This window comes from Bactrocera dorsalis, chromosome 2 (genome assembly GCF_023373825.1).
Source record: "Bactrocera dorsalis isolate Fly_Bdor chromosome 2, ASM2337382v1, whole genome shotgun sequence".
Classification (NCBI taxonomy): domain Eukaryota; kingdom Metazoa; phylum Arthropoda; class Insecta; order Diptera; family Tephritidae; genus Bactrocera; species Bactrocera dorsalis.
In genome coordinates this window covers 9,850,267-9,908,661 of record NC_064304.1, presented here as the reverse complement: position 1 = coordinate 9,908,661, position 58,395 = coordinate 9,850,267, and the positions used below count along the sequence as shown (strand labels likewise).

The 58,395-nt window shown below is 35.0% G+C and overlaps 2 protein-coding genes across 2 annotated transcripts; both read left to right on the top strand.

The window, feature by feature from the left end:
• The first annotated feature begins 29,497 nt into the window (after positions 1–29,497).
• On the top strand, positions 29,498–44,329 carry LOC125776529 (latent-transforming growth factor beta-binding protein 1-like). Its single transcript, XM_049449038.1, has 3 exons — positions 29,498–29,506; positions 29,597–29,768; positions 43,402–44,329. Exons 1-3 carry the CDS (start codon positions 29,498–29,500, stop codon positions 44,280–44,282), a joined length of 1,062 nt encoding a protein of 353 aa, XP_049304995.1. The 3' UTR covers positions 44,283–44,329.
• An 8,154-nt stretch (positions 44,330–52,483) lies between these two features.
• LOC105223666 (multiple epidermal growth factor-like domains protein 10) lies at positions 52,484–54,262 on the top strand. The gene has a single exon (XM_011201439.4). The coding sequence runs from the start codon at positions 52,484–52,486 to the stop codon at positions 54,260–54,262; it is 1,779 nt and encodes a 592-aa protein (XP_011199741.2).
• The last annotated feature ends 4,133 nt before the right edge of the window (positions 54,263–58,395 follow it).

Here is a 58,395-nt window from a genome sequence, read left to right as displayed (position 1 = left end):
TTCGGGTATACCCGACTTATTTTCATTATTATTTAGTTTGGTCATTTGTCCAATAATTTTGTTTTAATTTAGTAAGATTTAAAAACACAAAATATTATTACGACGTGAAAGTTCGCTTTCTCATAAATAATTCAACAGATAATCCAAATTTTAACCTTGTATAAATTTTTTTCATTTTTTCTAGTTGAGTTTAATCTCGACTGGCAAATAAAAGAAAAGTTAAATCTCCCAGTAGGAACTCTTCTCTTATACGCATCCAATCGATAAATTATTTTGGTTTGACATAATCGACCATGGAATATCAAAAAAAGGAAATAAGACTTTAAAAATATAGTACATTTTTTCTTCTACCTTTAAATACCAAGCTAGTGGACATATTGATGTATGCATATACAAGTATAAGTCCAGAGTAAAAAAATCGTTGGAAATCCCACACTAACATATTCGAATGAGTCGACGACTTTGCCACATTGTACATACATATATAAGCATGTGACACCATTCAATATTCTCCACACAGAACACAATTTTATCAGCAGAATGCACTGCACACACACGCACACACATGTTTGACATACTGCAACTTTTCAATGGAATACTCCACTCACAGCATCAATAGAACTATTTACATAGAGAAGCATTTGTGTGTGCGTGTGTGTATGAAAACATTGCTAATGTAGGCTTTTCATTCATAAGTATGAGTGTACAAACATATAGATTTACATAAGTCCAAACAATTACATACATATGTATGTGCATGACTAAGAATGGGCATGGGACGACGGCTGGCTTAACACACAGGTAAACTTGCTTGCAACAATATGTAAGTATGCACATTTATTCATACATACATACATATAGTATATACAAATAAATGTATGCGTGCAGGCATTTCGTTACATATGTTGTTGTAATTAATATTTGTTTTGTTGTTGTAATGTTTGGAATGTGTTAAACTGCAAGGCAAATATGTATTAAGCAAATGTAGGCTTTTACTATTTGCTAACGACAACAACGACAACAGCAATGCTGACAAATAGCAAATACAACTTGTACAACAAACACACGCGGGGTATATAACGCAAAATTGTCGCTGCTGCAGCGCGCCCAGCAGCATCGATGGGCGGAGGAAGAAATAACCTGTGTGTGTTTGCTTTGTAATTCGGGTCAGGCGAGTCATGCGTTTCAATTACAATATCCCTTTTCCCGTTCGTTTTTGAGGTGTTCTTTTTGAGAACTTTTTTTTGTTTATTGTTGTTGTTGTTGTTCTGGATGATCATATGCACATTGAAATAAGTAATACGTGCACACACCTGCAGTATGGCACATGAAGTTGTATATACAGATGTACGTGCGTAAATGTATACAAATATATATGTACATATATATATACATACATATAAATATCGATATGTATCGATCTGTGTTTTTGTGTGAATTTTGATATGTAAAATTGTCTCTCATCTCTTCATATTTGCTTCCCAACATTTTTGTCTTATTGGTTTTTCTTTTGGCGCTGCATAAATGTGTCAGAATAATTGAAATGCAATGGCCTCTTACATATCTAGATGCATGTATACCCAGTAGGAAAATTCACTGCCTTCACATATATGAAAATTAGACCAGGGTACAAAATTTTTGAAAAATAAAAAATAATAGGATGAAACACCTCAGAAACGAAAGATAAAATAACAAGAGAAAATTTTTACGGACGAGCTGAGAACGCCAAGAAGGGAAGGAAGAGCCGTGGCTGAATTTTTAAGGGTTAAAAACGGTTTATTTCGATTTTCTGCAAAACTATGTACGTATCCAACAAAAAAGAATTATATGGCAATGTTTTAGGTAATGAAAAGATCTATAACTTTTTGTGGTTTTCTAACATAACCTCAAAATTTTAATGAAAAATTCATATAACCAAATTTTTTTAGTTTTTAATTTTATTCTGTATACAAAAATTTTTTTTTTTACACGAAATTTGATGTAAACTTAACTTCTTCTGACCCTCACATTTTTTCTCCTTATATTGATCGAATGACTGTATATCAATCAAAAAATCTCAAATCAAAATTTCGGAATTTTTAAAAGCGTCCGTAGGCTTTATGTTTCCTGAAATATGCATTACTACCGTAAAAACATAGTTGAACTACCGTCATTTTTAACTAGTCCCGAACTAGTCCAAAAGAAACTAGTACTGGTTTTCTTTCAAAATGTTCCTCTTGAATGAAAAACTCAATAATATTTAGAATTTTCTATGATCCACCGTTGTTTCGATTTTGGACTAGTCTTGAGCAAGTCTATATGGAACTGGTACTTTTTCTATTAATTTTAGGAACTATTGATATCACATTTAGTAGATAAGTTACATATCAAAATGAACACAGTGGAACAAAAACCAAAATTAGCTTTCTTTTCTAGTTTAACATTTTTTCGAAGCCTTAAGTTTACTTCGAAAGTAGTAGTTTCAAAACGCAAAAAAAAATTAAAACAAAATCTCAAATGATAATTATTTTTTTTTTCTTAATTTTAAAATGTTTCCAAATTTTTTGTTTTTAATTTTTTTTAATTTAATTTAAATGCAAATTTTAACAAACAATAATAAATTATCCCGATTGAAGTTAATCAATCCAAACTATTATTCTCCCAGCAGGGTTTGAACAGAAACCAATTAACATACTTCTCTCGAGCATATAAAAATAATTTCTTACATATATGAACATGTATAAATGGTTTCCATATATATATATATACCACTGTGTCTCCATGCATTCGCTTGGCTCGATAATTTTTGTGGCTGTCGCATTCTGGGTGAGGTTTGGTGGCGGCATTGATTGCTTATAACAGGTGTTAATATGTCTACTTGTCCGCATGTTATTTATTTGCCTCGACGAGAGCAGCCACACACAGTTACGTACATAGATCTCCAGTAATGTTACCCGGCATGTTGCATGTCGCTGTTGTTGTACGCTTAAAATGGTGCTGCTAATTGGCGGCGGTTGGTCATTGGAAAGTTTATGCAATGAAAAAATGCAGCGGAACTCTACAAATACAAACAATTAAGTATATTCCCGTTATATCATTCAGAATTTCGTTATGCAACAAAGTTGTGAGCATTGTCGCCAGCGTAGTATGAAAGCAACGTGGATATGTTGCCAAGGTGCGTGACTAAAACAGTTAGCATAGAACTTCGAAACCAATCATAATCTTAGTGTTAAGTGTTTTAGTTGATAGACCAGCTCTGAGATTTGCAAAAAAAAAAATATTAAACGAGTGTTTCATAGTGGTCGATGTTATATAATTATTACATTGATTATTATTCTATAAAATTTAAAATTTAGAAGATATTCATTTAAGTATGTGTTGTGAGAATGTGAGAAAGCAAATTACTGACTTTATGTATTCATCGACGGCAAGAATAAGTTATTTATGCTAGGTCCTTCCAAAAAAAATACAAGAGATTTGTTAGAAATAATTTTTGTCGATGCCGCGAGGGTTAAGCATTTTCGGTATTTATAAATCGCCTGAGCCCCAGCTTCTCTTGCTAAGATTTATTCAACATTTGATCTCAAGGTTGTATTTTTAATATTACGAGTATGTTCTTACCTATGTCGTAGCCATATGTACTTATTCCTTTCTGGCATGATCGAAAAAATGATTTATATCCCCGTAATAATGTTTATAGAATGGCAATCTCTTATAAGAAAATCCATGTTTTTATATCAGATTTAGAGTACCACTTCATCTCATCAATAATAAATTTAAAATATATTACTCGCTTTGTTGTTCTTCAGACGGGTAATTGCTATTCGAACTTCTTCATGATCAGGCAATGGAACGTCTGTTCTATTGTCATCGATTAGGGAATCGTTTTCAACACCTCCTAATGTTATGCTTTTACTGCCATTCAACAGGTTGGAGATATGTTCCCTCCATAATTTCAGTATTCTCTGTACATCAGTCCCTAGATCACCTCTGAGAGTTTTACAAGATTATGCTCCGGTCTTGAAACCTTCCGTTAATCGACGCATCTTTTCGTAGAATTTTAGAGGATTACCCCTGCCGGCCAGCTTGTCAAACTCATCGGACTCAACCATTTCGGTCTCTCTCTTGTTTTCCTACAAATGCGTCTGGCTTCCATCTTCAACTCTCGGTATCTATTCCATCCCACATACATATATTAAATACCAAATTGTGTTTATCAAACTGACTGAAAAGTAAACTAATAATTTGGTGTCCTACCTTATTATTAATTATCAGAAATACATTCATTCTAAAAACAAATAATTGAAATCTTATGCCAGTATTTTTGAAATAAATATAAGAAAATAAGAGGAAAAGTAATTTATGGCGATTTCGGAGGTCGGAACTTAAAACGTTGGATCACGATTTCCAGAACAGCGACCAATTTTATTAAAAAAAGTCACATGGCAAAGTTGCAGGTAATAAAAAATCTATAGCTTTTATGCAAAAATTTCTTTCATATAATTTCAAAATTCATGTGTAAAATTCAAGCTTATAACCTGTACAGGTTATTATAAGTTTGCCATGAAATCTGTAACACCGGGAAGGAAACGTCGGAGACCTTATAAATACATGTATAAATGATCAGCGTGATGAGCTAAGTCGATTTAGTCATGTCCATCTGTCTATTCGACCGCCTGCCCGTTTGTCTGCATATACGCGAATTAGTCCTTCAGTTTTAGAAATATAGATCTGAAATGTTGTAAACGTTCTCCTCTTCAAGAAGCTGCTCCTTTGTCAGGATCACCGATATTGGACCACTGTACCATATATTTTGGCACATAAACCGAATAAGCGGAATCAAGAGCAGAAGAGTGGAAAGATTTTGTATTTAATAAGCTATATTCACTATAGTAAAGCCATGGCATAGAAACTAAATGATCGGAATGACTTGCTTGTAGTCTTTAGGATGCCTGCGCTTTATAATTTCAACAGACTCGCTGGGCTCACTATCGATACTTCTTCCAGTGTATTATACTGTGGAGAGTCGAGATGCTTACAGCATGGTCTTTCCAATGTGGAACAAGTGCACAATAGAACGATTTAAATAAAGCTGCTTGTTAGCATTTGATATCTGATGCGTAGTAGAAGCTGTAAGAAAGTGGTCTTAAATCGAATTTTAGCAGGAAAATATGACTGAAATTCCTGGTAATATTCAACCTTTTTTTTTCAACAGAAGATCATTGAACACACAACATCGTATAGTAATGGCTAAGTTTATGTTTTATACCGGAGAATGCCGGAATCACTAAGTGGGGTATTTGTATTCTCAAAACTTGTTTTTTTTTTTATGATGAAACACTATCTATAAATTAGTTAAGCTAATTTTGAGGCACTCTAAAAATATATTTTCTTTTTATTTTAACATATTTTTCAACATTAAAGCATTTCCTACATATTGGAGCAAAGCTAAGAAATCAAACCCTGAAGTCGCAAGAAAAATATTTCAAAATAAATTCATGAAATAATTATCATAAAATGTTTATAACTCATTATTGACACATTACTTTGATTGTTTAACACATTCAACTCTACCACAAAATTCAGGCTTACACGCCATTTCACATACTCTGCTATGTTTTAATAAAGTTATTGCCATTTTTCCAGCGCACGTGCTTCTATTTTCGGGTAATTATTTCAGATATTCCTCAAATGTTTCTGATATTTCTTTAATTATGCATTTATATGCACACAGTTTACTTTCCAGTGTATGACAGATGCGTGATAGTTGAACATAAAGTATGTGCAACTATTTTGCCAAATTATTTGATATGCGCCACCGATAGATTCACCAACTAATTGCGTTTATATAATTACTGCTATTAGGAATATTTATTGTCGAACTTGAATTTTCGGCATGAATAATGCAGCGATTAGGCGGATGTGAATATCGAAATCGTGTTGTTTATCATTTTCACTATTTATAAATACATTTATTTTTATTTATTGCACATAGCATACAGATGTGCGGAATTTTAAATACAATGAACTAAACGTAATTGATTTTGCTGTGGCTGCGATGCGGACGCCGACGCCAGCGCTGCACCGGTGGGCTGGTGCTGATGGCAAACTGTGATTGATTAGGCAAAAGGCGTTGCACGCGTGTATAGATCGCAGATCTGCGACTACAACAACACTAAGCACGCGCAATGAATCATTTCGGTGGATTTGCGAATATGGCGCGCAAATCGATTGTAAATCAAGTGGTGATGCGCCACTAGGCAGCTGAATGAGCGCCTGCAGCGCAGCGTTGTTGTTGCTGTGAGTGGCGCTAAGCTGACTTCGTAGACACTTGTGCGTGTGTATGTTTGTGTTATAGCGGTGTAACTACGTAATTTATTGTCCGCCGCGGAAGATTTTCTACTGCTTTAAATGCGTTTACTCATACTCGTATGACGTAGTGTTTATTTGTGCACATTGCGCTGAGCTTCTGCGAGTTAACTGCTGGCACTTAACAACTCGTTGCAATTTGGCGAATTCGTCTAGCCGAGTGATTGCAAGCGCGCACAGCTGCATTTCATTAGAAGCAAGACGACAACTTTCTTTCTTTTTTCCTATTTTTTTTTAGTTTTTGTTGTGTTGCTGGCAGATGAGCATTCAACTTAAAATCTTTCTGTGTTAATGACTAATCGGAGGGATTTTTTTAACCACATGCTAGCTAACGATCGGACATAATACGTAGCAGCGAGTAGCCAGTTATTGTTCAGCTGCAATTTTTTATTGCATTTGTAGCATAAATTCCATGCTGTTGCAAATTTCTGCAAACGCGGCAGACGAAATCGCCAATGCCGGCAGTTTTAATTGTATGTGTGCTGTGATGCGCACAGTGAGTTTTTTTTTGATTACGATAAAGTTAAATTTTTTTGTAGAGTTCATTATTATTGAATAAAAAATTGTGTTCAATATTAATATTGTGTTAATATATTTTTAAGCATTTTTTAATAGTTTTTTTCTTGTTTGATTTTTATTTTTGGCCAAACAAAATTTCTTTAAATATTTAATTTTTTTACATCATTTTGTATATGATTTAATTATATTTTTTTTAATTTTTTATTTAATGATTTTTGTAAATATTTTTATCATAATTTTTGTATTAATAAAATTATTAAAAATTTGATTTTTTATTTAAATTTTTTTAATCATTTTTTTAATAATTTTTTTTTTAATAAAATTTTTTTAACAATCAAAAATTATTATTATTTCAGTCAAAAAGTCATTAAAAGCTTAATTTTTTTAATTACTCTTAATCACTTTATTTAAAAAAAATGTTAATAATTTAATCAATTTTTTATTAAAATATTATAAAAAATTTCATTTTTTATTAAAATTCTTTTTTAAATTTTTTTATAATTTTTTAATAAAATTATAAAAAATTTAATTTTTTATTAAAATTCCTTTTAATATTTTTTTTTTAATCTTTTAATCACATGTTTGAATAAAAATTTTTAACAATCAAAAATTATTATTATAAAATTTTACATTTTTTTGATAATTTTGATTTTTAGTCAAAAAATTGTTAAAAGTTTATTTTCTTTTTAATTACTTTTAATCATTTTATTTAAAAAATTTATAAATTTTTTTTAAGTTTATCAATTTTTTTATTATTAAAAATATTAAAATTTTGATTTTTTATTAAAATCATTTTTAATAAAAGTTTTTAACCACCAAAAATTATTATAAGTTGTTTTTGTTGTTTTTTTTTTTAATTTACGATTGTGATTTTTAGGCAACAAATTATCAAAAGCTTAATTCTTTTTAATTACTTTTAATCATTTTATCAAAAAATTATTACATTTTTTTTTGTTTTTAATCATTTCTTTACCGAAACTTTTAGCAATAAAGAATTATTTTCAAATTAAATTATAAAAAATAAAAATTTTGTTTTAATTAATTAATTTTTTTGTTTGCTTACAATTTTTTACATTTTTTATTGTTCTTTCTTATTTGAATTGGATGCTTCGACAAAGAATAATTAGGAAAAAATTTATACAATTATTTCATCTTTTAACAAATTTTTAAACTTTTTTAATTCCATATTTTTGATATTTAGGCGAAAAATTATTAAAATTTTGATTTTTTTAATTTTTTTTACCGTAATCACCCCACTGTGCCACATTAACATTAGCCGTTGCTTTAGTATTTGCATTTGCAACATTTAATTGCATTTGCTACTTGAAACTCTGCAGCAGTCCTGTTGCTGCTGTCATTTGCTGTTGATGGTCAACGCTTACAATATCATGCTGGAAGTTATTGCATATTCGTGCAGTTATTTTTAGTCGCTGACACTCAGCCAAGTTAGCAAACGCTATTGCGTTGCTAATACTTTTGTTCTGCGGCTATCTTTATTACTTATTCTTTGCTTGTTTTTTTTCTTTTCATTTTATTCTTAACCCGGAATTTAATCTTTATTTGTTTTCATAATTTAAATGACCAGCAAAGTTTGTTGTTTTCATTATTGTTTTCGTTAGTTTATAATATGGTAAACACGCTGCTTTATAGAGAATTAATTATTTAATTACCCAGCTACGTCTTTATGGATAGGCATGAATTTGCAGCGAACAATGGCGGCGTGAAAACTGGCTGCGATTTTATGTTAGGAAATATACTATCAAATTTCACGGTTCAACAATTTTTAGTTGCAATCAAAATTGCTGGTATTCGAAGAGCTGCATTTCATTTTTAATAACTGTCTTAAATTCTATTTTATCACAACGCAAGGACATTGCGCTAGAAGAGTTTCTTTTAGAGCTGAAGATATAGTGGTTATAAATTTGTCATAATGCATAAGTGTTTCAGAATTCGAATATGCATGAACGTATATTTTGTAGGTGAGAAATTTGAAAAAGAATTCCAAAATATTGAATTTGAGCTCAGAATATAAAAAAATATTTTTTTAAACACAAAATTAACTATATGAAATAATACATTGTGTAGTCGAAAAAGTCTTCTCGTATTTCTAATCAAACTTCAACTTATTTTTTTATATTTATAATGAACTTTAATGAACCAAATATGTACCATTTTGGTCGACCACTTTTTGTAATTTTTCCGCTAGAGACATTATTCCATCAGTGTAAAACTTTTCTGGTTTCTCGGTGAAAAATTGCGATAAGTAATTTTCACAGGCTTCTCTTGAAGCCAACTTTACTCCATTAAGGGAGTTCTGCATTGATCGAAACAAATGGTATGTCCAATGGTGCAAGTTCAGGGCTATATGGTGGATGCAGCAAAACTTTTCAACCAAGTTCTCCCAGTTTTTGTCGAGTTATCATAGATGTGTGTGATCTAGCGTTGTTTCGATGGAAGACGAAGCCCTTTCTTTTGCTCAGTTCCGGCTTTTTTCGATTTATTGCTTCAATTTTATCAGTTGTTGACAGTAAAATGTAGAATCAATCGTTCGCCCAGACTGGAACAGCTCGTAGTGGATGATTCTTTCCCAATCCTACCAAGCAATCAGCATAACCTTTCGAGCCGTCAATCCTGGCTTTGCGATCATTTGTTGAGCTTTTCCACGCTTGGACTATGATCTTTTCGCACATTATTGTCGTATTTGATAAATTTTTCGTCTCCTGTTACCATTCGCTTCAGAAGTGATTCGATTTCATTACGTTTCAGCAAAGAATCGCAGATCTTAATTCGGTCCGACAATTCATGTGGTACCCTTCTTTTTGTAGCCAGCTTTTTTCACAACCGTTTGATGATGAATGTTAAGTTCCTGACCGATGTCATGGCTGCTTATGTGATGGTCGTGGTTAATCTTTCCCATAATTTCGACGACCTTTTCAACGATAGGTCGACCAGAGCGAGGTGCATATTTCACATAGAAATTTCCAGAACGGAAGCGAACGAACCATTGTTGTGCTACACGAACTGATACAGCATCGTCTTCATAAACTTCACTAATTTCATTGGTGGCTTGCGTGGCATTCTTCCTTTTTTCATACAACAAATTCAAAATGTAGCCAATTTATTTATTATTTTCACTTATTTTTGAACAGCTGTAACTTTTTTTTTAATTTCCCCGGATTTAATTTTTTGTTTAGTTTAATGAAGCTTAGAATCTCACCTTTCCAACAATATATGGTATGACACAATATATGTAAGTGATAGCACTGGAGAAAATACGAAAAGACTTTTTAAACTAACCAATATATGAACGTATGTTAGGGCGAGTCAACCAAAACCAATATATTTGTCGCTTAGTATTCTGAAAAAAATATTCTTAAACAGTTCTAAGAAATTCTTTCCAAGTATGAAACCTTAATTTCAACGGGAATGTCCTCGGCCGTATACATAGTTATTTTTTTGTTTTCTTATTAGAAAGACTCAAATCTCGCTGTCATAAGAATAATTATTTTTAACAAAAAAAAAAAAACACATTTTAAGGTAATTAATTGATCACACTAAATCCGTAATGATTACCTTGACCCATAAAATTTGTATTAATGAGACAGTTATAACATTCTATATCCTTATAATTGCCAATTTCAGCAGCAATAAAGCGTGTATAATGTTTTCAGAAAATTTTAATCAAACCAAGCTCATTCATGCCCTAGTGCTTCTATGTACTATAACTATGTATATCAAAGAGTGAGTGTATATAACAGCGCACAAAATCGATAATAGCAACTGTGATAATTGCAATCATTAAATTGAGTAGTAGAAAGTGTAAACTGCAGTTATATGAGTTTTCAGTTTTAACGAAAAGCGGCAGTGGTAAATGAAAATAAAAATTAAGCGTAGAAAATCAGCAGCCATGGTTATTTACTTTACTGATGCTTTACTAGCCTTTGAGAAGTGGAAACCAGTAAAAATATAGGTAATTTCGCGCGTTGGTTTGGAAATGCATATGTGAAGTAGATTCTGTGTGCTCGAAATAATTGTGTTGAAAGTTTGGACATTTTACTAAACAAATTTTATAAGTGAAATTTCAACGAAAATCTTGCTTTGAGCGCCTGTGTGGCGTTTACTCCGGATCACTTCGTCTATACATGAATGAAGTTCGTCGCTTAAGTTTTTTGTTGAATGAGAGCAATGCAGTGGAAGTTAATGTAAAATACATGCTTATTGTTGCTTTTGTTTTTATAGCGATATTCTCGGTTATAAAATCAATATGCGCCTAGAATCTGTTAATAGTCTTTTTAGCGAACTGCTTAAGTAAAGCACACAAAATTAGCCTGAAAGGCAAGCAGTCAACGCATTACACGCACCCTAAACCCCAACTGAGTCATCAAAATTGCTTGTGTGTATAATTAATTATGCTAAAAATTTAAATATTTTCCTACGGTTTTTATTTATGCAAGATATCGGCAAGAAATAAACCGTTAAGCTAGTTTAGCATATACGAACTGTAGCAAGCAAAAATCTAATAGAAATATCAAAAACAAAACAAAAAGGCAAAAACTACCAACAATGCGCCAAATACACGCTGGTTAACAGGTTATTGAACTGATTCGGTTATTGGGCTTGCCGCCGCTACCAGCGCGCCTCTGCTGCGGTTCTTGTGCCCGCTGAACTACATAAGCATATGCAAATACAACTAGCCGCTCTAACATAAAATATAAAAATATATTTATGAATGTGTGCCAGCAAGAGCAGGAGGCTCGCATTTAATTTGTTTTATGATTGTTGCTGCTTATGTTTTTGCTATGCATTAATTAATGCAAATGTTATTAATAAACAAATTGTCTACAACTGATCGGCAGTTTATGTGCTAATGTGACCGAACTAACAGTTCACCGCAGTCTTCGCTACATATTTGCATACACATTTACATATGCTTGCTAATAAATCTTCCCCTGCACCGCTAAACACCTTCCAGGGCAACTTTATCACAGCGCGATGTCGATAAAAATCTAAACACTTGCTTGTGCATATTCATGCATATGTATGTATGCTTGTTATTAGCGTGACTTGGCGTGAAAAATGTAACTTGCTTCGGACCATAATTGTAATTTATTTGTGTTGTATGGTTTTAGAGCCGCCGCGCGGATTCACTTCAGCTGACATAGATAATTAAGATTTTATAGCTGTTTTAATTGTGCGACTGCGAGCGGCAATGGGGCGGTCTGCTGTTATTCGCTCATTTAACGAAGTGTTGACATTTTAAATAGACATATGTACATTTAGCAAAATGTATTTATTGAAATTTGAAATTCGGTAATGCCTAAGGTGTTACCAACATTTTGATCATATATTTTATGGAAATTAGTATATTTTTAGTAATAAATAAAGGGCGTACTTATTAGTATTCGTTACTTTGGGAAAATTTTTCTTCGAAGCAAAGCTTGAATTTCATACCAAGAAGTTGCCTTGGAATGGTTGCTCTAATTAAGAACTATTAAGATTTTGAATACACAATCGATTAGCTGTAGAACATTGTAATGCAGCAATAATATTGTTTACTAAGATTTTAAGAAATGGTGTAAATATGTCATTACTTATTTACTAAAAGTACTGAAAATGCACAATTACTTCCAGCAGTTTCTGATATTTCAACACTGGTGTTAATACTAAGCTTGACAAGCATCAGTCTTTCAATTTTTTTTAATCACGAATTGTAAAATATTGAAAGGTCTGATTTCTTCATTATTAAAACGCACGTTCATTGATATACGAGTATTGGTGTGACATAGTGGGCTGAAACCACAAATGTAAACAGCATTTTTTGAGGATATTATGTATTCAAATTATATTTTATATGAATCGATTTCATGTAATGTGATATTTAGTGATGTTACATAAAAAGACAATATTTTTATGAAATAAAAAAGTATTTGGATATACGACAAGAATTGACTGCTTATGTACCATGGTAGCATCACATCACACAATTTCTCAACATAAATTTCTTGATTGGGGATTCCCTCAATGGGATGCAGTAGAGCTACACTGTTCCCTGATTAACATCCCCAAGAATTGATTTTTTCGCCACCGTGCTTCACGACAACTTTTATTCTTTTTATTTTTTCTTCCATCTTGACTAACACTGTTAGTCTCTGTTTCGTCACAAGAGACCACACATTTTCACTTGTGGACCTGACTATCAATAATGTTGTCTAGTGAATTTTTTCGACTTCTACTGAACCGATTTTGCTTTGTGTGCAGGTGCATTGTTGTGTAACAAAATTACTTTGCCGTTTCTTCTAGCCCACTCTGATCGATATAGTTCAAACTAATCATTTTTTTGCAGTCCATGCCAACTGTTGTCCCAGATTAACCCAAGATTTTCCCCGCTTAGTATTCTCAAAGTAAATCGATTTTTCATCGCCAATAATATTACGATGGAAAGCTGATTTTATTTCGTGTCGTTGAAGCAAAATTTCACAAATGTTTTTTCGGTTTTCCATTTGTCTTTCGTTCAAGTTATGTGACACCCATTTTCCACACTTTTACATCTTCCCCATAGCTCCCACCGCTCGTTCACAATAAATGTTCCCTACCAACACATTTGTATCTTAACGCTCACTTTATACCGATATTTAAATCATGTGATGTGATGACATCAAGTAATTCGTCGAATTATAAGTGTAAAGTGCTGATATCATTCAGATTTATAAGTAATATGAAAGAGTTCTGGAGCCATATGATCTCGTAAGGAATGTTAAATTAAATATTTTGTATCATATATTACATTATGACATCATGTGATTATTATTATTGGTATATTATACGATATTATACTATATGTTCAATAGTATTGTCTTTCTCATAATTTTAGTTTTTAGGACATAGGATCTTATTTGATTAAGCTCTAAGCGATATTCTCCTATGTAAGGCGAAGATATAGTTATTAGAATCTTTACACAATGCCTCTTTGGATCGTATGAGGTTGTTTTATACGATTTGACAAATGTTTTGAAATTATATTTAAATCACATGATGTCATAAATATTATAAAGTAATTTATTTTTATCTGATGCTGATATCACGTGACGTGAACAGATACAAAATAATGTGATGTGAATAAATTTTGACATCATATGACATTATCATGAGAAAAATGTATAACACATTGTAAAAAATTTAAGGGACTCACAACTTGTCTTAACGCATCTTAAACTCATAAAATTATAAATTTTTATACTTGTTTGAAATTATTGTTATTGGATTATAACTAATAACTGTATAAGACTGGGAAACTGTTAGATCACATGACGACTAAATGTCTACAAAGAGACATCAAAAAGTGCAAAGCGATGATTTGATGTCATTCTATTGGTAACAATGTTATAAAAAGCAAATTAAGAGCTATTTGAAATCAAAAATTTTAAACAACATGAGTTGAAAGTTGCCTCGAAAGATGTCATATTAGTGCTGCATTGCAGCAGAAATGATTAAAACTAAGATATAACATCCACTGTCATCTTGTATGAGGTTATGCTGTAAAGTGAGTTGTTGTTGTTAATTTGATTGAAAGCCGTTAAATAAATTTAGCCGTTAAGAATATAGCGCATAAGTGACGCATTTCTAATGACACTGACAGATATCAAAAGGCATCGTTTCAAATATTTATGATTTGTATAAGCACTAAAGAGCACATAGCTGACAGTGTTGGTAGATTGATATTCAAAATAACTTTTTTTATTACATATTTTTACAATTTTCAGAACATGAAAATAATTTTAAAATATTTTAAGGCAAAAATGCTAAATTTCCACTCAATTTTTTCACAATTTTTCTATTCGACCTCCTTGTAGCATTTAGCATTCCTCTACAAAATAAAAGTAGCAGATAATTTTTTTATGTTCTCAGTTATAAAGTTCAAGCGTTTATTTTAAATTAATTAATTTTAACACATTTTTTTTTTAATTTTCCAATAAAGTTCTTGTTTACCCGTTAAAAGACCATCAAGTCCATACTAACATTTTATTATTATTAGATTAGTTTTATGCCGGAATTTCCAACGCTGCCACTAGTAAGAAGTTTATTTCCAATTTTTTTCTCTTTCAATATCCGACCATTTCTAACCCGTTACAGTTGAGCGGTTTTATTTGCCATATGCTGTTAAGTGGCATTCGCCGAGAAATGTAATTGCACACATAAAAGGCTTAGAAAATTCGAACAAAGTGTTTAGCCTAATACTAAATGTAAGCACAAAAGATAAGCGGCGAGCTTCTTGCCAGAATTTCGCGGTTGCGGCGGCGGCGCAAAGGAAGCGAGAAAAAAATATTTGGAACGAATTTTGCTGTGCAGAAAATTTCGCGATACCCACGAGTGGCAAAATAGAAAATGAAACTAAACCTTTCTATTATAAGCTATATGAATTGGCTGAAGTTATCATTGTATACTGCTGTAAGTACGAGTATAATATAATATTGACATTCTAAGTATTTTTAGTTTAATTTTATAAATTAGTGGTGTTACAGAAAATTTTAGTTGCACTTTTTTTGATTTTTACAGTTTTGATTTGTCTTTTTTGTTTACTATTTTTTTAGAATGTCCTTTGCAGCGTAAATTTAACTTCACCGTTATAGTTAATTAGTACAAAGAACTAAAATGCTTATCTTTTAATTTCGTAAAATTTCCCAAACCATGCTTCACACCCGAATAAATGTGTACTCAAGAGAAAGTCACAGCAAACATTTGGTTCTTTGAGTAAATTCAGTGCAAGAAATGCGATATTAATTAAATGATTATACCAATTTTAATAAAAAAATACATAGCTTTTACAAATTTTACATGTAGGCGCTGATTCCAACTCTGTTCCTTGTAAAAAGGAGTGTCATGCAAAAATATATCGAATGACTTTTTTTTAATAATTCAATATTTAAATTACCGACAATGTCAATTCACCTAGTTATGGTATTTTTGCTTCGATGTTGCAACCAATGTATGACTGCGAATAATGTTAATTATTACAGTTAGTGTGATTAAACAATACTTCAATTAAGAAATTGTGCAAATTATAGTTATCAACAAAGCTACAAGACACGTTCAGCGATATTGGTTACTTAAATTTCGCAATAGTAAATAGTTAGTAAGCACTTTTGCCATTAAATAAACACAAGACAGCTTAATTTAGCCGCCATTGAGGATGCCAACATAACTTTCAAGTCAACATTTTTCGACTTGTATGAGTGCACAATTAATGTCTCACATGAAATATGGCGAACAGTGTACTCACTGATCACAGCAGGCAGGCAGGCAGGCAATTGACATAGTAATCAATAAATTCGGCTTTGATTGAAATCAGGTTAGCGCCACTTTTGCATACAGAAGTGCTGAAGTGTCACTCGACAGCGCACAACATGACAAGCCATTGGCCGGAGGCAATAAAAAACAATAACAAGATACGCATGCGCTTACTTGTAGTTACATAGAAACAACCAAAAAAGTCTTACAAGTATGCAAGATGAGGCGTAGGAAATGGCTTGCGCTTAGTTGGCGGCTTGCGCATGCGCCGACAAAGTCGTGGAAGATCTTTTTTTAATGCATGTTTTTTTTTCTGGTTACAAGGTATACTGGGCAATAAGCGATGATAAAATAGAGATAATAAACTGCACAGCTAAATGGGTCAGCGCAAAGGCGTCAGTCAGCAGTAGCGATAGCGCGCCGGCCTAGCACAACGCCTACCGGAGACACAGAAACGTTGGCGGCGGAGTGTTGCACTTGGCAATTAATGTCGCGAATTTTCAAGGCTTTCGAAATTTGCGAATGCAAAGCGTGCTTGATGTGTCGGTAAATTGTTGATTGAATGATTTTTATTTTTGTTTCTGCTTATGGATCTGCGCGAGCACGGGCGCTAATCCGTCTATTGCAATTTCGGTCAACTGCAACATCAAAAAATGCGCTTGTGGCATGTATAGGTGAATGTGTATATGTATGTGTGTGTAAGTATGAAAACACAGTGGGTCGATGGGTTAAATTGAAATTCTAATTATTTTTAAATATTTTTTTAGTTTTTTTAAATGTTATTTGAAAATAATTTATGATCAATAGATGGCGCTGTGAAGAAGTGAACAATTGAAAAAATAGTCTCTTCAAAAGTTGCAGCATAGAAGACTTTCTTCAGGGAAAAAATATAATTTTTACTTAAAAAATAGTGGAAACAAACAAAAATTCAAAATAAGATTGTTAAATTAAATTTCGAACAGGTGGCAACTTCGTTCTCAATATATTCTGTTTTTTTTACAAAACAAAAAAATACGAGGTATGACAATTAAGTAATAAGACTAAGATTATTCTACAACTCTGCCATCCGCTTCGAAGTTGTCCCCTCGGGCAGTCCCCTTGGACAGCGATTCCAGCGCGTTTTCCATGCTTCTTAACATTTCTGGAATGCTTCGACTGCGATGTCCGCGAGTCCCCTCGTTACGGCCGCCTGGATGTTCGTAATCGACTCGAAATGGGTTCCTTTAACCACCGATTTTGTTTTAGGAAACAAAAAAAGTCACAGGGTGAGATGTCGGGCGAATAAGGCGGCTGTTGCAACACGGCGATCCCTTTAGAATCAACAGGCGAACTAACTAAGCTAGAGCGATGGTACATATATCAATGGAGAGGGGAGGGATGCCGGAAAAAGAGAAAGGGAATTGCAAGGTCACAGGTTTACCACAAGCGCGGCAATAAAATCAGTCTCATTACTTAATTGTCAAACCTTGTACCGTTATTCAATATAAAGAATACAATATTTTTTGCAAACTAATTCTGCTAATTTGAGTTAAATGCATCACTGTGCTCAAGTCAAAAAGTTGCCATATTAAAATGTGGCAATAAAATTTAGCAATATCGAAATGAAATTAAATTAATGAGTGAATGCCCTACTTTAGTCTCCCTCTGCCTTCACATACATGTACCGACATATGCTGAAACGAGAAATTCTATTCGCGAATTTATATGCTTGTTTGTCAATAAATTCTTGAAGAATGAAATAAAGCTGTGAGGCGTAACGAAGCGATGTTCTGTGCTAGAATTAGTACTCTCGCTTTATTAGCCATTTCATTTTGCCAATATTGGCTTCTAATAGTTAGTTGCAGGCAGGCAAATGTAATGAAATGCGCGCAAAGAATTTACAAAAAATGTTTAAGAAAAATATGAAAGAATGCAGACACTTACTTTATTGTCAGTCATGCGCAAATGTACATACTTTTCTGTTTGTATATATGTATGTATGCATTTGGTGTGTAATTGAAAAAGAAATTATATACGCTTCGACCTTGCAACGGCATCTTTGATCGGCAGGTGAAAGCCGCGTTTGATTCTTTCTTCCACGAAACGTCACAGTAGCGTGGGTAAATTCTTTTTGTTAAATGCCAATAAAGCTGCGCTAATATTATATATAAAGTGTGGAACCGTGTAGATTGCAGATGCCAAAGCTATTTTTCAAAATCTTTTTAGTTTTTTATCACCGGTACGAATGTTAGTGTTGAAAATGTATTTTCGGTGCCTATATTGGATTTCCAAGAAATTCTAAAATAACTAAAAATAAATTGGTAATGTGCTCTGGTTGTTTAAGAATTTCTTTATGAGAGAAATATGCTTGTTCGATAGCAGTAGCAGCTCTTTTTTCTGTAGCAAGCGTGTACGTCAAGCCATGTTTGCGTCCGAATCATGCCCTGATTCAGGTTTCTTCGGGCTTCCTCTGTGTCTCGAACTGTGATTACTGCTGATATGTCGTCCGCGTAGCCATTTAAACATGATTCGTCTGGAATTTTAAGTTTTAGTTGTCCATCATTTCTAATGTTCCACATGTCTGGGCCAAAAATGGACCCTTGTGCTGCTCCCGAACTAACTTCTACTTATCGTGATCCCTCTCTAGTTGGGTACAGCAGTTTCTTGTTACTAAGAACACAGCATTGAGGTAATCATGGATTCTAAAATTTTTTTCTTAAGCGTCCATCATGTCCGCCCATCTCGCGCTTCAAACATCTAAAATCGCCAACAGAACTATTTGCTTGTATTTGTGGCATCTACTCTGTGCGAGAGTCCGTTAGATTCATTAATAGCCGCTTCCAGTCCAAGTTTAAGTAGTCTTTCAAAGAGTTTTCCCGCTGTGTCGAGCATGCATAGTGAGCGGTATGCTGATGGTATGCTGGGATTCCCTTTTCCCTTGCTGATTAGGACAAGTAGTAGTTCCTTCCAATATTCCAGCTTTGAAACAGGGGTTGTACATGTTTAAGAGTTGTGCGGGTCGTTCTGCGTCGATTATTTTGATTTCTGCTGGGATTCAGTCCGAACTGGGCAATTTGTTAGTTTTGACATTGGCAACTGCAAATTGCAGTTCCTTGAGGATGAACTGGTGAATTTCCGAACGTATAATAACCTGTTCTGGTTCACCTGCTCCTTTTTCGTCCATTAAAAAGAGTGCGTTAACGATGCCATCCGTTTTGGCAGTGTTTAATTTAGGTGGTTTAGTTCGAGCTCCAAGTTTCTTCACAACTATTTTTATTTATACCCGAATTTCCAGGGATTTTGGTTATCATCCTCGAGTAGTTGCTCCAATTTTCCTCTTTGTTTGCCTCAATGGCATGCTTAAGGTCCTTTTTCGCCGCTAATTTAGTCTTTATACTTTTGCTTGACATTTAGTAGAGTCTCTTATCCAATTATACAGCATCATGAATTTTCAAATTGTAAAGATTATCGCTAAATATTTTTAGTATAAGATTCAGTTATTAATGAGTTCTAATATTTGTTTCGTATTTTGTCAATAGTTGTCGTTGCAGTCGTATATCTACAGCGCTACCAATCAAAATATGTCATACAATATAGTGTTGGAAAGGTGAGATTTTAAGCTTTATTTAATAAAATTATTAAATTCGGGGAAATTGAAAAAAAAAAATTACAGCTGTTCAAAAATGAATGAAAACACTAAAGAAATTCGCTATATTTTTAAAAAAAATGAAGAATGCCACGCAAGCCACCAATGAAATTTGTGAAGTTTACGCAGACGATGCTGTATCAGTTCCTGTAGCACAACAATTATCGCTCACTTCTGTTCTGGAAATTTCGATGTGAAAGATGGACCTCCCTCTGGTCGACCTATCGCTGAAAAGTCGATGAAATTATAGAAAAAATTGACCAGTACCGTCACATAAGCAGCCACATCGCCAAGGAACTTAAAATTCGTCATCAAACGGTTTTGAACCATTTAAAAAAGGCTGGCTACAAAAAGAAGTAAGGTTATGCTGAATGTTTGTTGGAATTGGTAAGGAATCATCCACTATGAGCTGCTCCAGCCTTGGTCGAACGACTAATTCTACATTCTAATGTCAACAACATCACATATTCGATGCCTCGGCAAAAACTGGGAGAGCTTGGTTAGGAAGTTTTGATGCATTCACCATATAGCTCTGACCTTGCACCATCGGCCTACCATTCGTTTCGGTCAATGCAGGAACTTCTGAGTAAAGTTAGCTTCAAGAGAAGCCTGTGAAAATTACTTGTCGCAGTGTTTCACCGAGAAACCAGAAAATGTTTACACTGATGGGATAATGTCTCTAGCGAAAAAGTGGCAAAAAGTAGTCGACCAAAACGGTGCATGTTTGGTTCATTAAAGTTCATTATAAATATAAAAAAAAATAAGTTGAAGTTTGATTAGAAATACGAAAAAACTTTTTCGGCTACCTAATATTATTGAGTCATTCCACAACTCCCACAAAAAATTTTTATGGAATTTTATATAGACAACGCTGAAAAAAAGTATATATTTTTGGAATGTTAACAAGAAAAATTGAATGCAAGCTTTATGGGTACAGAGGAAAAACTTCCATGAAGTATTCAAATTACAAAAATGATAAAAATGCAAATATATAAAGAATTTTAGTTTAATATTATAGCTGAATAAAAGAGTAAAATCAAAAAAATTTAATAGTTAGTTATATTTTCATAAATTTTAACTGATCTAAGCAAAATTTTTTTTTCTAAAATTTCGAAACAGTCACGTCAAAGTAGTGAATTTAAAAGTCTAAGCCCCTTATAACATATAAATATGGCAATATAATAGCAATCAACACAAGTAACTCCACCAACCAAAAAGTATTTTGGTTGCCTGCTTTCTTCCCAATTCAAATTTACCCACTATAAAATTTGCAAATAAAAGACTTAAGACACGAACTTGCCATCAGCCACTCGACTGATATTTTCATTAGCATACTTCACTTTAAAACTTTGAAAAGCAAACATATGTGTAAAAAATATATATGTAGATATTCAATGTAATTCCGTTAATTTGCTTGCTCATTCGCGCCTTATCAACATAAATGTTGTTATTTAATCTCATTAATAACCTTTTTCCATTAAAACGGTTAAGAACTTTTCACGTGAACGCTATCAAAAATTTAATATCAAAAATTCACACTCCATTTTCATTTAAAGCAGAGGCAAACGATTAAATGCTTGTAAGCTTGCGATCAACGAACGATTGTCGGTAGCGATAGGGAGCGATGGCATTGACCCGGACGCCAAAGAGCACCCATCTCAGTATAAGTCTCAGTATAATTCACTAGGCATTAGTAAGTAGTTGCCATATATGTATGTGCGTGTGTGTTGGTGTGCACTTAAGTGTGATCATCTGTGCGTAAGAATTTCGCATAAAAACAAAGATATTTGATTTTAAAAGCTACCTCGCGGTATCGCTTGTGGACGCTGTAGTGTCTTTGGCTCTTTTCTTTCTTTCCTTCAGTGTGTGTAAATTTTGTGGCTATTAGTCAATGCCCTTTTCACTAGCGTGCGGATTTCCACCACGCAAAGTCAAACGCATGTACAGACAAACCAACGAGCAGTGAAATGTATAATCATACGCATGCTGGAAGACCCAGTAGGAAATGTTTTGCTAATTTGAGATATATTTTTAGTTGAAATTTTTTTTTTAATGTTTTCTTAAATTCATGTAGGGAGTATTTTTATGATCTCTTTGCAGTCATTTCAATGATTTAATTATTTTCAGCAAACGTTTTTTTAATTCTAAAAAATAATTTGGGATTCTACTCTTGCATTTTGTTGCTCAAAAAATTTTCAATCCATTTATTTTTGCCCAGAAATGCATTCCTTTTATTAATATTGAAGTCTGCGCACTTACTTCGATGAAATAAATATGCGCTTCTATTAGGCAAATATGAAACATGGCATTATGAGCTACAGCGACATCTACCGGGCTGAATGATTTGATTATTTGACTTACTGTAGTGAATTTGTGATCCAAGTATAACCTAATCATATATAAAATGTGTCATTCCAAAATATTTTGATAGCAGCGAAACCTATTGGAATGTATTGATTATTATGCAATGAATATGTAATGCGTAGAACAACGTTTCATCAAAAAAAAATTAAAATCGTTAACAGACATAATAATCAATATGATAACTAATGTGATAACCAATATGATAACTAATATAATAACCAATATGATAACCAATATATAACCAATATGATAACTAATATAATAACCAATATGATAACCGATATATAACCAATTTATAACCGAAACTAAAAAAAGAGATGTTACGGTATTTTGTATTTTAAGTGACGGTTGGATCTTTTAATATTTTTTTATGAATATCTGGACTTAAACTTCGGTGCTTTCATTCGAAAAAAGTCATTATCAAAATCGGTTCAACCGTTTTAAAAAAGATCTCTTGATTTTGATTACTATTTATTAACTTTTATTAAATTATATTGAATCGACTCGCCGAAATTCCTGCAGGGTACAGTCTCTAACCATCCAGTTAGTTAGTCACTTCTATTCATTTTGCTCCTGGGCTCGCACGCACTTCTGCCAAGAAAAAATGGAATGTATTTAGCAAGTCTTAAGCTAAAGGCGAAAAAAGTGCGAAGAGAAAGCAAAAGAAGAGTAACAGCTATATCATAACTTAATACAAAAAATATTAACTAGAATAGTAGCCAAATTGAATCAACATAAGCATAAGCAAGCAAGCAAAGCTAAGCATCATAATCTTGGCTTTTCCTTTGTATATCCCACGAATGATTTGTTGCTGTTGCCAAGTGTCTGCTCTCTTAAGCGCAATTAAATAAGAATAAAAGCGTGAATGTCATCATGCGAGATTCAATTAAACGATGTGCGAATGCACGAGAAAACTAATAAAATAGTAATAAACACTTTTAAGACACAACCCGGCACTTCCGTTGGGTTCATTAACCGACAGCAACAAAATTTTACCTTTTCTCAATTTTTCACTACCTTTTTCTTGCATTTTTTTTACTTATTCTATACGCTTTTATCAGCAATTTCGCTCTCCTTCCGCGCCAGGTAAGGCAGGTCACAGGAAGCCAAGTGGCGTTGGCTTGTTAAATACGGTGACACATTCGTACAAACTGGAGCAGTGCGGCGCTTTTAAGTTGAAAACGCCATAAAAAGTGTTTCCATTGAAATTGTATGCAAAAACAACAATTGCTTGCCAATTTAGCGCTGATTCGATCTTGGCAATGGCAACTTACATAAATTTACATTATATACAAACATAAATGTATATATGTATGCTTAATTGTGCTGCTGGCACGTTTCGTTAGGTTGTTGTTCATGTTGTTGTTTTTGTGTTTATACACTAAAATTGCCTTTTCGTTCTAATCATTATTCAATTGTTACGTTGCACAAATGTGGGTCAGTAATGCTTGTAATGAGTGTGCTTCAACATTTAGCTCGGCACATAAACACATAGTTATGTATATAAATGTAAAGCACGTGAGCGTGAGTTTGTTTAACGGCAATTGTGCGATAATTTATTTAATTACATTGATTTCGCACGATTCCTCTATTTTTAGCGTAGTTATAGCTGAAGCAATAGAATTTTTATTAGAAGTTATTTTAGAGATTGCCTGTGACATAATTATTTTTGTAAATATTGTTCTTAATATTAGGACAATCTTTTACATAAAACTTAGATTTTGAATTTACTACGCACAGAATGCAAAAAGTCTGGGAGAAGTTCGCTATTAATTACTAATGGCACTCTTGATATTTTTTATGGCCTGAACTTTTCGATTCTAGTTGTATCCCAACTCTTAAAATTCTCTAAAAACTCTAAATAATTCTGAATTACCTAACATAATAAACTTAGGCGCTATGGAGGCCTAAACACAAATTAATTAACCTCGAAAGTGAATTTTACATATATATAAAACAAGACCTCTCTCTCTCTCTCTGCATGCTCCTACTTGCTCTTGGGCATACGTTTATCTACGTTCGTCGATGTATACAATATGTTTTGTATCTTTAAATTAAAAATCGTTTTAGCTTTCACGATCAACGAGCAGCTGATCCTCAATGAAAAACTATCAATGGTAAGGCCAACATTCCCTGTTAGTTTTTGATGCTTTTACCGGATCAGTTGGGCCATTTCATCTACTTTAATATTTCAGAGTACAAGATGAGATTCACCACTGAAAATCTACAATTACTAATTTCTTCCCAGTTTCTATTTTCCTATCAAATGCTTCTACAGAAAAATTTATAAGTATACCGACTTTTTTATAGAATAACTTTCGACTTTCTTTTCTGTAGTATATTTCTTCATAGGAAGAAGGTAATGCAGTTATTTTAAGTGATATTTTCAGTAGAAGAACTTGGACGACCCCAGTGTGGGAAAAAACAATATAACGGGTGATCCAAGTAGTATTTCTTTCAGTAGCCGCTTTTTGACAATCTCGCGTGAGTTGCGTCAAAGTATCATATTATTTTTTTTTTTTGCAGAATTGTTTGGCATTTCATGTGTACTTCGCACTCTTCGCTTAACTTATGATCAACATAATCAGCCTAGTGAGCGTTCTATTCGCAACACCATCACCCATCTTGAGACCCAGCATTCATTATTGGATAATATTAGACCGAATAGACCACGTTCAGCACGCAGTGAGGAATATGTAGCAGCCGTAGTGAGAGTACACGAAGGACTGTGGAGAATCGATTCGGGGCCGTTCGCAGCAACTCGGACTGACGTATAGAACGGCTTGGCGCATTTTACATCGAGATCTTAAATTGAAAGCGTACAAAATACACTTTGTGCAAAAACTGAAATCACTCAACCTTCCCAAGCGACATCGCTTTATTCTATGGGTTTTTGAAAAGAATATCCGACATTTTCGAGACAGATTTTGTTTAGCAATGAGTCCAATTTCGGTCTTGATGGGTATGTAAAAAAGCGAAATTGCCGCATTTGGGATGTGGAACAACCTGAAGAGATTCGTGGTGTGGTTTGTGGACCGGTTGACACGTCGGTCCATATTTCTAGATGATGATGCTGGTAAAACATAACCGTCAGTGGCCACTGTCATAGCGCTATGATAAGCGACTATTTAATGACTCAAATTGAAGCTCGTGAAGACGACACCACTTCCCATATATCGCATCATTCAATGTCTCACTTCGGTGAGCAGATAATTCTACGTTCTAGCCCAGTTGATTGGCCGGCGAGATCGTGTACTTAATATCACTTTAGATTTTTTCCTGTGGGTATATGTAAAATCTAAAATCTATGCAGACAATCCCACTTCGATTCAGGTCTTAGAGGAAAACGCGTGATTATCATTCGCCAGTTACCAGCCGAAATGCTCGAACGTTTGAAAGAGATGATCTTAAATAAATAAATTATAAAGAATGTTCTTTTGAATGATAATAAAACTTTCTTCAAACCTCGAAATGGATCATCCTTTATAACACTTAGTTTGACAGTCTACTGATAAGACACAATACAAAGCTCCACGTGAATCGCCATCGCAAAGTACCGACTGTTCAAAATATTTAATGATGATTTCTATTGTTTTGGTACGATTTTCTTGTTATTTAGTTATTCCCATAGTATAGTTAACTAAGAAGAGAAATATTTTTTCATATATTTCGACCTTTTGGGATACTACTGTTGAATATTAAATAGAATTATAGCTTTGCACAGTTCTTCAACGTTCTGCCAAGAAATTATTTTTATCAAACAAGAAGAAAAAAAATATTATCTTTAGACTATTTCAATAGGCGCCCTGCGTTTACTTTTACAGACTGTCGAACTTGATCTTGGCCAAAAGCACATTCTGCTCAACAAGCAGTATTATATAATTTGAAATATTCCAAGCCTGGCACTAAATAAATAAACAAACAAGGGCTTAAAAAAGCAAAACTTATTGGAAATAAGCACTTTTATTTATAAATTCTGAAGCTATTAGGATTATGGGAGCAGTGGCCTCGTTACCTGGCGACAAAATTAATTGGAAATAAGGCTTCGCTATTGGCTTTAACTAATCCAGTCAGCACTTGAAGTAAAGCCGTTCCGCAAATATAAAAAAAAAAATCAATTTCTCAACTAACTGAACAATATAGCACATATAGGAACACAGACGCACATTGGAAATTTCGCTAAACCCGCGGTAGTAAGCTGGCTGTCGGATGCTGTCGACAGAAAACTTATCGTAATCACATCTGCAATTAATTTGACGCATATAAATATATGGATATATGAATATTGATGAGTACTATTTATAGATACATATATGAATGTAAATGGGCAATGAGTGATTTTAATACTAATACTCAAAGTTACACATACACACACGAACATGAATAAATACACATTACAAGCAAACACACTAGTGAACCGTAGTTATCATCAAAAGAAAAGACCAAACTCGTCGTATTGGCATCAGGCAAAGTGTAAGCAACCCACCGCTGAGGTCATCGAATTTGATAAACAAAAAATTTACAGTTTTTTCCAATGAATTCTGATTATACATATTTCGCTTTTAACTTTATTTGCCACACGGCACGCACACACATGCATATACGCAACTTAGTCGTCGTTAAATATCTTTCATAATACTTTTTGCTCATTTTTCAATTTCTCTTTTTGTCTTCCGCAATTCATTCTTGTTATAATCTTTAATAGCCAAATAAAAAATTGCGTCATATTAACGTGAGATGACTACATCTTGTGCTCAGTCGTCGGCATCGGGTGCTGAATAATTTAATTTCGCATAAACAAAAGCAGTTAAGAATTTTATTACAAAAACAAACATTCTTACATACATACGTACATAGAGTTAAGCACTGCTACTTAATGTGGCAATAGCAGGGATGATTTATTAATTTTTAAATATGATTTAATTACTTACTACTTAAAATGAAATACAACAATAGCGAAACCTAATTTGCTAAATTTCATTGCTTATTTGACTTTCTTCATTTTTATTTTATTCTTTTCTTATATGAAAGACCAAAACTAAATGTAAAATAAAATTAGCGATTGGTTATGGTAAATATTTCATATTTTCAAAGGTTTAATATTTATTACATTCTAATTGGCCTTTATTAGATAAGCCACTTTCTAATAAGGAGATAACCTATTTAAATACCATTTATAATGGCTAATTAAGTCTCCAGTTAGTCAAGAAGACAGAAAAGGTTTATAATGTAAAATGACTATGATTTCGCAGCAGCGATTCTCTTGGTAAAGATCGCTGTACAAGCAGCTGCAAGACACAAGTTAACTGACATATGAAGATCAAACTTAATATGAATATTAAAATGAATTGTACCCATATAAGAACAGTCCGGCTCATATTTGATCAGATGGTATATATCAGTATATCAGTTACTCGTAGACATCGTTAGAAGGTGTATGGCTGTGAAAGTTGCTATCAGACTCAGAGAGTCTGGGTTCCTAAAATAACACGTGTCTTAACATTCGCAAATCTTCACTCACTCACTTTGACTTCATACCGGATCACTTGTATCATGGAGTCGAGAAACCGAACTCTAGCGGCTCCTTCTCTGCCCATATACCGACGAGGGAGCTATGGGTGGGAAGATACTGTTGGAAGAGTGGGGCCGTAAGCTTCATTACGAATGGGTCAAAGTTTGAGGGCAAGGTTGGTGGAGGGGTATACTGTCAGGAACTTACTACCAACTCCAGCTTCAGACTTCTTGATTATTGCAGTGTATTCCAGGCCGAGTTTGCAACTGAGCTGGCGGGAATGGAAATTGAACGCCTGTGAAAATTTTGTTTTGGCTACTAACGTTTTGCTAATTTCTAAGTTCAAACACAGGAGTTCTTCTTTTTTCACATAACCTAACCCAACCTAAATATGAGTGGAAATATAAGGTAAAAGAAATGTATCATTATGTTATGCTGCATAGGTTGCCTTTTATATTTCTGGAATTGGCAACTCTAATGTTGCAATCAGGCAACTCACAATATTAACACAAAACACTTCTAAGTAAATGGCTGCCTGTTATTATGGAAAAATTAGGAACATTATGGATGAGAGAAACTAACCGCCGAAGACCGATCTCACCATGAAGCTAGCAAACTTAAGTTCGATTATGACTTAAATCAATCCAAATCCATTTCTGTTTTTTTTTTTTACGTTATTCATGACATTAAGTCTCCATTAGGAGCCGATATCCAACTTCCGGTAGTCGCCTTTAATGCTCCCAAGGCTATCTCTGTTAACAACCCAAGACGCACACCCTTACGAGCAACGCGTTCAGAGCCAACCAGCCCAAAAAGGTAGTGCTCTCAACCTACACCTACCACATCAACTTAACGATGACAACAAAGAAATGTACTCCAATGCCAGCTTGGATTTCAGTCTCAGCATTAACCCTCCAGCCAATTTTGCAGTCACTCCCACATAGTACACAGACGATGAAATGAGTCGACCCCCAGCCCTAAGTTCAAGCCAATACAAAAACTTCCGTCCAAAATCAAAGTCTGAGTCAAATCCGAGGCCAGGTGCTTTCATTTTTTGTGTGCAAGTGTAGCCAGGTCTTTCTCCACCTGGTCTTAGAGTAAAGGTGTTACTCTTGAGTGCGACGGGTGGTTGTTTGATGACAGAAGATATTTCGTCTTGCCCTCGGTCACTACCTAACCCATTTACTTCGCTTCCTTTTCCAGTCTGGATAAAGCAGAACTAACTGCGGGTCTTTTGATTGCAATGGGATCAATACAATCGGCGTACGCCAGCAGCTGTACACTCTTTTCGAAGATTGTACCTTCTCTATTCAGATCTGCAACTCGAATTAGTTTCTCAAGGAGTTGATTGAAGATAGGCAGTCGTCTGGTCCGAAACCTCATTTCGGCTTCACGGCTCGGAGAGGTTATTTCCGATCCTGACGGAGCTCAGTTTAGTATGGTATATGCAATTATAAATAATCGGATAAATCATATTAAACTGTAGCAAGATCTCTATCAGTGCGTTCGACCAAACAACAAAGAAGTATCAATTAATATGAAATATTGTCAGTAGATGCATGAGTCTTTACTGCACACGACACTTTGAACTACTCACAAAACCCTTGCCTTCGATTTCCAACCAATGCCATATAAAATGTTTATAAATACGATTACACTTAAGAGATCAACAACTACCCATATCAATAAATTAAGTAAATAAGAAATGTGTGCAAAAAATGCGTATTGAAAATTATTTATGAAAACTAATCAGATGAATTAACGGCGCAATTGAATGGCGAGTCATGCACCTTGGCCACCATTGAATGGCACACACGGCACTTACAATTGAGCATACCCACATAATGAGTAAAGTAAGTAACATGAATAAATAAAATTACCGCGAACGAATGGATGATTGAGTTACTATAAATATAAATACAAATATAAATACATATTTACAGCAATTAATTTGGAGGTGGCAACTAGCGCCGGCGGCAGCGTTCGCACCGCCAACGAAGCACACAGCGCTCGGAGGCGGTGCCACTGACAATGGTGTGGTGGAAGTAGCGATGGCTTTAGCTGTGACTCTGGTGGCTGCGGCAGTGTCAGTGACTGTCGCTGTTGACGTTAACGGTAAGCGCGGCGCTGATGTTTTTCAATTACCGTGCCGTCGTCGATGAGGGTGACGACGTTTGCGATGACGCTCGGATGGACACGTTGAATGAGCAGTGATGATAGCCTTGATGAAGCTTGCAAAATTTGCAAACACAAAAAATTTGTGAAGTAAATATTTGATTTGACTCTTTGACTCGGCATATGTATGTATGTATGTCTGTTTGTGCAAACAACAAAGAGCGGCTTAACTTTAAGCATATTTTTTCGATATTCGCACACTTTTCTAATTAATTGCATAGTTTATTATTGTTGTAGTTGTTAAACAATTTTAACTACCAAAATATTTGCTTGACAGAATAGTTAAATAAAAGAATCGATATGTAGCTATATATAGATATCAATGAGCAAATGTATGAATACACTAACGATAAATTGTTTAGCATATATACTTGTCAATCATAGGAATTCGGGACGTAGAATGTAGGCTTGCTATATTTTGTGAGTATGAGATTTAACAAATACGATAATACGAAATAATGGTTTCTTGGGGTATAAAAACGGTAAAGCAATGCTTAGTCTATATTAAGCTTAATAATTATAGATGTGTTCGATTCGCCAATTATATTAGACTGTTTTGCCCAAAATGTCTATGTCAAGGTAAAACAAAATTTTCAAGCAGAATATAATGACAAGAAAAAACGTTAACTTTGTCTTCCTGGAAATTGTAATATAGAAAAGGAGTATAGAGTAGTATGAAAGGTATAAAAATCTTTATTTTTGTTTTGATCGGCCAGTTAGAAGGCCACATTTATGGTATAGCTGTCTGATCTGAACAATTTTTTCGGAGATTGTACCATTGCTTTGGACAATAATGCAAATAAAATTTGTTGAAGACATCTTGTCCAATAAAATAACTTTCAATACTTGACTTTGATTTTGGTCTCTCAGTTTGTATGTCAGTTATGATATAGTGATCCTAGCTGAACAATTCTCAATCTGCGCTTGTTTCATAGCCTTGGACAATACCTAGCGGCTGTACCGTCATCTAAAACTAAGCGAGATGGATATGGGGTTATATATATATAAATGATCAGGATGAAGTGATGAGTTGAAATCCTGGTGACTGTTGTCTGTCCATCCGTCCTTCCACCCGTGCAAACAAAAACTTGAGTAAAAATTTAGATATCTTGATGAAACTTGATATGTATGTTCAAGTTCGTAGATGGGCATAATCGGATCACTGCAACGCTCAAATTCGCTTAGCGAAAATATTATAAGAACTTCTACCGATGGATTGAAGCGGAAGATAACCTCGCTCACTCCTCATATTACGGTACTGTTATAAACTACAAAAGGTGCGATAAATCTAAATTATCGATTTATCGTCACAGACAAAAAAGTTTAGACCAGAGATGATATGAAAGGACTTAATGGGAGTCAGTGTGAAAATTTAACAATGGGCGTGGCACAATTCGCTTTTTGGTGAAATCACATATCTCGCCACCTTATGACCAAAAATTTTACAAATTCAACAAAACATTTTCAAGCCCGTAGGTACCGAATATGTGGACCCCAGAATCTATAGTTTACTTTTGACCGAAAATATCGGTCCGTGTATGATATTTACTATTATACTAGGAAATTTAGAGAGAAAGAACCCTCTTTTGATAATATCTGTATATAAAAAATGGCCAATCAATCACTAAGCCCCATTATACGTAATATAAAGATTTTCGAAGTTCCGAGAGCGTGTTCTACCTATAAGATTTATTTTGGAACATCCATATGTGAGGTGCCTCAAAGAAACCCAGTGAAAACTTTTTAGTATATGGCATGTTAATAATATGTGGTATTGGCAAAAATAGATCAAATCGGGTCGATATTAACCCAACTTCCACATGTTACATAATGCATGCATTCCGATCCTCTCGTTGACTTTTGACACCTTAAGAACTTTGATTCCTGAAAATTGCAAGTGTATGAAATACTCGGTTGCCGAACTTAGCCCTTCCTTACTTGTTATCCGTCAGTTTATACGACAGTTATATTTTATAATGATCACATCTCGAAAAATTAGCAACTTTTTGGGGAGGAAAAAACGAGTGCAAAAATTTCGATGTCTCAAAGGCTGAGGGATTACTACGCGCATATACAGAGGAGATCTCAGACGGACATGGCTCAATCGACTAAGCTTAATAAGCCCTCTTCAGGCGACCGAGGCCTATTATTTATTAAAGTTTTGTGATCATATAAGTACAATGCTCTACAAGTACAAGATTTTTCTTACCACGCGGCACTTTGATCTACTTAACAAGATGTTGCAAGTATTTTCTATTCCACTAAGCACTCTCAACTAAAATTCTTCAAAATTATTTTTGAAATAATTTCTGGCGCTATAACAACACTTAATACAAGTTTTATGTTTTAGTTGAAGCTTGTAGAAGTCTTTTCCAGTGACAAATGTACTCTGAATATCGCCACTTTTTCATATATTGTCTTAGCCAAAATACACACCAAAGACTCTTCGCTTGAGGATCACGTACACAACGCACTGAGCTACTATGTGTCTCAAACTGCATTAAGAAATATAATTTTATTTAATATAGCTCGAATTTTTTGAGGAACAGCAGTAGTAAAACTTTTCTCTGCAAAAATGTACCAACTTAATCATTACCCATTTCTAAGACCCTTTGTAGCATTTTTGGAGAAAGCTAAAATATTTTCACAAATGTTTATTTAATTATTTAAATGCAACAATAAAATTTCTAAAACACAATTTTGCTCTCCAGTGTAATTGCTTAGACAAATATCTCTTTGCATCAATTCAATATTTCATTGCTGCGCTTCAATTGGATTTCATGCCAATTTTTTACGCTGCTGCAGGTAAACATGAGCATTTATGCACTTGTCAGCGCGTTGAATATTTATTATAAAATATTTATTATACGTACATATATTTAAGTACATGTGTGTATGTATGTTTGTAAGTGTGGCCACCAAGTTGAAGAGCAAAACTATTATGTTTGTTGTTAATTGTTGCTTCGCTTAAATATTTGCTGCATGTCTCTACTAATTATTTAATGGTATATACAGCTGTTGTTGTTCTTGTAGCTAAACTTTTTCACACAAATCATTTATGCATGCATACTTTTTTTTCAAAGTTTTTTTCGAAGTCTATTTAATTTTTTCCTACATCAGCACACATATTTTTGCCCAACCATAAATAATTGCTTCCTCTTCAATGCACACAGTTTACTGTTTTTTCTCATGCAAACGAACAGCAAAACGCACAATATTTAGTCAAAACTGATTATTTGCCCCGACCCTCGCTTTGGTGGCGCTGGCGAGGCGCTTACTTGCACGGCCGTTGTTTGTGTGTCGCGCGAAGGTCGTTGGCGCGGGTGCTGCCGATGGTCGCATGCTCAGTTTATATGCCAAATGAAGTAGTAGTTGCTGTTGTTGTTGGTGTCGATAATCAGGAAGAGTTGCATGGCATGTGCGTGATTGAAGATGTCGTACGGTTTGAAGGTTATTAGTTCACAGCGATGATCCATCGGCAAAAAACGACAACTCGATACACGTCGCGTAATTAAATACATTCTTGCATGGTTAGTAAACGAGCCGAGAATTTTCGCTAGCAGTAACTAAATACTGATTATTAATTATTTTTATTAATAAATAAAGACTCGTTAGATACCGTTAGGAAACTGCTCGGTGCAAATAAAGTTAATTGCTTAGATAGCGGAAAAACTTAATTATTTGACTTCAAATATAATATTTATGTTCTACAGGGTGACTAATTTCCAGCTTCCCTACTCTTTTAAAGAAAAAACACAGAAATTTCAAATTGAATGGGGACTGTTTATTATCATTTGAAAAACATTATTTGACATTTATTTTTTTAAGATTATCTCTTACAAATGATGGCCGCGACTACGTGTCAGTTGATCCATCTCCTGACTCCGATTTTCTATGACTCGTTTGAGCATTTCGACTAGTAACTAGCGAATGACACGCGGAATGTTTTGCTCCAAGACCGAAGCGGCATAGTCCGCATAGACTTTGGACTTTACATATTCCCACAGAAATGAGTCTAACTGTGTGATATCACACGATATTAGTGGCCAGTCGACCAACCAAAAAAGGTTATATTTTCTGCTAACCGAAGTGCTCTCTCAGTAAATCCATTGATTGATGCGATGTGTGTGAAGTGGCGCCGACTTGTTGAAACCAAATATCGCCGAGAACACGAGATTCAATTTAAGACATCATTTGACATTGAAGGTTACGTTCTCACCGGCATAATTTTTGAAAAAATATGGACCGATAATCCCACCGGCCTACAAACCACACCAAATCATTGTTTTTTCTGGATGAAATGACAGTCCTTTAATCTCTTTATGTTGCTCTTCGTACCAAATGCGACAATTTTGCTTGTTTACATATCTTCTTGGAACTGTCCAAAAGCCCATAGAGTGAAGCAATGTCGCTTAGGTCAAGTCTTCGCAAGCTATATTTTGTAAGCTTTCAATTTAAGATCTCGAAGTAAAATGCGCCAAACCATTCCATACGTCACTCGGAGTTGCTGCGAACAATAGAGAACAAACATAAGATGACAGCTGGACATAACTAACGCGTGATCTGTCAAAAACAGGATACATAAACAGGGTACCTATACACAGGTCACCTGTTTATATCTAATACCTTAAATTATTAAATAATTTATTTTTACTAAAATCGGTGGATTAAATTTCTGTCGAAGCTGAAGAATATGTTCAAATCGATCTTTAAAATGCAAGTGTTCTTTGAGAATATAAAATATTGATGTGTTTGCTTAACAAAAAAATCCTCACCTTGCTTCATCCATAAAATATTAAACAATAAACTACGCCATCGTAATATATGGGGCCAATATCCAATGAGACGGTGCGTGGGCTGGTTAAACAATGTTTCGAAGTATTTTTTATGAACAGAAACTATGAGCATGTTGAATCGATAGGTCCCGCTTACATCGATTTCATTTCTAGCTTACATGTCTAATATTTTAAGATATCTAATTGATTGAGGAAAGTTCTATGAGCGCCATTCACATGGCAGTTGCCACAAACGATTCTTTTACATATGGATCAAGCAACTTATGACTACCGGTCTTTGACCAAGTATCCTCTGGGTAGCCAAAAAACACCCATTTGAAGGCGAGCTAAAGTGAGAAGGCGAACTATCCCTCCTCAGCGTTTGGGAGCCGCCACGTAAAAAACACTAGCAATTAAAGAAGAAAACAGCCTCGATTTTTTTTTTATCTTTAAATGCATTAAAAAAATTTATTTTCAAAAATTTTATTGTAAAAAAAAGTATATTATTGCCTAGTATAAAGTGTTCATTGCCTACAACAGTGCCATATATTTTTTTTCAATAACACTCGTAGTTTAGCCGGAAATCGAGAAAACCCGTTTCGTTTGACCCAAGTCCTTAAGAACTGTATCTCAAAGACCTGTATAAAAAAAGTGAAAAGCAAAAGTATATTCTTTCAATCAAACAATCGGTGTGCAACATTCATGCCTAACATTACCTCGGCATTAGTACACGGGTTCCAACACTTAAGCATGCATATTCACCGTTCTACACATATACCCATGTTCAAGATATAGTACATATTTACAAATGTATATACATATGTATATATATACCGTGTTCCAAATACTATTTTATGTTATCGATGCATTTAATTCGTTGATCCATTTTAAGTTGACGCGCGTCTTTAACGGTGCCTTTGTGGCTTACTTTTATTTCATTTTATTTAATTTTTGTTTTTGTTTTTTGCTTTTTTGAATGCTCCAAACATGCTGTAAACTGATTTGAAAGCTTTCAGAACATTTCCCTGTTTCATTTCGGTTTTTCAACATTTTTGCTCCAGTTTTTACGACATTCTACAAGCACTAACCTATGTAAGTACCATACCTGTAGGTATGTGGGTAAGATACTCGTTCGTGTGCCACTATTCCCGGGCCTACGTGTGCGCCATCAAATCATTAACACTTGGAAATTGAAATTGGTCACTCGTGTATGACTTCAGTCTCACGTTAAGCGCTTTGGTCTTATTTGCTTATTGGCCCTTGTTCGCTGTCGCTACCGTCGTTCAGCCGCAAAATTCCAAAATGTGAGCTGCATTTTTAATTGATTCATTTGCCGGAAAATTCATGAATGAGCTATTTTTTCGTCCGGTGTTTTGATCTTTTCTCGAAAATATGTCAATGACGCTTTATATGTTTGTATGTATGTTGTGTTGACTTGGCTGAACATTGTCTACTTGAAACCACATGACGACGCGCATGCGTGCAAATTGTATGCGAATTTAACACGAGTCGCTGGTCTACCTTTATTTATGAGGGTATGTACATATGTATGTTTTAAAAGTTTGCGTATATAAAAAAATGCTTTGAATATTCCACCGCAATATTTATTGGTGTACAACGATTTTAGGTAGGTAATAATGTGTGAACAATTAAAAGAACACGACCTAGCAACGCCAAGAGGTTCAGATATACCACATATATGTAGGTATGCTTGTATGTTTATAAAGATATGAAAGCTCGCGTTGGCATTGTTTTAGGGAATACATATCTCCAAGCACGATTTAAATTCTCAAGTAGTTCATCGAAAGAACTTTGCTCCAGTTTTGATCGTAAATTGTTCTGTTGCCAAGGGCTATTCAGAATTTGGAGCTCCATGTTCTGAAAAAGTAAATAAACAAAAGAAAACAGCTAAGTGTCTGTTCCTTATTTTTGGCATATTTCTTTGAATATTTAATAAATACATACATAATATAAGTATTTCCATGCAGCCCAATGACGATGGATTACAAGTAGATGTTCTATTGCTCGACTATAATGAGGTTCGAGCAGCAATTACCCAAAGAAGTACCACAAAGCGGCAGGAGCCGATAAAATACAGGCCGCGCTATTCAAATACGGAGGCGAAGAGCTGATAAGGTGCATGCATCAGCTTATTTGCAAAATATGGTCGAATGAAAGCATGCCTAGCGATTGGAATCTTAGTGAACTGTGCTCAATCCACAAAAAGGTGAACCATACAATCTGCGCCAATTACCGTGGGATAAGCCTCTTTAATATCGAAGCGTAATGTGTAAAAGACTGAAGCCCAACGTGAACAAATTGATTGGACCTTATCATATGGCTTTATACCTGGAAAATTTAAAATCGACCAGATTTTCACCATGCGCCAAGTCTTCGAAAAAACCCTTGAAAGCAAGATCGAAACACAACATAACTTTGCCTTCATGCCGTTATGTCTGAAATTGGTATCCCCGCAAAGCTAATACGGCTGTGTAAACTGACGTTGAGCAACGCCAAAAGCTCCTTCAAGATCGGAAAGGACCTCTCCGAGGACTGCCTGTCGTGTGACCTCTTCAACCTGTTGCTGGAAAAAATAATACGAGCCGCAGAGCTAAATATAGAAGGTACAATCTTCTACAAGAGTATGGAGCTGCTGGTATATGCTGATGATATTGATGTCATCGGCCTTAACTACCGCGCCGTTAGTTCTTCTTTCTCTAGAATGGATAAGACAGCGAAGCAAATGAGTCTGATGGTGAACGAGGGCAAGACGAAATATCTCTTGTCATCAAACAGTCGTCGCACTCGCACGACTAGGCTCCCACGTCATTGTTGCAACTGTTGCATTACTTCGAAGTTGTAGGTAATTTCGTCTATTTTGGAACCAGCTTCAACACCAACAACAACTGCAGCCTCGAAATCCGAAGCAGAAAAACTCTTTCCAACAGGCGCTACTTCGGACTGAGTAATTGAGCAATTGAGAAGCAAAGTCCTCCCTCGACGAACTAAGACTAAACTCAACAAGTCACTCATCATCCCCGTCCTGCTATATGGTGCGGAGGCATGGACGGTGGGAACAATTGATGAGTCAGCGTAACGAGTTTTCGACAAGAAAATTCTATGGAAGATTTATGGTGCTTTGTGCATTTGCAACAATCAGTACCGCAGTCAATGGAGCGATGGTTATATTTTTTTCAGTATAAGTTCAGAGTATTCACAAGACTTAACCGATCTTTCAAAACCTCATATATGTAGGATCCAGCTCCTTAATGTGAGCTTTTCTTTACTAAACATGCTGATGGCGTTAGTCAATGATATTTTATGCACCATAGCATATGGCTGCCATAAGATTAATGGGTGAGAATTGCACATTGACCTAACGTTTTTTGTGTCGAAATGGCTGATCAATAAAGATACTGAAGAATGAAGGAAGTAGTATTGTGCCTTTGGTGCAGTCAAAGTGTAAGTTTTTTTCTTTTTTTAATGTGTTTTGTGAAATGTGCCTAATATTTCTAAAATATAATAATAGCAAAGAAACCTAAGAGATTACAAATTTGGCGGTTAAAGGACAACTCTTTATTGAACAGATTGAACTCGAATAACTTTGACTCATAAGCACTCATATGTATCGATACCCGCAATATTATTAATAATAACTATATTGCAATTTGGATATTTTATTGCGCTTTTTTCTCAATTTCTCATACATGACTGCCAGCGATAAATCAATTTGCCATGCCATATGAACCGTCATAAATTCAACGAAGGTCACAATGCCTTTGCCTTCAGTCAATAATAAATTAACACACAGCATCGTTCTCCACATCAATGAGTTTCCTGCTGTTTTACGGTAAATATTTATACATATATCACAATATTTGCTTAGTCCACCCACACACTACTTAGCATAAGTCAAAATCTTTTTCTTCTAACGCTTTTCGATTAGAAATAAAGCAGTAAATTGAATTGCTAATATTAAGCTCGTTTCGAATTCAACACGATCGACGTGCTACATGTGCAGCTGTATGTGTGCGCTCCTATAGCCATCAGCGCTTAATCAAACGATCACTATCAAAGCATTAGACATTGTGGCGCCACCGAAATTATATTGCCAACAAATTGTGCAGCAATAAAATATTCATTGCATACAAAAGAGAATTTATTAATAAAGTCATAAGCTCATGGGAATGCTTGGCTGTGAGATACACACATACAAGCACCCACACATTAAGCGCACAAAAATTAAAAAAAATATAAATAAAAAATGTATAAAGATATGTGACTTACCAGCCGCGCCAAATCCGCATACACACTGCACTGCCACACAAACATACCGTGTATTTGTACGCGCATGTGCGGCCTGCCGCCATAAGCCAAGCCGCGCATTCATTAGCTTTGAATGGTTAAACGCTTGCGCGCAGTTTGCTCGGCGTTGCTCACAGTGCGCCGGGCACGCGCCACAATCCGGTTCAACGGCTGAATGTCATGCCAACAGTTTCGCCGTCGTCTTGTCATTATAAATTGCCACCTCGGCGTTTGGCGGCGGCGCCAGCAGGTACCGGGAATCAAACGCCCACGCTGCACAACAAGCGGCACCAAAGCAATGCAATATTTTTCATTTCAACAACCCGCCAGCTGTTGTGTTATAAATGATATTTATTTGGATTTTTTTGTTGCGCTGGAAATTGAATTTCGTTATAAGGTGCAACTTAATTGAGTTGCAAATCTGACGTGTACACAAGATTACAGCACTCGCTGTACGTACACATGTAAATTTATGGCGAGCTGATGAAGAGGCTGATGCTGTTGATAAGTGTTTGTCAACAACATTACACAGTTTAAAGGCGTTAATGGGCGGATTAAGTGTTGCCTGTCAATCTTGCTCACTGTTGGTTGCGATTTTAAAATATCTAAAAGCGCGTTTTCACAGTAAAGTGACGTGGAAGGAGCAAACGTCAACTGCATTTATACAGAGTGAAGTGAACTAGTGCAGCAGCTTTTAAAAATAAACCAAAAAAATTCAAAGCTTAGTTATGTGAATTTTTCACATAAATTTTAAGGTTATGTGGACCAAGTCTCTATTTAGAATATATAACACTTGTTATTACCTGCAACTCTTCCATACAATTTTTTTCTGTAAGACTCGTAGTTGCGCCGGAAATCGAGTTAAACCATACTTAACCCTTAAAAATTCAACCACGCGCAACCCTTGCTCCTCTCAACCTCAGATCGCCTGTAAATCATTTTCCCCTTAAATTTTGTCATTTCATCTTTCATTTCCAATGGGTTTTATTTTACTACAAATTTATTTTATTTTTCAAATTTTTAAATATTTATTTACACTAGTATTCATAGTGTATAGGTAGTTTGGTTCAAATGCTTACTTTCTTGCCTTTGATGAACTCTAGTTTTTGCTAGAAATATTGATAAAATTTTATTACTGTTTTTTATCTCTTTCTTCTTGCTATGATAGGTTAGATTCAATAGCTGTTCTTCAAGACAGGGATCGGACTTCGACTACTAGAACTACTGATAGCCCAACTCTTGCTATTATCCTCTTCATCAAGTTTTATAGCATGATCTGTGACTTAGTTATAGTATTTATAGCAATTTATAGGTGCATTCAAGTCTCGATTTTGACCCAATTTTGGTTGACTTTGTAACTCACTTCAAAGTGCCATCGGGCAGGTCTATCTACGGCCATCTATATTGTCGTGGCATAAGTTCTGTTACAAGTTCGGGCCGTTAAAAAAATAAAATATAACATATTGTTTCATAAAGTTAAATCTATTTATTACTGCTCGAAATCGTCACGTATGGTTTTCACACAAGCACTCAAACAAATCGACCATTGATCAATAGCAGCACGAACAGTTTCTACTGGTATTGACGACGCTGTTTGAACCAATGATGTTTTGGGACTCTCGAAATTTCTGTTGGATAATCCACAGGTCATGTTCTCCAACTCTGGTTAAACACAGTAGTCCAATGGTTTCAAAACTGAACTTTCTGAGCACCATCATCTGCCGCTATGAATTCAAGAATGTTGATATGTATATTTTTGTCTTGTAAGCCGGTTCTGAATCTGACTGGAAGATCCAGTACTCTACATCGTAGAAAGTATTGCTTAAGCTTTACAGCGTCTTCTAAAACATCCTTATGGTATGTGGTACACTTTTGCCCCAGTTTTAACCCCTTTTTCATAGAATAGAAAAATTGTAACGCCTTTATAGGAGACTCCCCACCAAACATTTTCAAAAGGACATGTACATATGTATCAAAAAAGTATAATACAAAGAAACCTCCTCATTGCCATCAGTTGATAAATATTACAATTCTGTTTTTGGATTAAATAATTTGATAACAAATCTCCTTTTAAGTGAATGAGCTTATCCTTCTGGCCTCGTAAAACTGTAAAGATCTGTTTTTTCTTATGTGAGGAATCAAAAGTTAGAATAATGGGTTCAGGTCTGCCAGGATAGAATTAGTGAGAGCTTTTCCTCGTACTATATGGATTTTAGGACTCCGAAACCTTCCCGGGTTCAAACATGGGCCAAATCTTATGAAAAATTCACACATGCAAATATTCATAAATATTTCAATATTATATCGTCTGTCACCAACAAGCTCTCAACAATAAAATATTACTTTCTTTTTAATAAAAAAGAAACGTCAGATGACACTGGCATTACCATGGGCTCATAGGTATAACATAAGTAGGTAAGTCAAAAGCATGTATATGAGACCTTAAAACAGTATGCTCTTCGTAAATTAGTTAGATAGTTCCGTCAATGTTTTTGTTTCAACTTCGGCTATCCTCCTTTACTTTCTCCTCCATAACTGATTGTATTTTAAATTTAAAATACATGAAGTTTTATATTTTACAGCAAGGAATACATACATATGTATATACTCGCATAATAAATATTTTCCAACAACAATGCTCTTATATGACCCTTTTCTTTAGTTTTTTCACGTTAACCTATTTTTGTGAATATATGTAGATTTGTATTTTTCGCAAATTGTTCTTATTTAATATCTGATTTCGATTACGTTCTACCCACTCATTAGTATTCCAAACTCAAAAAGTTGTATTCTGATAAAAGAAAGCAAATATAGGTCAACACATTGGAGTCGAAGGTAGAACCGGCAATGGTACGAACGAAATATTGCAAACATTTTGCGAAAATCTGAGCAAACATGTTTATGACTCAAGCACTGTTTGACAAAAACTTAAGATAACCTTTTACTGTTTGCGAATACGAAGCAGGAAAAACACAGAAATGCTCTACGCAAAGAGGTCAATTCGCAAGTAGATCTTATTAAAGCACGCTCAAAGTATGCAAATACCTTTAATCGACATAAGGTAATGCAATTGCTTGAACACTAAGAGCTGCATAAAGTAATGTGCTGGAGATATTAATGTTTCGAAGTTGGGAGACCAAAGTAGTGACGATGAATCCTTTTTGGGATTGGAAAGCGAAAAGGAACTACAAAATGCAGACTATTATGACGGTGACCTCAAATTTTTCTACTGCTATAGCTGATATTGAGTTTTATTGATTATTGTTATTATTTTTTATTATTTTTTTCTATTGTTAAATTCGAAAAAATTTAAGTAATAAAATTCCACTTAAAATTAGCCAGCCTCTCTTATCACCATTTACATACAATTCGAATATATGCGAAACCTCGCCGCTCTGCTTATCGCTTCAACGAGCGATGAGTAGCTGCGACATTAAAGTTCAATACATATTATATTCTTATATTAGGGATGTTCTTAATATGAAATTTAATATTTGAGCGTGCTGATCACCTCTTTTAGTATTGGATAGTGAAAAATACTTAATTTTCCCGATTTTAGCTAAGAACTTATATTTTTATTCGAGTCTTTGACCAGAAAACCATTTAATCCCTTGAGTGAGTTTTTTTATGAACTAAATAGTCCCCAGAAGTCCCATCTCGTATGTCAGGTGACTGTGCACTGACTTACAAATTGCTGTAGACGCAATGTTTAGAAATCCGATCGTCTCGAAATACTTTCTGCATCTTATATAATTAGAAAATAGAAAACAATTGAGGTTTTGCACAGCAACCCATGGTCTATTGTGCCCTCACCTATATCACATATGGCCTTGCTGGGCGCGACTGAGCTGATGCGATCCCTGTTCACGTAAATAGATCTTAGAGCCTTGAGCCTTCTTCTACAAATTCTTGGGCAATCTAGAATCAGGTGTTCTGGAGTTGTATGTTGGGCAAGTGCTTTCTGAGCCTGCAGTGTCTCCGGGGAATTTCATCATATCTTTAAATCTTGCCAGGTTGTAACCTCTCAGTAGTAGCTTGGCATGGCAGATTTTTGATGCCTGCCACCAGTGCCGTTCTCTATCCACTCTCTCCTCCATGCGGAGAAACTTCTTTATGATATGGAACCCCACCGCAATGCATGGTTCTGGTCCCATCCATCTGGAAGCCGGCTCAGATCGGGCTACTTAGTCGGCCAGCGCATTATTGTGTATTTTATATACTTTCATAATCCATAGTATATACACTGCAAGCCACTCTTGGATTGAATCGACTCAATTCAAGCGCACAGCTGAAATATACCAGTTATGATCCAATTATATTAGATTTTCACACTGGTTTACTACAAGAAGACTATACCATATGTACATAATTTATAATCTGAATCATACGCTTATCTACAAAGGCACTAATACACATAAAGGAAACACACCCGGCTTGAGCTTGGCAAATACTTCCAACGCTCTGCGTAAGCTCTTATCAATAAATTTGTACAGAAAGTCACAAAGCAAATTTCCACAATTTAGTTACTCAACAGCTTTCTGATCGTGAGGAACGCCAACTAAATAAACAACATTATTGTCAATTTATTAATAATCAAAGTAAAATGCCACGCCTACGCCTACTACTCTTCTTGGGTCTAATGATCGCCGTTCCGCTTACAATGGACGCCGCTGTGTACACTTGCAATATTCAGCTGGTGGATGGTGTGGTGCAGAAGGTATGCCGTAAACTCCAGTGTCCCGTCAATTGCTCGAATGGCATCTGTAATATGCAATTACAATCGTGTATGTGCAATAAAGGCTACGAATTCATCGGTGGATCATGTGTACCCACTTGCGAACCGTCGTGTGGCGAAAGCGAGATTTGTACTGCGCCTAATGTGTGCGAATGTGCAGAAGGATACGCTTTATTGAACTCTAAGTGTGAGCCAATTTGTAAAACACCTTGCGATGATACACAATATTGTGCTGCGCCGAATACTTGCGCATGTTTGGCGGGTTACAATAACGCCACGACTGGTGGCTGTGAACCGATCTGCATGAACGACTGCGGTGAACACGGACGCTGTAAGGCGCCAAATTTGTGTGAATGCGATGAAGACTACAGTGTACAGGGGCAGAGCGGGTGTGCGCCTATTTGTGATGCAGAGCTTTGCGCCAACGCCGATTGTATTGGACCATATCAGTGCATTTGTCATGAGGGCTATACACTTAACTTTGACACCAATAAATGTGAGCCATTGATGGAAAGCGAGGAGAATCAGGTGACACAAAATATATTGCACTTAATCGATGTGCGTTCTGGAATTGATTCGGAGGCTTTAAGTACAACGGATGAAATTTTGACCACATATTCATCAACTATCGATAATTAAAAAATAAGAAATAAAAAATATATATATTCTCACAAATACACAGCCAATTCACACTTTTATTTATTTAAATGTATGGTTGATTGGTACCGGACATACGTATATCAGAAAAAGCGATAAGTGAAAACTATAAGGTGGTTTATGTATACTGACTTAATTTCTTTTAGATATCACTCGTATTGACCAAGATACTCAAGTTAATTTTACAAGTATATATGAACATAAAATACATTAGGTAACCAGCAGTTAGGACTATTGAGCGCTTTATTCCACACTGTGTAGAACGCAATAAGTATGTTATTCCATATAAGTATGTATGATGTCAAGAGGAAAGTATGAACAGATTTGTTCAATTTTGAGTATAAACTAAAAAAATATTATATTGGTAGTCGAGAAAGTATTTTCGTATTTTGTTAATAGATGTCGTTGCAGTCGTATATCTACAGTACTACCAATCACATTGTGTCATACCATATAGTGTTCGAAAGGTGAGATTTTAAGCTTCATGTAACAAAAAAAAATTAAATTCGGGAAAGTTGAAGAAAAGCACAGCTGTTCAAAAATCAATGAAAATAATGAAGAAATTCGTTATTTTTTGATATTTTTGTATAAAAAAGGGAAGAATGCTGAGCAAGCCACAATGAAAGTTGTGAAGTTTATGGAGGCGATGCTGTATCAGTTCGTGTAGCACAATAATGGTTCGCTCGCTCGCGTTCTGGAAATTTCGATTTACACGGATGAAAGTGTTACACTGATGGAATAATGTCTCTAGCTGAAAAATGGTAAAAAATTGGTCGACCAAAATGGATTTACTATTTGTTTATTTATTTATTAGTGTAAATATAAAGAAATAAGTTGAAGTTTGATTAAAAATACGAAAAGACAACCCAATCAAATTTTCAAAGGCGCGATGATCCTTATATTATTTTAAATAGAGTGCCTGTAGAAAATTAAGAATCGATATTCTCCATTTTTGCAAATTCACAATGGTCTCTGCAAATATTCTCACTTGATTTGATTCAATTCACCTAATTATGGGCCGGAATAAAATGAGCAATTCTTGTTTAGTACATTACGATATTCCGTATATTCCGTACTTGGGGGCTACGGAAATATAGTTTGACCTAATTTCACAAAGTTTTACAGGACGCTTTTCAAAGTGTGTAATTAGTTTTTTGGATATCCTTATCGAGACTGCAATTATCTCTCCTGAAATCAAGAAACTGATGAAATTCAAAATGAGAAGAAGTCATGTCATAAAATCCATGAATTGTTCTTCCACAATTCCGGCCATTTTCAACGGATGTCCTCAATACGGACAAATCAAACTCCTTAATGACCGTCTGTCACTCCGGAACAAGTTCATTATGCACCAACCAGGAATATTAAAAAACCAATGAGCATCACCTTGATTTTTGAGCGGCTTTGGCGTTGTTTTTCTGTTTTCAGCTTGTTTTTCGTTCCATTCCGATAATTGTTGACTTTTTTGCATGTCAAACTCATAAACTCATATCTCATCGGCAAGCTAATCAGAATTCGCACGATCAATCATGTCCAAAGTGATTGTTTACGGTACTTTTTTTGAAAAAAAAACACTCAGCTTTAACGGGAAGCAAGCGAGTGGAGCAAAAACGCGTTTCAAACCAGAATAATCCAACAAAATCCTTCGAACGGACTCGCGAGAGATTTGAGCTCTCTTGTCATCTCTTTAAAACTTACCTGACGATTTTCAAGCACTATATCCTTCATTTTTATACCCTGAACAGGGTATATTAAGTTTTCCGCGAAGCTTGTAACACCCAGAAGGAAGCGTCGGAGACCCTATAAAGTATATATGTATGTATATGTAAATGATTAGTATGTTGAGCTGAGTCGATTTAGTAATGCCCGTCTGTCTGTCTGTCCGTCTGTATATATACGAACTAGTCCCTCAGTTTTTAAGATATCGTTTTGAAATTTTGCAAACGTCATTTTCTTTTCAAGAAGCTGCTCATTTGTCGGAACTGCCGATATTGGGCCTCTTTAACACATAAGTGTCATACAAACTGAACGATCGGAATCAAGTTCTTGTATGGAAAACATTCACATTTGAAAATTTATCTTCACAAAAGTTGGTACAGGTTATTTTCTAAGGCAACTATGTATGTAACCTCTGAAGAAATTGTGCAGATCGGACTATAGCATATGGCTTCCATACAAACTGAACACATAGTTACTAAAAGAAATGCACCTGTGAAGGTTATATTGTATTAGCTTCGGTGCAGCTGAAGTTAACGTTTTTTCTTCTACCCACTACTGAGGTGTACCGACTTAAGCAGCTGCTGTACACAATTTGGTTGACAGATCGCAATCATATTTAGCATAGTATGACCAGGATAGTCCTGGTCTCTTAACAAAATACATTTTTTTTAATTATTTACCCTGGGAATTTAATTAAGTTTTCCGGAGGCTTTTTTTCAATAACGATGACGTCAGCATTTGAATTCAAAACGAATATATGTACAGGAAACACCAAATAGAAAATTCTTTCAGGCTTATCTGCTTTCCATGCGGCGAAGGCACGCGAGTATAATTTCTTTCATTTAATTTTTTATCGCCTTTGCGTATGAAAAAACCACACGACACACACATGTAGAACCACATTGTATGCGCAATTTATTTTACAAAATACATACATACATACAAATACATACAACATACATACAAATACACTTTTCTTTTTTTTGTACATATGTATGTACTACTCTTATAAAACTCAAGACAAAGAACAATGGCTTTCTTTAAGTTACAAGAAAACATATACACATCTTATGGATATATGTTTTATCCAACGTCTTTTTAATATTTGCACTTATAGGGTTGCTAACTTACTTTTATTCGGCCTTAAGTCTATTGGTTTTTTAACTAGGTATATATTTTAAGTCTCTATTACATATGATTAGCTAAAAATTTTAAAACGTTGTAAGTTTTCGCATCATGGCCGCTAACAGAACGTGAGACCGCATTCATCTTATAAAAAAAATTCCAATGCCAAATTCTCTTTCCCATTGCTACAGAGTAAAATTTTATGCCTTTTATAAACTTCTTGCTCAAGTTCCTGAACTTTTTCTTCTTCAAGTGGCGAATCGAGTAACAAACTGGTATAAAAACAGTGAATTAATATTACTAAGAGCTGGTAAAAATAGCAAGAGGCTTATTAAGACGGCTTATACTGTATGGAGTTCTTATTCATACCTAGGTTTTACAAGAGCAAATGTCGGAAAAATATGTTTTTCCAAAAACTGGTATAAAAATAAAAGACTGATATTATCAAAAGCTGCCTAAATAGTAAGAGAGGCTTATACAAAAGGCTTATATAATCGTGTTTTCAAAAGAGAAAAAGAGAAAAAATATGTCATTCTAAAAACTGGTATAAAAATAAGAGACTGATATTATCAAAAGCTGCCTAAAAAGTAAGAGAAGCTTACACAAATGTTATCATCTATTTTGTTCACCTTAATAATCGTGATTTCAAAAGAGAAAAATTCAAAAAAATAGGTCATTCTAAAAATTGGTTTAAAAATAAGAGACTGAGCTGCTAAAAACAGCAAGAGATTTATACCAAAGGCTTTTACAAACGTCATAATCTATTGTGTTCACCTTTGTAACGGTGTTTTCATAATAACAAATGTCGAAAACATATTTACTTGTTAATTTCAAAGTCCAATAAGTAATAAAACCGTTATGCATGGCAACACTGTTCAATTTCACAATTTATGCGTTCAATAAATCTTGAAGCTAAATCACTTACACTATATAGCACAGTGATTGAAACGCTTTCAACACGCTTAGACATAGCATTAACGCACTTGCAAAGCGGAAATCGAAATGTATAAATCCAAATTACGGTTATTACTAATTCAAATCGTTATCTGTACCTTCTTTTGCATTGAACACGGTCACGGAAAAGAAATGGACTGTAAAATTTTGTTAATTAAAGGTAAACAACAGAAAATATGTCGCTATGTATGTGATGAAAATTGCGTGGACGGCATTTGTGACTTTAACCCAAGGCGTTGCGTATGTAAAAAGGGTTACCATCCAGAGATTAACAAATGCCAGCCGGATTGTGCCGCAGGATGTCCGGCCAATTCCACATGCATCGAAGGCAGTAATAATTGTCGCTGCAATGAAGGTTATACCCGGGACTCTTCCGATCAATGTTCACCAGTCTGTAGTGTGGATTGTGACGATTTGCGTTCTGGACTTGATTCGGAGGCTTTAAATACAACGAATGAAATTTTGACCACATATTCATCAATTATCAATAATTAAAAAATAAGGAATAAAAAATATATATATTCTCACAAATACAAAGCCAATTCACACTTTTATTTATTTAAATGTATGGTTGATTGGTACCGGACATACGTATATCAGAAAAAGCGACAAGTGAAAACTATACGGTGGTATATGTATACTGACTTAATTTCTTTTAGATATCACTCGTATTGACCAAGATACTCAAGTTAATTTTATATATGAACAGAAAATACATTAGGTAACCAGCAGTTAGGACTATTGAGTGCTTTATTCCACACTGTGTAGAACGCAATAAGTATGTTATTCCATATACTTGTATGTATTGTATGATGTCAAGAGGAAAGTATGAACAGATTTGTTCAATTTTGAGTATAAACTAAAAAAATATTATATTAGTAGTCGAGAAAGTATTTTCGGATTTTGTTAATAGATGTCGTTGCAGTCGTATATCTACAGTGCTACCAATCACATTGTGTTATACCATATGGTGTTGGAAAGGTGAGATTTTAAGCTTCTTTTAAAAAAAATATTAAATTCGTGAAAGTTGAAGAAAAGCACAGCTGTTCAAAAATCAATGAAAATAATGAAGAAATTCGTTATTTTTTGATATTTTTGTATAAAAAAGGGAAGAATGTTAAGCAAGCCACAATGAAAGTTGTGAAGTTTATGGAGGCGATGCTGTATCAGTTCGTGTAGCACAATAATGGTTCGCTCGCTTCCGTTCTGGAAATTTCGATTTACACTGATGAAAGTATTACACTGGTGGAATAATGTCGCTAACGGAAAAATAGTAAAAATTGGTCGACCAAAATGAATTTACCATTTCTTTATTTATTTATTAGTATAAATATAAAGAAATAAGTTGAAGTTTGATTATAAATACGAAAAGACTATTTTGTCAACTCAATCAAATTTTCAAAGGCGCGATGATCCTTATATTATTTTAAATAGAGTGCCTGTGGAAAATTAAGAATCGATATTCTCCATTTTTGCAAATTCACAATGGTCTCTGCAAATATTCTCACTTGATTTGATTAAATTCATCTAATTATGGGCCGGAATAAAATGAGCAATTCTTGTTTAGTACATTATATTCCGTACTTGGAGGCTACGGAAATATAGTTTGACCTAATTTCACAAAGTTTTACAAGACGCTTTTCAAAGTGTGTGACTAGTTTTTTGGATATCCTTATCGAGACTGCAATTATCTCTCGTGAAATCAAGAAACTGATGAAATTCAAAATGAGAAGAAGTCATGTCATAAAATCCATGAATTGTTCTTCCACAATTCCGGCCATTTTCAACGGATGTTCTCAATACGGACAAATAAAACTGCTTAATGACCGTCTGTCACTCCGGAACAAGTTCATTATACACCAACCAGGATTATCAAAAACCCAATGCGCGTCACCTTGTTTTTTGAGCGGCTTTGGCGTTGGTTTTCTGTTTTCAGCTTATTTTTTGTTGACTTCTTTACATGACAAACTCATAAACTCATATCTCATCGGCAGTTATAATGCTCTTCACGAATGTGGAATCAGAATTCGCACGATCAATCATGTACAAAGTGATCTGCTTACGGTACTTTTTTGTAAAAAAACACTCAGCTTTAACGAGAAGCAAGCGAGTGGAGAAAAAACGCGTTTCAAACCAGAATAATCCAACAAAATCCTTCGAACGAACTTGCGAGAGATGTTGAGCTCTCTTGTCATCTCTCTAAAACTTGCCTGACGATTTTCAAGCACTATATCCTTAATTTTTATACCCTGAACAGGGTATATTAAGTTTTCCACGAAGCTTGTAACACCCAGAAGGAAGCGTCGGAGACCCTATAAAGTATATATATATATGTAAATGATTAGTATGTTGAGCTGAGTCAATTTAGTAATGCCCGTCTGTCTGTCTGTCCGTCTGTATATATACGAACTAATCCCTCAATTTTTAAGATATCGTTTTGAAATTTTGCAAACGTAATTTTCTCTTCAAGAAGCTGCTCATTTGTCGGAACTGCCGATATCGGACCACTATAACATATAGCTGTCATACAAACTGAACGATCGGAATCAAGTTCTTGTATGGAAAACATTCACATTTGACAATGTATCTTCGCAAAAGTTGGCACAGGTTATTTTCATTTTCTAAGGCAACTATGTAATCTCCGAAGAAATTGTGCAGATAGGATTACTAGAGCATAGCTTCCATACAAACTGAACACATAGTTACTAAAAGAAATGCACCTGTGAAGGTTATATTGTATTAGCTTCGGTGCAGCTGAAGTTAACGTTTTTTCTTCTACCCACTACTGAGGTGTACTGACTTAAGCAGCTGCTGTAAACAATTTGGTTGACAGATCGCAATCATATTTGGCATAGTGATTAAGGACAGCCCTGGTCTCTTAACAAAATACATTTTTTTTTTAATTATTTACCCTGGGAATTTAATTAAATTTTCCGGAGGCTTTTTTTCGAAAACGATGACGTCAGCATTTGAATTCAAAAGGAATATACAGGAAACACCAAAAAGAAAATTCTTTCAGGCTTATCTGCTTTCTATGCGGCGAAGGCACGCGAGTATAATTTCTTTCATTTAATTTTTTATCGCCTTTGCTTTAGAAAAAAACCACACGACACACTCATGTAGAACTACATTGTATGAGCAATTTATTTTGCAAAATACATACATACATACAAATACACTTTTCTTTTTTTTTGTACATATGTATGTACTACTCTTATAAAACTCAAGACAAAGAACAATGACTTTCTTTAAGTTACAAGAAAATATATACACATCTTATGGATATATGTTTTATCAAACGTCTATTTAATATGTATTTTCACTTACAGGGTTGCAAACTTACTTTTATTCGGCCTTAAGTCTATTGGTTTTTAACTAGGTATATTTTTTAAGTCTCTCTTACATATGATTAGCTAAAAATTTTAAAACGTTGTAAGTTTTCGCATCATGGCCGCTGACAGAACTAGAGACCGCATGCATCTTTAAAAAAAAAATGCCAATGCTAAATTCTCTTTCCCATTGCTTCAAATATGCTTCATAAAATGTTTATACCTTTTATAAACTTCCTGCTCAAGTACCTGAACTTTTTCTTCTTCTTGTCATTCCCGACCCATTTTGTTCTCGAATGACCCGTCGAAACCTTAACTTATTTTGAGAACAAAGGTATGACAAAACTCGGTTTTTCTATATTAAATTCCGAAACCAAAATTAAAAACGTGTGCACAATACGTCAAACTTTAACAAGTGTCGAATCGAGTAACAAACTGGTATAAAAGCAGTGAATTAATATTACTAAGAGCTGGTAAAAATAGCAAGAGGCTTATTAAGACGGCATATACTGTATGGAGTTCATATTTATACCTAGTGTTTACAAGAGCAAATGTCGGAAAAATATGTTTTTCCAAAATCTGGTATAAAAATAAGAGACTGATATTATCAAAAGCTGCCTAAATAGTAAGAGAGGCTTATACAAATGTTATCATCTATTTTGTTCATCTTAATAATCGTGATTTCAAAAGAGAAAATTTCAAAAAAATATGTTATTCCAAAAACTGGTATAAAAACAAGAGACTGACATTATTATTCAAAGCTGCTAAAACAGCTAGAGACTTATACCAAAGGCTTTTTCAAACGTCATAATCTATTGTGTCCACCTTAGTAACGGTGTTTTCATAAGAACAAATGTCGAAAACATATTTACTTGTTAATTTCAAACTCCAATAAGTAATAAAACCGTTATGCATGGCAACACTGTTCATTTTCACAATTTATGCGTTCAATAAATCTTGAAGCTAAATCACTTACTTCAATATATAGCACAGTGATTGAAACGCTTTCAACACCCTTAGACATAGCATTAACGCACTTGCAGAGCGGAAATCGAAATGTATAAATCCAAATTACGGTTATTACTAATTCAAATCGTTATCTGTAGCTTCTTTTGCATTGAACACGGTCACGGCAAAGAAAAGGAATGTAAAATTGTTACAAATAAAGGTAAACAACAGCGAATATGTGGCTATGTATGTGATGAAAATTGCGTGGACGGCATTTGTGACTTTAAACCGAAGGGTTGCGTATGTAAAAAGGGTTCTCATCAAGAGAATAACAAATGCCAGCCGGATTGTGCCGCAGGATGTCCGGCCAATTCCACATGCATCGAAGGCAGTAATAATTGTCGCTGCAATGAAGGTTATACCCGGGACTCTTCCGATCAATGCTCACCAGTTTGTACTGAGGATTGTGGCGAAACACGGTATTGTGCTAGTCCTAATGTATGTGCGTGCAAAACGGGGTTTGTGGAGATAAACAATGTTTGTGCTCCTATATGTTCGGAAGTATGCGGAGAACATGAGTATTGCGGCGCGCCTAACGAGTGTCTGTGCAATGACGGTTATGCAAGGAGTACCGAAGGCAAATGCGAGCCCCAGTGCGATGTGGATTGCGGCGTGAACGCTTTTTGCTCTTCGCCCAACAATTGTACCTGTAAGAATGGTTTCATGGAAAGTAAGGAAGGCTGTCGACCGATTTGCTCGCAAGGATGTGTCGCTAACGAGCATTGTGCAGCACCAAATACCTGTAACTGCAACGAGGGTTATACTAGGAACACCACCGGTCAATGTGCACCCCAGTGCCATACGGCATGTGGTGAGGCCAGTTACTGCGCCGGACCCGATCGTTGTGAGTGCAAAGTCGGTTACGAGCAACGCGACATTGGTTGTGTGCCAAGTTGTCCACAAGGTTGTGCAGATCATCAGCATTGCGTGGCCCCCAATAAATGCGCTTGCAGCACTGGTTACCAGAAAACGATTGATGGTGGCGCGCAATGTGAACCGATCTGCGATGCGGCGCTCTGCGGTAATGCAACTTGTCTGCGACCAGGTATTTGTGAGTGTGCCAAAGGTTATGCGCGACTCAACGACAGCATTAATTGTCTGCCCCATTGTACGGGCGGTTGTGGGCCAAAAGGTCTTTGCACAGCACCCGATCGTTGTGAATGCATCGAAGGTTACATGCGCAATGGCGCCGTATGTGTACCCCAGTGCAAATTTGGGTGTGGCATAAATGCACATTGCACCGCACCAGATGTGTGTCAATGCATGGAAGGCTTTGACAACAAATCGCTTCACACAATGGTACAACATTGTCAGCCAATATGTGAGCCTGCGTGTTCTCTACACGCTTATTGCGTGTCGCCGAATCACTGCAGCTGCATCGCGGGCTACAGCGTGGTCGACGATCGGTGTGTGCCGCAATGCAAGGACAAGTGTGGCGCTAACAGCAAATGTATTTCGCCCGACAGATGTCACTGCGATAGCGGTTTTCTGGAGCAGGATGGTAAATGTGTGAGTTCGTTGAAGACGTGTATAAGGGAAATATTATTCATTCCTATGCATGTTTCCTGTGACACCGGTTCATTTCTGATATATTTGATTTATGGTGCACTAGTCGGTTTCGTGCTAATATGCACGTTTGTCACTTACAAAGGTGTACAGCACTTGCGCCATAGAGGTAAATACGTAGCGCCACCACAGAATTTCATAATCACCTATCAGCCGCGCGGTCGTGAAGACGACGATGAGTGCACGAATGCCGATGGCGAACTGGCAAGCCCCAGCTACAGCCAGCCGCCAGCCTATAATACGCTAACCACAAAATGTTGAAAATAAGAAAAACAACTGAATTATATTGCAAATTATCGCGTATTGAATAAATCTATTTCCTGCATTTAATGTTTTGAAACTGTTACATAAAATAATCAGCCTCATCGTGAACTTCGCTTCAATGAATCATTCCCATGATTTTTTATTTTCGTGCGAGTTTCGTGAACTCGAGTGAACATTGACAAGCTGTCACATCTTTTTTGATCTAATCGGTTTTCCATGGGGAATGGCGTTTACCCGAAGTTCGCGATAAGGCTGTATATAATTCAATTGCACGTATAATATATGTATAAAGGTTAACTATTCGATTAGAATTAAATTATCGTCATCTAAAATTTAAAACAACGTAACATCACTTTTCATACGCTTATTGTAACAAAATTTGAGTTTCGGTTATATAATGGTTATATATTGGCTATAAAATGGTTATATATTGGTTATCTAACAGCAATTTTCGTTTTTTTTTCTTTTTTTGATACGTTGTTTTGTATTTTAGCTGATAATATACGGATAATTTAACGAAAATCCTGTTTGTGTTCGAAATATTAATACTAGGGCCTTGTGACTTTTAATCATACTCATAAATAAATTTAATTCTTAAACTAAAATAATTTTTTGGATTTTTTTTTTTAATTTGTTTTTGAGTGGTTTGCGTCATGATTTTTCATACATTACTTAATTTGATCAAGATAGCTTGTGAATTGACTCAATGAAATTTGGTTAATGTTTTGGGTATGAAGCGTGTTAATGCTAGACTCGTAACAAAAAACTGTAATCTTAAAAAAGTTGAAACCGAAAAGATCAAAATTTGCTAAATATCATGGCAGCCGGGGCTTACTGTCCCCCTCTAGGAAATTCGCCTTGGCCCCAATTGGCACAGGGCCACTGTTTTTACCAGTCTTCCGAATTGTTGTTTAATTCACGGTTAATGGATTCAATTGACTTACAACGGTTTCCGTGAAGCGAACATTTGAGTTTGCTGAATAGCCAGAAGTCACTTGAAGCTAAATCATACGAATACAGTGTTTAAGCACAATATTAGTTGAAAATTTGGCGCAAAACTCGAAAAAGAATCAATACAGTATGCGACGATACATTATCGTGGTATAACCAAGAGTTGTCTGCCCATAATTCCGGACTCTTTTTACGAATAGCTTCACGCAAACGACGCATAACACTCAAATCGTATTCTTTATTGACAGTTTGGCTGGTCAAAAGGTATTCGGAGTGCTCCAGACCTCGATAATCGAAGAAAACTGTTAACATAAACTTAATTTTTGACCTGCTTCGACGCAATTTTTTAGCTTCGGCTCATCTTTGCCAAGATATTCGGCCGATTAATAGCTGTTCCCTGGCATAGATCGAAAAAATTGAGTAATTTTGGAATCAATCGTACTTTCACTTCCCTTAGATCTAAATGATCAACGATGCCAGTAAGATCCCTGACTGTGAATCGTCGATTCTCAAGCACCAGTTCCTTTATTTTTTCGAAGTGTAGATCATCAGTTGATGTTGATGGCCATCCTGGACGTACTTCATCGTTGACGCTTTCTCAACCCTTTCTCAACACAAAATTTAATGCAACTTCTTTCTTGAATAATTTCTCTCATCGTAAAAATGGTCGAATGTAGTTTATGTACTGCGGAAAGACAAGTGTGTACTAATGATAATTTTGATGTGACATTTGACACAGATAACATTGGCAATCATGGCAACCTAGAAAAAATATTTCGACGAATGGATTTTTGCGGTAAGTTTCACTTCAAAAGTCTTACTATTTTTTGGCCGCAGTAGTATGTATGTAAGATTTACAAATTTTTTTGCTAACTTCTGGCAATATTTCAATATTTAATATTACAATAACATTGTTGTCTTCAAATCTTACAAATTAGAAGAGAAAATAATATTCAGCTGGACCCCAACTTACCATTTCTTACTACGGTTTCAAATATACTTCGAGAATTTTTTTTAAGTTTCAATGATAATAAGCCAGTATTTTACAACAATTCTCAAAGAACCCTCACTCAGTTTTGGGGTTCGCTGAACCCGAATATTGTACATTAGATTATATTGTACAATTATACGAATATGCATGTACATACATATATACATAGATACATACGAGTCATTATATCTATTTATTTACTTAATAGAAATAATAAAAACACGGCGTTAAAACGTTAATAGAATTCCGTTAAAATGACCAATCAAAACAAAAGTACACAATGCTGAAGTACCATAAAATTGGAATATTGTACGCTGGAGCATCCTTAACGGCGACACACCGCTGTGCTAACCGTTCCACCAATGTAACGTTGTGTATGTAAAGCATAAAGCCAGAGGCAGAGTTCGTGACAAATACACTTCAGCCATTGATCATAAGTATCCACTCTCATTCTTCTATAAACTTGATTTACTTGCAAATAGGCATACATACATACATATTTGCAAAAGCGCCAGCTATATAACGGTAAACTTTGCTGCTTTTAAACGCTAAATAAATATTATGCAAATTTTGAATTCTACATCTCTTGAGTAGATGTGTACATACTGAAAGTACAGAGGTAGTGTTTACCACAGAAGCCCGCGGCCAAATATTTCTAAACTCGTAAAAATATTAAGAAATGTCAAGTACTTTCTTTAAACAACATTTGGCTGAATTTACACTCATCTACAAGCACTTTATATTTTACATACTTTTGCACAACTTTGAAATCAAAAAAATTGTGGTCTAGGCAAGCTAAACGTTCCTATTGTTTCAGGGGGAGCCACTAATATTTATTGAGTATGTTTTATAGTCATACCTAACTTAAAAAATACTTGTGCAAAGCGGTTGCTTCGGAAGCGCAGATTACGACGAAAAATAAACATATTCGATCTTCAACTCACTCGAAGGCGAAAGGCCCTGAATCGAATAAAAAACGAGGAAGTACGATAACGCGTTTGAAACCATCAGTTGGCCTGGTTTCCTCGGGTAAAAACAGCTTTTTTTCAACAATTTTTGCTTATATAAAGAATGAAATATTTTATTAAAATTTTTTATTGTTACAAACATGAACTAGTATTAGCAAAGAAATTTTGAAATTTTAGAAAAAAAATATTTTAAACTCGGCCATTCAAAAACACAGTTTCGAGAAAAAACGCGTTCAAAGGCGGCGCACTTAGCCTAGCTAGGCTTGTACGCATAATTTTTCAAAGCTGTATCTACAAAACTTACTTCGATCAACTTGAAAATATAGGACAGTATTCTAGAGGTGTTGTAGAATTTAATAAGACAATAAAAAATAATTCCATTTTTTGAAACACGTAAACCCATATAACTTGTTCAATCGAAATTTCAAAAAACGGATTCATTTGAAGAAGAGTAAAAGAAGGAATCACATAAATGTATGTAAGTATTATTAATTTCACGTAGAATTGCTTACGCAGCCACCATATACTTTCAATTAGAGTTTTCCGGATCTTGCAAGGACTTTTTTCAAATAATTGTTCGTTGGAAAGAAACACCGCTTACGCGGTTATAGCCAAGTTTCCAACAGCGCGCCAGTCGTTCTTCTATTTCGCTCTTTTGGCGCCACTTGGTCTTTCCAACGGAGTGGATGTCTTCCTATTCCTTTGCTTCACTAGCAAAGCCATTTGGTTTGCTTCTTTGTCCAACCTGGAGAAAGCAAAGCTAAACGCGCGGTTGTTATGGCCAATGCTTTAGATGTTATCGGCGTACGCCAGCAGCGATGGATGGACAGTTCTCTGAACGCCATTCGCTTGGAATTGGCCAAAAACGATTCTATTACATATGTATGGCTCAAGCAGCTCCGTGAGCGTGATCTTAGACCAAATATTTTTTCGATAGCTAAAAAACATCCGTTTAAAGGAGAGCTGAAACATCCCTTCCCAGGATTTTGTGCTGGTTTTGGGACACCACTAATGAAAAGGACATTAAAGAAAGGAATATAAATATATATGTACATATATAAATGATGAGCTGAGCCCAGTATTGTATATATGTAGCTGTTATAGAAACTAATCGATGAAATTCAATTTCTTGTCTTCTTTCTTGACAGATCAAAATTAAGATACAGATCTTTTTAAACCCTCGAGTCTTTAAGAAATATACCTGTGAAGATTAAAGCTTT

Coding starts and splice junctions, on each gene's coding strand:
- LOC125776529 (XM_049449038.1), top strand. Junction 29,769..43,401: donor TGTCGCTGTTGACGTTAACG/GTAAGCGCGGCG, acceptor AAATTTGTACAG/AAAGTCACAAAGCAAATTTC.
- LOC105223666 (XM_011201439.4), top strand. CDS start 52,484: ATGTATAAATCCAAATTACGGTTATTACTAATTCAAATCGTTATCTGT.